This window comes from Pimephales promelas, chromosome 13 (assembly GCF_988280905.1).
Source record: "Pimephales promelas chromosome 13, fPimPro1.hap1.1, whole genome shotgun sequence".
In the NCBI taxonomy this organism is placed as follows: Eukaryota; Metazoa; Chordata; class Actinopteri; order Cypriniformes; family Leuciscidae; genus Pimephales; species Pimephales promelas.
This window is the reverse complement of record NC_142781.1, coordinates 19,145,097-19,217,185: the sequence shown is the minus strand read 5'-3', so window position 1 is coordinate 19,217,185 and position 72,089 is coordinate 19,145,097. Positions and strand designations below refer to the sequence as shown.

The window sequence follows — 72,089 nt, the reverse complement described above, 5'->3', positions numbered from 1 at the left end:
TTATTTATGTTTTCGTTGAGCTATGTGTGTTTGTGGACACACTCACACATAGCCCAGTTTTGGCTGCTCTTTTGTGTTAATAGATTTACGGACCTTCAGGAATTAGTCTGACAGGTAACGTGTGTATACAAGGAATATGTTTTATCAATTAGAGAAATTTGCTGAAAAGTAACCCCAGATGTTAGCTAAATCAAAACCTCGTCTTGAAAAAGTTTGTCTTGACAAATGTGGCTTTTCTATTAATATTTACAATTTAAATTTATTTTAATTCTACTTCCTTACGTTTAACTTTGAATTGAAATAATGCATTCTGATTGCTAAACCCAAAATTCGAATGGACTTGAATTTTAAATGGCATTTTTTGATTCAGATCTGACTGTCACAAAACTTTAGTGTGTACAGTTTTGTTTAATCTTGTCAGAGTCAATTGCTTGAAATGACCCTCACTGATAGTGAAGTACACCTTAGCATACTTTTTGTCTCTTTTTCTAAAGAGACACTAAATTGTGAACTGAATGTAATGTTTTAAGACACCAAAAACCATTGTTTCTATCAAATGTCCTCACTAATGCAACGAAACCAAAATGTGTTTGTCTGTATGTGTGTATCCTGCCCTCTGTGTGGTTTAAAGGGAGGTCATACTGTAGTATTGGGGTTTAGCTTTGCTTTCTCCTCATGTCTCTCTTCTGTAATGATAAAACTTCTCAGAGCTTGTCAGTTCTAAACATTGACTTTAGCAGACTCTCCAGCCCCATCTGCATCTGAGCCAGGACAGTGGACTGCCAACACATTCATAAAAACGCTGTGTTTGGAATGCTGGACACGGAACAGGCTGCTTCCAAATGAATCGCAGAGCTTACGCATCTCTCTGAGGGATACCAATATAGCCGATAACTCAGCCTTTTCCAATCCTGCTGGGCGGTTCCAACACTTCTAGATTCTTTAGAGTCTTTGGGGAATAGAGATGGTTCCATCATAAAGTGTGTCGTATGCAGTTCTGACCAGCAGGATGTGGAGCGATGGGTGTTCCAGCTCAGCTGTCATGGGATGCCGTATGATTGATGGGCCAGTCCGCCTGTCTCTGTGTTTATGCTGTATTGACCTCTGGCCTTTGAAGGTTAGGGTTAGGTTAGTTTATGGATTACCAAGATGCTGACCATTAGACTCAACAATGTCAGAGACAACTGCCAGACCAACCAGAAAAGAAAGAGATAAAGGGAGAGTGCAAAAATGAGGATGAACTAAATGAGGTGTGTGTTCTGGGAGAAAATGGATTATGTTCTGGTAACGTAAAAAAAGAGAGGGAGACAGGATCGGAAAAGGGTCCCAAGGTGGGACTCAAACTCAGGTCCCTCGAAGCGCAATTGCACACAGAGTGCTCCCCACAATGCTACCAACACAAAAGTAAATAGAAATTTGAGGGGGGAAGGGGAGGGGGGATTTTATGGATTTTCGACATACAGAAATTGAACATCAATTTAAAAAAAAAAATTCTTAAATATTAATTTGAAACATATTTAACATCAATATAATAATAATATATTGTAGCCATATGCAAGAATAAAATGAGTATTTACAAACAGACTGTTCTGCCAAGTGATAATACCAAACTACAAATCTGTAGTTGATTTGACAAGAATATATTGATTCAGTGAGATGTTTTGAATGACCAAATTAAAATTGATTAAAGTTGTGTTCCTGAGGACATTTATTGATTATTTTTGAGAGAACGTAATCCTTTGTGTAAAATTTAGAGGTGTTCTGGCAACATTTTTGCCTGTTTGGTCATAATGTTGCAGGTTAAGCTCAGGGCAGGAAGTACTGATCATAAATCAGTGGGATATCACAGACTGGAGTCAGTTACTCTAGTTCGGGCCAGCCAACAACTCAGACCCCCCAGCATGGGCCTCAGACGCAACACACGTTTCATCTCAACAGGACTGAGAAAGAGAGAACAATAGGGAAAGAGCACAAAATAAACTCACAAATTCATTAAATCAGAACAGAGATGTGAGTCTAAAGAGAAGGATGTACAAAGAATTGTGAGATAAAAAAAAGTAATCATGGCTGCTAGTTAAAAATCGAATTTATTGATTTAATTAAACCTTTTAAGTTGCAAACAATTTGTGGAGTTCTGTTGAAATAATAAAGTTGATTTTTTTTAAGTAGTGATTTCTACATTGTGAGAGTTGAATAAAATTCCTGATCTTTAATTAGAAACTGTGAAAAAGTTGTTTTCCTTTGCATGTGTAAATATAGAATTCACATAATCATGCTAATGGGCAGCAAGCAAGCACGTGTGGACATTCTCCTCGTGTCTTGAATGTGCCAATGTGTTTATTTGTGTGAGTGAGAGAGAGCATGTTAATGAGCGGTCTTCTCTTATCTTCTCTCTTGGGTGTGTTGTTTGTAGCTGTTGTACGTCACCCATCCCTGACACTTCAGACCAGACCATCTCTCACTGTCTCTTCGTCTCCACAGCGACCAGATGGCTGTGAGGGCAGGAGATGGAGGAAGTGCAATGAGCTGTCTTTTTTCTAATGAATAGTGCTGCTATCCTGTGAGTGACCTGTCAGATGTGACAGGCGAGACGTGAGGGATTGTTCAAAGGTAAAGTTTTAAATGGCATGCAGAAATGTATCTAAGGGAGATAGACACCAGAGAGCCATGGCTATCTTGGGATAGTGGGACAGTATAAACTTATCTCTGTAATGAGAAAAGAGAAATAAAGAGGGGGTGGAATCCCAAAGGGTTTCTCTGGTCAAGAAGATAAGGGACATCAGTGTTGTTGTGCATGTGAATTTTACATCAATGGCCGAACATGAGGTTTATTGCTCAGATGTTTCTCTTTCATCATGGGATTTCTAATCAGAGTTTTCAGTGATGTTTGAATTAATATAAACTTTGTCTCAGATGTTTCTACAAAATTCTTGAAAATAGACACAAATGAGATCTTTTTTTTTATTTTACTGAGCTGTGAATTGGAGGTGGATGGCATAGAACATTTAATTAAAAAATTGAAAGAGAAGTATTTACTGGGAATGCTTACGGCTAGCATGGGTATAGAAAATGCTCACAAAAACAAATAATTAGTAAAACTGAGAAAAGATTTAAAGACAAGGTAAGAAATATGTATGGAAGGTTGTGTATATATATATATATATATATATATATATATATATATATTGTACATCTTTAGGTAAAAAAAACAACAACAAACAAACACATTTGAGTGTGCAAATTAATCTACTAAACAAACATACTTAATGGTGTACTTAAACCATGTAGATTAAAGAACATCTTTGCAAATTAAGTCTAACAAAAATAACATGTCAATGTGCGTGTGAATGTGTGTCTGTGTATTGTTAATCAGAGTCACAGTGCTGACAGATGAATGATGCTGGTACCCCTGGAGTGCAGGCTTGATGCGGCCCAGAAATGCATTTCACCCAAACCTGCTTTGGCTTTGAGTTGTGAAATTGCTCCATGCAAACCACTTAAAACACTGGCAGAGACACATCTGTCAAGTCTTTCTTTTCCATGGCCTAGTTATTCTTTAAAAACATTAAAATCAAGAAAATTCTTAGTTATATAGTAAGGGGATGATCGTAACACTTTTTAAATAAAGTGTTACAACCCACCCCGACCCCTGTCAGACAATGTTTAGCTAGCTCGCTGTGGCTTGAAATTAGCATGGGGGAAATACATCACATTGCCTAATATAAGTCATAAATCTATCTAATATAAGTCATAGATTTTATCTGCAATACTTCTAAACAAAATATAGGCCTAATACAGTTAAAAAATTAAAATAAAATAAAAACAAAAAGGCCTTGACAATCATCATGCTAGATCGGGGAGGAAGTATGAAAATACTGAAGTGATCACATGACTCATATCGTATCCCTAACTGGTGTTACAACTCTCCCCATGTTACAACCTATTTGGAGAGAGTTCATTTGAGATGCTACGCGAAAACAAAGGTAGGCCTATGTTAAAGCTATACAATGCGCATTCATTATAGGAAACTGAAAGAGGATTGTTTTGAGGCGACAAAAGCTGCATTGTGACCGCGGCAGGTCGTCTTTGTAGGTTACATCCACGGCTCATCTTTCCGACACGGAACCTCACAATAGGCCTAAACACAACTTCCTAAACCTAAACACTTTTCAACAAGATTAAAACACAACTTCGTGTGATGTGTTAACTATACAGATGTTGAGTGGGCTAAATAGTTTTTCATTACTGTCAGTAACCATAGCTTTACAATGTCATGAGATTTTAATTATGTACATGTACAAATGTAACTCTGAAAATAACAGTAGGTTAGAAGAGGTTTGAGAAATCAAAATAGTGAGACAACGTAGTCTCCTGTTCAGTACAGCTGGACTCAGTATTTTTGTAGTTCATTAGCCAGTAGAAGAAATACGCTTCTCTACTTACTTTCTATTATTTCTATCCCCAGTGTTCATTACTCATATTCACCGGTGGGGGGCAGTATGTGCCACACAATGAACTACTGCAGTGGGAAGTAGATACTGCACACTAAACTGAGTCCCTTCATTGTCGTCATCATCATCTGTCTTTAAATTTAACTGAATACAAATTTAACGTATGCAAGGGATAGAGGACTAAATTTAAAGGACCCATTCATCACATTTAACTGTTTTGTGGGGGGGGGGGGGGGGGGGACTCTTGAGGCGATAATTAATAGACTTGTAGACTTTATGAGAAGACTATAGGCTATAATGGTTTTCCTAGTCTCTCTCTTTCTTTTCTGTTTAATTACCCTCCAACACCCCCCACGTCAGGGTCAAGAGTCTCTCCCTTTCTCTTTCTCTCTTCACCTTCTAATCCGTTCATCAATTGTAGTACTTTTTTTTGGCAGTCCTCTCCGAGTTTAAAGTTGCAAACTGTCTGAAAGTATGTCCGGGGCACCCCAGTCTACATTGTGACTGGGAAGACCGCATGCGTTTGCACTGCAGTCTCATTCTCTTTTCTATAATGAGCCTTCCTTTCTCTTTAATTACCTTTGCCTGAAATTATGCACATTATTGTCTCTGAGTGTGAGAACGGATAGATAAAGGATGTGAACTATTTACAGTATAGTGTCATTGTAATTAGATAACAAGCCTCTAATTTTAATGTAACAGAAGCCCTGAATACAGAAAACCCACAATGCTAGTCAACACACGTTATCAGGCAGTCTTGAAACGTATCAAAGGGCCTGGTGTCTGCGAAAAGTCTCTTTTGCTGTAGTGGGTTGCCATTGAATTCAAATTTAGATTTTGAGTATGATTTATTTCACAGCGCATGGGGAAAAAAACGGGGGAATTGGGCCCTGGGATAAAACAGTTCAGACAATGAGACTCACATGTTGCTGGCATGTTTTTTGGTGTAGGGTAAATGGAGATTTAACGTTTGTCTGGGTGAGCGAGCAGAGGCCATAAGACTCACCTCTCTGCCACACACCACAGACACACACACACATGCTTCGGCAGATTATGACCGCTAATCTCACTTTATGGCACGCTGCCTCAGGCCGAAACACTCACACATTCACTTTCTCTCTGATCTCTCGTTCTTCTTCTGTTGCTGCTACACACACATACAGCTGGAGGTTGGCCAGGCATCAGATCACTGTCAGTTCAACTGAAGAGGGTGAATGAATTCAAGATGAGAATTCTGTGGGTGTAATAAGAGTGGCCGTCTGGCCGTACTCATATTGATAAAAATGGCAATTTACACTTTTGTGGTACAGTGGCTTTAAAAGTATTCAGACACTTAAAAGTCACACTTAACTGAACTCCATTGGCTATTTGTTGGGAAGAAATCACACCTTTATTGTAAAATATTTAACTAAAAATAGTTTTAGAAAGCTTTGATCAAAAAAGAAATAGATTAAAGTTGATTGGGACACTTTTTCCATGTCAATGGCAACAAGTATAGTACATCTGATCAAACTGGACGCATTGGGATCATATTAGTGATACCACAAAGTGCTGATTGTCACTGTTTATTCTCACAGTGATAAGAGAAGCATAAATCGTCCTAAATTGTGGACTGAGACTTTTTTCTTTTTACTTTGGTTCTTGTTTTTTCACCTCTGAGGTGGTTTTAAAGAGGGTTGCCTCTTGTGTCAGCCAAGTGAATCCAATTTTTTTTGACTAACTAAAAACACTAAAAAAGCTACAACATAAAGGCTTGAGCTTCAAGAGAATCTCAGGCCACAACAAAACAGAAGTGAGTACACACACATATATTTAAAACTTAAATGCTGACATACACATTGAGACTGCACACCCATCTTTACAATAGAGCGACAAACTTCTAATGCACACATGCTAGAACTAATGATTTGGGACACATCACACAAGCCCACACACTAATTTCAAACACACTGATCAGAAACAGTCCTTTCTCACGCAGACATATAGACGCGTGAACACACATAAACACATATTGTGTGCTCCTTATGCATACCCTTAATGTGGATCAGCATCAAAGAATTTAACCACAAGACTGTTAGATTGAACAGTGAGAACAGATATCAAAGACATTAATCAAGAAAACTTGAATGAATCATGACACAATTATGAACATTTTTACAGATGGTACCATGTCAGTCGATATTGTGTAGAAGATCTTTTTAGAAGATTTATTTAACGGATTTTGTCATTATTCAGATGAGGACAGTCATTATCATATACCTTTTGAGAGAGGACAGTAAGTGAAGTTGGAGAGTCTTCTCAGTCTTCAGGGATCAGGAATGGACCTTGAGTTTGGACTCGAACTTGGGTCGCCCAAAGTTCAATTCCGCTACATATCAGAATATTCGCTTAAATTTCATTTTTATGAACGGTAATGATCTCTAAATGAATGCACACTAGACATGCAGACTATATTGACACCATATTGTTTATTGCCTTATGTTTAATTATGCACATTTATTTCTCATTTAGATTCTGTCATTAATTAGTCACCCTCAGGTCGTTCCAAACCCTTAAGACCTTCGTTCATCGTCGGAACACAGTTTAAGCTATTTTTGATGGAATCCTTGAGCTTTCTGTCCCTTCATAGACAGCAATTTAATAACCATTTTCAAGGCCCCAAAAAGGTAGTAAAGACATAGTTAAAGGAGTGGTTCACTTTAAAAAAAAAACTTTTGCTGATAATTTACTCACCCCCATTTCATCCAAGATGTCCATGACTTTCTTTCTTCAGTCGAAAAGAAATTAAGGTTTTTGATGAAAACATTCCAGCATTTTTCTCCATATAATGCACTTCACTGGTAACCAAATGGTTCAAGGTCCAAAAGACAGTTTCAGTGCAAACTGCAAAACAATTTTTAAAACAACTTTAAACAATTCCAGACAATGAATAAGGGTCTTATGAAGTTGAACAATCGTTCATTTAATAAATAAATAACAAAGTTTAAGTTTTTTAAGCTCAAATGGTCACCTTGCTCTATTCTGTGATGCACGTTCATGACTCCTGTTCAAACTCGTTTATCAAAATGAACAAATCTTTTTCGGAGTCAAATCGTTCGTTGAATGAACCAAACGACTCGGAAAAAGATTTGTTTATTTTGATGAACGAGTTCGAACAGGCGTCACAAACGTGCGTCACAGAACACCTCAAAAACCTTGACAATGACATGGATATCTTGGATGACATGGGGCTGAGTAAATTATTAGCGAAAGTTTTTTTTTTTAAAGTGAACTACTCCTTTAAAGCAACTGGATTATGTGAGAACTCATTCCTTCTGCAGAGTTCGGGGTGTCACTTGTCAACAAATGCACGCGTGTATCCTGGTGTAACCATGACAGATTTTACTACAGTAGTAGAAGACAATACTGTTTCCCAACTGTAGGGGGACCCCGAGAGCAAAATTTCAAAAATAACAGAATGCTGCTTTAACTCTATCCACCTGGAAAAAGTTATCCTGACATTAACTCTGTGTGTTACTTGTAATCTCTGGTCACGTTTCCTTTTACGATCTATTTAGGACTTTTCTGCCGAGGATTTGCATTGCAGCCTTTTAAACTTCTCACCGCTCTGCTCCTCCGTTTCTGCTACTTTCAGTTACATCACGCTGGCTCTGAACGAAAATGCGTTGTGGAAACGCGTTGGCCTAGTACTTTTTGTCCCTCTCTGCTATTATAGTTTTTTTAAGATGGCGGAACTACATGGAAGCCTCCGTGGACCTATACCCGTCCCATGTATATAAAGTTAATAAATTCTTCGTTTACGAGGATAAGTCAGATAATTGGCAGAGGTATTTATTTGTACAACATTGAGGACATATTTATGAATAAAAATATTGATTTTAAATAATAAAATACACAAAGTATGCATTGTCCCTTTAATATTGTCAATTTTTCGATTACCGACCACAACGTTAGGATTGATGCACCTCTAAGTGGTGGACCAGTCAATAGCTAATTTTATACAGATTTTTTTTTTTGACATAAACCATATCTAAAGTAACTTTTTCACACTTCACTTTCTTGTGCCTGTAAAAATATGTCTGCACCAGCACTTTTCAGCATCTTTAGTTGCGCATCTCTCTTCTAAAGCAGAGCTCACTGTAAAGGCAGCCTGGGGGAGCGTTTACACAGCACTAATGTGCATGAAATAGAGGATTAGGTTTCGAGGTGGGAGGGGAACGGACATCTTAGGGCCCAGTGGCTGCTGTGCCATGTTCATGTTCCTCATGGGAAGGCTTATCCTAATCGCCCCACTGTCGCACGGGCCCCCCAGGGCCCATACACAACACCCAGGGGCCCCAAGTCTTTAATAAAACAGGGTTATGAATGTATTTGTCTTAATGCTCTACTACTGGTGGTGTGTGTGGGTGGCAGAGAGGAGGGAGAGGGTAGACAAGAGGAAAGAGAGGGGGAACGGTGCCGCCTTTGAATGGCAAAACTGTGTCCAGTTTAACGGAGCCACTTTAAGCCGATTTTTTTCGGGTCACATCGGCACCAATGAGGGATTAACTTTTTTCACATCAACGCCCGACTGAGATCTCAGCCCTGCTGCATCCTACATCTCGCTCTGAGGAGAAAGGGTCCACAGTTGCCCAATTTGTACCAGCCAGGGAAAAGAAAGAATGGGCCATCCTATAAGAGACAAAAAGAAAAATTAGCTCAGTTTTCCTGCTTTTTTGTTGTTCTTGCTGTTCAGTCCCTGGTTTTTCCCACAAGGGATCAAATAGATGATGAATGCTGTAGTGTCTCTGATTCTCTTCTTCTGTCCATCAAAAGAAGGAGCTTGTTCGCACAGGCATCACCGTTTGAGTGCTGTCTAACAAACAGCTGGTATTAGTGAGTACGAGTGTGTTTGGATGTAATTTCAAACATGTATTCAACAGTAAACAGGTGTGAGTTTGACGGCCTTTTACGTGTGTCAATAACATTAATGGCTTGTCCATCATTTTCCCACAGTGCTTCAGCTTCAGCCCTGAGGGGGTTCGCTCAGAATTTACAGCATTTTTATGTATAAAACACAATTAATTAAAAGCCATTGTGATTGTGCAGAATCTCTAAAGCAATTACAATTGTCGCAGGCTGAGGTCTATATGTTGGCTAGTTTTCTCCAGGCTCATTCTCACTGTTATTTTCTATTATCATATGAGTAAACAAACTTTCTGAAAGCTGCATAATCAATGCTGGCCTTGTCAGCTCCTCTGAGCCTCTCTCTAATCTATTTTTCTAACACAATCTCATTATACTGAATCATAAACCTAAAAGACTGAATCAGAAATGTGTCGGAGTAGAGTACATGAACAGACTCGAATGCAGTCATGCTGTCAAAAAAGAGGAGGAGAAATAGTCAGACTAAAATATGTTTACTCTAACTCAGCAATGTAAACAACAAACCTTAATATTATTTACATGTTGTAAACATGATAAACAGTATTTTCACATAAAAAGTGAGAAATGGGTGGAAAATCCAGAGTTCACTTTAAAATTGTCACAGTTTTTGAATACCTTTTGCACTGAATTAATAGTATGTGGATCAGTGATCAAATGTTTTTTTGTTCTATTAATTTATTTAAAACAACCAAAAATTAAAAAAAAAAATCATAAAGGGCCCTGCAGACCCTCATTACTGTGTGCCGAGATCAAGTCACCTCTTGTTAGATAATTTTACCTTTTTAAAACAAATTAAGGTTAGTTTAATTTGTAAAATGTCATGTGGTGCAACTCCCCTGGAAATTAATATTTATGAATTAATAATTCATGATTGTTGAATACAAAACAAGGGCAACCAGGTTACTTTTTTTTAAGGCAACCAGGTTACTTATTTTTTTTAAGTTAAACCAACAATATTTTTTACAGTAGTACACCTCAATGAACTTTGCACATGTATAACCTAAAATGTTTTGTTTTGGTATTTCTTTCTTTATTGGGGACAGCCGTATACAGTCTTAATCAACTGTAAGTGGAACAGAATTAGTCACATTTATTTTTTTTTAAATATTATGTTTCTGTGCAAAATGACTTGAGAGAGACTTTAGTAGAGTTTGACATGCATAAATCAGGATTCTAGATTTATCTGTGCCCTCTAGACAAAGTCATTGCAATGATTGTCAGCTGTAAAAATTGTTTAGCAGTACTTGTTCTCTTGTTTTGGGGTTAATGATGCAAGGTCAAATGTGGCCCCACTTCTCTGCTGGTAACATTTATACTGCAGCAGTGACTGATCAAACCTGAACTTCCCTCCCGCATTCCAAATGTGGAGATTTTTTTTTATATCAATAAATGTTTTTTGTTTCCTTCAATATTTTAGTGCATTCAGATACCCTGATTGAGTAGTAGCTGAACAACTGAAAGAGACCAGTAAAAAGTGAAAAATGGAATAGACTATAGAAAGTCAGAATAGAAATTCTGCAGGTGGTGTGTGTGTGTGTGTGTGGGGGGGGGGGGTCTCATCATATAAAATCAGACATGTCATGACCTCTGACTTTTGGGTGGCTGCAGCTGGAGTGGGCGTCGGCAACTCTAGTTCCTGCCAGTTCCTTATTTAGCTGCTCTCTGATAGGCTGATTAAGAAGGAGACTCTACAAAGTGGCTGCAAGATTAAAATCTTCTGCACATCTGGGAAGAGAAGAAAATTGCAGTGTTTGAGGGAGACCGGAAGGAAGGCAGAAACATGTATACCAAAATAAAAATAAAAAAAACAAACAAACAGAAGATATAATTCATATGTCAGACTAAGGGAAACTAGAAAACCACTGAGATCACCATTCACACCATAACTGCAACCAAAAATTACAGACTGACTGACAATGGAGGGGGACTGACTGACAAAAACAAGGACAGCAGAGAGATATGTGTTGAAAAGATGCCAGGAATATGTAATTGTCATTCAAGCTTAGGGATAGTTCACCCAAAAATGAAAAATGATCCTTTACTCACCTTCAAGTTGTTCCAAACCTGAATAAATGTCTTTGTTCTGTTAAACACAAAAGAAGATATTTTGAAGAATATGGGTAACCGAACAGTCGACTGTTCCACCATTGACTTCCATAGTAGCCCATTATTATCGTAAAATAAGCCTAGACAGTGCGTTGAATCCCTTTGAGGGGTTTATAATGATATGACTGTTATGCTGCACATAACATTATAGCTTGCCAAATAAATAAATGGATATTGATCTAAAATAATAATTTTATTAAAGGAGCCATAATATTGTGGCCAAAACTGGTACTGCAACCGCTTTCAAATTACTGTAGAACGGGTGTATCTGACTCGAGGTTGCCAGATAGGCTGCAGGATCCAACTTTTTTTTTTTTATCTGACACACTTTAGCTGCAGCTGTGGTAAATATACACTCTAAAAATGCTGGGTTGTTTTAACCCAAAAAATATGGACAAAATGTCCATATTTGGGTAAAATATGGACAAACCCAGCCATTTGGTTACATTTTTTAAATTACGTTTTTAACCCAATGTTTGAGTTTGTACATATTTGACCCAAAATTGGGTTAAAACAACCCAGCATTTTTTTAGTGTAGCAGAGCTGGCAACCCGGATGCTAAAACACTACTGACTCTGTGATTGGTAGATAGGTGTAGGGTGGAGCATCAGACCAAAACATAACATCAGCGTCAGTTGAGGGCTGCAACTTCACTTTTTAAATGACAATTTCCTGGCTGGACTACAGTTGTCAGTGAGATAAGTATTTGAAATGAACATGATTTCTTAATGTCTAGTGAGTGACATATCAGGGCCATTTTATGATTAATTGAAATACATTTCTTACATATGGCTCCTTTTAAGTAAGAAGGAAAAGGCTGCAGAATCACACAATCACAGCAAAGCAGGTAATCGATTGTCTAGGACAACAGTCAGTTGTTTAATAGCCAGTTATATACAAATATTTGACCACATATTTGTCTGCTTGAATCTCGTTGGTGTGTTTGTATGTCATTTATATGCTAACAAGAGTTATTTATCATTTTTTTATTAATCATTTAAATATCAGCTTTAAACTCATAAGGGAAAAATTGCCTGTCTCTGGTGATCACTCAAAAAACCTGTGAACTAATGAACTTTTATTTGCAACTTCAATGTGATAATTTCTTTCTTTTTATTTTCAGGGCTGCAAGTGGAGCCGACAGATCTCCTGAAGAGCGATGAGGGTATGTCCACATACAGCGTTACTGGCACGAGCGAGGAGAATAGCAGCTCTCGCAAGTCTACCTGTGAGTGTTTTCTGAAGAGAGGATAGAAAAATACAAGAGGAGTGGGTGGTCACAGTTCTACTCGGTTTGTGTGGGTGAGCGTGTGTGTGCGACTCAGAGAGCCAGCTCCCATGCTTGGTAAAAATCACCTAATTTTTCACTTGAGTGGCTCTCTTTGGGCAGTTCCCCCCTTCATCGACCCCTTCAGAGTAAAATTCCTCTAGTGAGTGTGAAGACTGCACTCGCAGTGCCCCCCACCCCCCCAGCACACACCGAGGGGCATTGAAAATGCATTAACACCAAATCAATGGAAAACAGTGGAAAAAAAGCAAAAAGAGAGAGGGCAAAAAAAAATCTCCTTAGCAACATAATCTAGATGGCCTCACGAAAGGAGAGGGGAGTGTGAAAAGAAAGGGGAAAAGAGGGAAAGAGAAAGGGGAGGGGGGTAGCTGAGCGTTTAGTGCAGAATAAGAGACTGAACACTGAGAGGTCTTGCACACAGACAGCGACAAAATGGAGAATTAACACAAGAGAAACTGTTCCTATTTAACACCAGGGGAAAAGCGACTATATTAACACCCTCCCATTAGGGGGTAAGGGGGGAGGAGTAGAGGCGGGGAGGACAGGATAGACCCCTGAAACACTCTCCCAAGGGAAAAGAGAAAGTCAGCAATAATTGATCTCTTTTTTTTGTCTAATTAATATAAAGTAATTTTAATATAATATAATATTTTGTATCTTACTGTTAATTTGTCTGTATATAACTTATTATATACTGTACATAACTTATTATATATGTTTTGTACATATCACATCATAAAATGTTATTTTCCCTAGTAAAAGAAAAAAAGAAACTATACCAAAATGTATTTAAAATATGTTTATTTCATACTAAATATACTGCAAAGTGTATTACAAATCCATTAACATATTTACTGACATATCACTTAAGACTTACTTGTATAGATATAATTCAACTTTATTTGGAGTACTACATTATTGCACAATGCTTATTTAAAATGGGTTTTAACTAAGACAACTATTAGTAAGGACAGTTTAATCTCTGTATAATATCAGTCTTTAAATGCAAGATATTTAAAGTGAACCTAAAGTATAGTTGCAATAATTCCACTTTAGCGTACAAGTCCACTTCAGTGCATTAAGTACAAAATGAGTTGATCCACCTGAAATATTATATTGTATTATAATATATCATATCATATTATATTCATAATAAATGTTCACATATTTTGCCTTTTTTTTGTGTTTCGTCACATCATTAGTCACATCAGTTATAAGTCAGTTCAGTTCAGTTTTTCAAAGCAGCTGCAAAGTGATAAAAGAAAAAATATGCATTTCAGCTGTTGTTCAGCAGAAGTTGCCCAAGACAGAATGCAGATCCAATATTTCTGTGGAAAGAAAAGGAAGGATATACTCTTTTATTCCCAATTCAATTAGTTTGGTGGTGGACACTAGTTACCAGTCTCTATGTAAATGACCTTTAACCTCCACTACATGATCTGGTCAATGGTGGGAGGGTTAGACTTAATTAGAAGGTCATTAAAACCTGCCCCCTGCAAGCCATTAGCTTTATAACTGCCCACACACATGCCCATAGCTGACCCTCGGCTGTATTGAAACTTCATCAAGAAACACGTTGGATTCTTTGTTTCACTGCATCTGCACAGATCCCAGATCTAATGTAAATAAGTGAAGATTAATTTGATGATATTATTTCACTTCAATCGCTTGAATCATGTTGTTAAATGATGAAGTAACATGTCATTGATTGATGAAGTGGAATCATGTGAACTGAAATGTCGAACTAGAATCATATTTTTAAAAGGGAAAAACACATATTTTCCAGCTGAGTGTTTCTGGAGCGTTCGGCCCATTATTTTCTAGGCTGCATTAAATTACTGTAGCAAAATGTGTTCCCATGCTCTCTGCCAAGCTGAAGTTAAATAAAATGAAAAATAAATTTGCACATTAAGCATACAGGTAGCGTTATAGACTGCTTTGAGAATAATAAGCTTTATAAATAGACAAAAAGTTGGGCAACAAAATCTAGGTTAATGGAAAAAGTGGTGGCGTTCAGGTGAAGATTCCCTGGCGTGACTCTTGTCCAATGGAATCTGGGTGCTATCTAAAGACGGAAAGATTAAGATAAAACAAGGGAGACTGAATGAGAAAGAGAGAATAAGTGAGAGCCGACAACTTCATCTACAGAGGCATTAACAAAGACGGTACAAAGGCGAACGGAGAGAAAAAGGGAGAGAGAAAAGGGCCAGAGGTTAGCCAAGACAGAGAGAGATGGAAAAACAGCGAGAGAGAGACAAGGCGTAAAAGAGGGAGAAAAGAGAACGACTGATGTAGATAAACAGGGAAGAAAAGGAGAGAAAGAGAGATTAATAAAGAGGCAGAAGTGGAGAAAAATAGAAACTGAGGGAGAAAGAAGGGACTCCAGTGACTCTCTTTGTCCCAATCCCCGATTTCACACCGACACAAAGGGCTCGGTGGACGTTTCATCCTTTCATTAACGTTTCTCTGGCGTTTATTCAGCGTTAGTCTGTGACGTTATGAAGTCAGTCCCATTCAGGCCACATTATAAATCACCTCCGCCGCTGCAGAGCGTGGCCAATCGGCCAATTACGCAGTGTGGCCGCCCCTGAACACGCAGGACAATGGCATCACAAGGCCAATAAACAAGCCTCTAATAGGGCGGCGGGGAAAACGCGCCCAAAACAGGCCCCAACCGCCCGCCGCACGCACGTATTCCATCATCCCAATGCCCTCACATTTCCTCCCGCTAACGCCAGCGCACACACACACAGCTGTGGAGGGAGCGAGGAAGGGGCAGAAGGGTAGTACTGGCACACCGAGAGAAAAATGACCCGGCGATAGTGCGCCATGCAAACCCCCCCCATAGCCCTTTTCAGGCTGGGAGCCAGAACAAAAGCATACTGTTGCCATACTGTGACGTTCATTCTAGCCAGTTAGCACAGCTGCAAGAGCTCACCTTGTGCTAGCGACTATTGTTGGCCTGTTTTAGAGCCTCTTCCATCCATCTTCTGGACTGGATGAGACAAATACAGACAGAGAGAGAGAGGGAGAGAGAGAGAGTTTGACTGAGAGAAAGTGCTCGGCTGATGCAGCTGCAAAGTGAATGAATGCGAGCGTAAAGGTGAAAAGGGGAAGACTGGAGAGACGGAGAGAGAGGTGTCAATGTAATAGACCACAGGGTGGTCCCACCCACTCACTTACAGAGCAGCTGCCTAGCAGTTAAAAAGTAACCTCAGAGATCAACCAACCAATGATATTAGCCCCCTTTTTTAGCTAGGTTTTTTTATAGCTATTTTAGCACCATGAAAAGCTGAAGTTGGATTTAAATGAATAATCTGGGTGCAAAACACCTTAAGCTCAATTGACAGCATTTTTTTTTTACTAATTGTTGATTACCACAACAAAAAGTCACTCGTTCCCAATATATATATATATATATATATATATATTTTTTTTTTATTATTATTTTTTTTTTTTAAGCGCTGAAAATGGTAGTGAGTGGGGCCATTTTTTGGAGGATGTAAAAGCAAAAATGTGACGCATTATGTTAACATCATGTTTATTATAAGAATGTGCTACAGTTATGTCGTCTGCCGCTTTAAATGCTCAAGCTCTTTTAGTAATCCCAACCCCAATGTTGATTGTTATAGTTGTGGTGTGGACTTCACTATTCTCATATTAGAATGATTTAACTATAAATTATTGTACTTGTGCAGGATTATTGGAGAATAATCCTATTATTTTAGTCTTTTTACTTAGAAATGTCATGTTTAATTCAGCGTTTCTTGACATTTCATTGGAATTATTTGTGAAATTTACTAGTAATTTCTGTATAAAAATGATATCTTAGCTTTGTTTCCACATAAATCCCATACTTCTTTTTTTAATTTTTAAAATTTTTTTATTCATGTACAGTTGGTATAGTGTTTATAGTGTTTTGTTTTCATAGTGTTAAAGTTCAATATAACTTTAAAGACAGGACACAGAAAAGGTTAGTACGATTTATTTATTTATTTACATTTTTTTTTATTCACGTACAGTTGGTTTAGTGTTTATAGTGTTTTGTTTTCATAGTGTTAAAGTTCAATATAACTTTATAGACAGGACACAGAAAATGTTAGCACAAATTTTTTTTTTTACACAGAAGTCATGTTAACAGACATTATTTACATCTTGAGGCCATACACTGCAATAAATAAATAAATAAGTTCTTACTTAGAATTTGTGTCTTGTTTCCAGTCCAAATCTACAAATTCTGAAACCAAGATTGATTTGCTAAACAAGTAAAAAGACATAGGCTAAGATAGGCTATTTTGGCTTGTTTTCTGAAAAAAATAAACTAAAAATAAATAAAATGAAATAAATGAAAACAAGCAAATTGATGTGCCAATGGTGTGAGAACTAATCTTGCTTCCATTTGAATTAAAATAATTGTTCTTACCCCACTGGCAAATCATTTTGCCTGCTTTAAGCAAAAACTCACTTTATTTAATTTTCTCCCCTCAGAAAACAATACATAATATATCTTATGCCATTTTACTTCTTTAGTAAATGCATCTTGTTTTAATAATTTTTTGATATTTAGACTGGAAACAAGACAATTTTCAGTGTACTACTAAAACAGTAAGTATTTTAATGTTTACTGTTTTCTCATTTCCATTGTAAATACCTTACTGTAGCCCAGATTTTAGCTTTTTGTTGTTGTAATCAACAGTATGCCGCTAAAGCTTGTCTCGAACCTGGAATATTTCATTAAATAAGAATGAAAGCGCAGAGGTGCCCGACGTTGGCCCAGCTGCAAGTGTCGAAATGAGAGACAAAGGTCACCGGCACAACAAACTATCCTCATGAACCCTCCCCATGTACCAACAACTCTCGCAGAAAAAACCCACCGTCACAAATCGGCAGTGTCCTGTCCTCTTTCGCTCATACAAACTTCATCAACGGCCTGCGTACCTCCATGAATGCTCCCTCTCTAGATCCTCTCGCTGAAGTGTCTGCAGCTGCTAAGAGAATGTTAGTGTCATCTATTGGTTGAGTGAGACTAATAGCACTTGGTACTATGACACTAAATACCCTTCGCACAATTCTAACTTATTCATTAAAAAGACCCCAGGCACGTTACTAACCTACTAAATATCTCCGCCACAATGCCACTTGCGCACAAAATTTCCACGATACAAAAACACTTGTGCACAAAATCTTTCCAATACATTTCTAAAATACCCACTCAAACAAATCACTCTGTAGGCAATACCAACCTAACAATACAACTTCATGCTCTTAGATCTCAAGGCTCCAGTCCTCTATTGTCTGTTCCAACATTTAACTAGTTTTCATGCAAAACAGAGGCATTTGTTAAGCTAAAGTAGCCTATAGCTGACAGTTGAGCAAGCGCTTTGATGAACTTAAAGGTTTAACTGACTCAATAACAATATAGTAAAAAAGTAATTAATTTTTTTTTCATATCATGACCGATAACTATAAAAAAAATCGCAATATAAATAAAACTAATACAACTTTTATCAAAACGTATTTGCTTTATTTATTCTTTTAATTATTTGATGTCATTTTTAGCCAACGTATATTTCTTTGAATGATGTCCAAACATTTGTTATCGTTAATTTATATTAAAGGGGACATGAAAATCAGACTTTTTCCGTGTTTAAGTGCTTTAATCTACCAACCCAGAAACTGTGCACTCTAAAAAATGCTGGGTTGTTTTAGCCCAATTTTGGGTAAAATATGGACAAACCCAACTATTGGGTTAAAATTATCATTTAAAAATGTTACCCAATGGCTGGGTTTGTCCATATTTTACCCAAAATTGGGTTAAAACAACCCAGCATTTTTTAGAGTGTGAAAAGTGACAACCCAGTAACTTATTAATAAACGCTCCCCTTCTGATGCAGGAAGGGGATCTTATCATAATATTACCGCCCTTACACTGCACATTTACACATCATGGCACCGCCATTTGGATTTTGTACGCGACAACAGTGTGTAACCAGTGTGCAAAAATTCGAGCAAAGCATGCAAACTGTTCTGCGTTGGTGGCAGAGACGAGCACAGGACACTATTTGACCAGAAAATGTCCCCGCTCAGCTGTCTTAGAAAGACCTCAGGTAACTGTGTCAACTTGTGTAAAAGTTAAAAATGACAGTACATGCAAGTCGATTAAATGAATCCATGCAACTCCACAACAACTACACAACAACTACACAAATTTATCTTCTAGCCATTTAGAAATGTCCATGTGCGTTTAAAGTTGCACCCTCTTCATGAGTCTCTCTTTAAGGCTGCACTCCGCTACTGGTCATTTCTTAATTTTGGGATGATTGAAATTAGCCTGGTTTGTTATTGCCGGAGTATTCGAAGCTTGTGTAAAGGATAATTTTTGCCAACACCCAAAAAGCTGTAATAAATGATCTGGGGGGTATTTTGAACAATTATTGTTGTTTTTAAATATTAACTGTAAGTGAGCGTTAGATGAGGGCAAAGGTAATCTAATAGTGGAAATGAGCATAAAGTTAAAATATCCAATATTGACCTATAAATAATAATAATAATAATAAAAAAAAACAATAAATGATATGGCATCTGTATATTGTGCACCCCTAAACAAAACTTAAATGATCATTGTCAGAATATGGAATTCTGGACAGAATCAAGTAGAAATGACCAACATTTCACAACTCTCTGAGTCTGTCTCTGTCTTTTTGTTTCTTTCTTTTTAACTAGCCCATGTCCCATTTACAGCGGGGCAACTTGATTACCATTCAGGTGGACGTCTGGCTGCAGCTTGTACTTGTTGGAAGAGCTCTTCGGAGTTGCTAAGAGAAGTGTGTGTGTGTGTGGTTGGAGGGGGTGGTGGTGCTGAGGGATCGATTTGATTCTAATCGGACCATGAAAAGAACATGATCTAACTGCTTTCAGCTGGGAGTACATTTAGGCCCTCTCCACTATTTGCTCTCCCTCTCTACTCCCCTTTTCCTTTCTTTGACGCGCTCTCTCGCTCTGTCTCTCCCTCTTTGACACACAATGTTTCTGGCCGATTCAAAAAGCCTTGAATGTCTCATTAATGACTTTGTGAATACTGGGGTAGAGATTTGAGGATGGACGTGGGGTGGGGAGGGAGAAAAAAAACAGGGGTGGAAAGAAAAGGGTGGAGAAAGCGTCAAAAATTCCAGGATTGTTTAAAAGGCTTTGCCGTGGATTATCATGACAGCGTTTTAGAGGCTCAATGGGGTCGACCCCTTTGAATGCCTGTGTATTCGCCCCGATAGACACTCTTTGGCTTTAACCAGGACTCTCGCTGACTCTGAAAGTTTGTCTTCTTTCTGCATTTTGCTCCTGTGCCCCGATCTCTGTGTGTCTGTCTTTCAGATTTTATTTCCCCATTTCCATCTTCCATTGTCACTCGCTCCCTTTCTCGCCGCCCGTGATCTAATTCATCCATATTTCACTCCCGTTCTTCCATCCACTTGTCGTTGGGTGAAAAATATCTCCTCACTAGGTGATTTTCTCTCTCTCAGGATAAATCTGTTAAAGTTCCCTCTGCTTTTCAGCAGCTCCTGTCATCAGGATAGTTAACACAACACTGAGGGCCATAAGTCAGAAGCCAAAGGTCAAAGGTCAAGGTGGTCATGAGGCTCTCTTTTTCTGGATTTCTATTTTATTTGACTTTTTTTTCTCCATGAATACTTCACACATGATTATAGTCAAGACAAATGGTAAGAAGTAAATTATTTTTCATTCCCCTTGTCAAATACTATTTAAGTCTCTCCACATAATACACATACTTCTAATAAATTATGGAAATAAATAGCCAGTCTGGAGGATATATAAATAGGGACATTTTATTATTACCTGATTTTGCTGTTTCTGTCTCCTGAAATATTCAAAGCTTGGTGGTGTAAGTTTCTTGTACTTCTTCCACCATTAGAATGTGTTTTTTAATTGATAAAAAAAACAATAATTGGAATAATAATAATAAGTTATCCTATTTCATTATTAGTTATTATTTATACCCTTATTAGTATTATTAATTACATTAGTGTGATGTTTCTGGCTTTTTGATTGTCTCATGAAATGTAAGTTTAGAAAATACATTTATTTATTGGATTGTTTATTTATATTAGTAATTCTAATATTAATAGGAATTTGTATCTTATATAAAATATATCCTCATATCATATGTGTGTATATACATCTTATGTTAAAATGTATTTTTTTATTGTATTTAGTAACGAATTCTATAATAATCCTCATGGTACAAAAAATGTATTTGCGCTATAGGGCTGGGCAACGATTAATCGCATCCAAAATAAAAGGTTGTGTTTACACAATATATGTGTGTGTACTGTGTATAATTATTTTGTATATAAAAAAATCATACACATACAAGTATATTCAAGAAAATTTAGTTATTAATGTATCAAATATTAATATTTAGATTTAATATTAATGATATGTAAATATATATACAGTATATGCATGCAAATATTTCTACACGCATGTGTGTGTATTTATATATACAATATAATTATACACACACATATATTATGTAAACGCAAACTTTTATTTTGGATGCGATTAATCGCGATTGATCCTTGCCCGGACCTAATTTGCGCGTAATCTAATAAACAAGCCACCCTCACAGAGGATAAAACTGTGAGTTATGTCAGTAGACAAACATCAGAGACAGATTAATATGTTATAGAGACCTTAGAGCAGCATGACAGACATAGAGAGGAAGACTATAAGGAGACTTCGGCAGGTGCTGCGAACCCTTCACACATTCATCCACATCATTCTGCTTGACTTGAACTAGAGTCGCTGCAACGAGCAGGTGAGGGGATACACATTCTAGTGGGAATGAGGGGGACTCCAGCTCTGTTGCTTGCATACAAATTTCATCCCCCCTACCCCCAAAACACTCACACATGCACACAGACAGACACAAATGGACCAAGGCAACACAAAGACGTAGCCACACTTGAAAGTCTCTTCAGCTCTAGTTAAACAGGACAGAGTGCGAGAGAGAGGGGCACAGCACAGCCCTTTCAGATCGGCCCACTCCTCTCTGTACATGCACAACATTAAGGTCCTCTGGGCTATTTATGACAAAAGGAAGCACACAACTGCCGCAATTAATGAGACACTGGGAAAACACCTTATCCTAAGGTGGCTGAAACATACAGCACTAAAAGGCTTCCTTATCCTTAAGCTCGTATTTGAGACCCAAAAGAGTTGTGATAATTCAATTAGTCCTTTTTTTCATCCAGCTAAGTGGAGTGCACCCTAGATTGTAGAGTGCTTTTCCCTACACAAATTAATTGGGCCACCACAACAATCACAACTTTTATACCAGTAGTAGTATTCAGATTGTTTAGTGCTAGATGTTCTTGCATTTTTAACGTGGCTTGAATGGATACTTGTAGCACAGTGTGGTTGTGTGTATTGAGGTGTAGTGTGAGTGAATGTTGCAGTGAAAAAAGACAGAGTATGCGATGAAAGTGTTTTCTAAATATTAGTCTTGTGGCAATATGTGCATTGCTTACAGTTTATACATCGATCGAAAGATTAATGGTTTTTGCCTTATAGGGAAGGTACAAGGAAACCATTAAACACTGGAATGAGGAACATCCAATCAAAATAGGGTAAATTGAATCTTTAAAGTCAAGATGTTATGGACGTAGCAACAGATTTTTTTGATCACTAACTGGAGGCAGATGAAACAAGAGATGTAGAGAAACGGGGTGTGGTTTAAGAAGACTAAATGATTGGACAAGTCATCAAAGAGAGAACCAACTACACCAACATTAAATTGAAATTAAAAATGTATCTTTTCACTATAGCTTATAACTTGTGATGACCCTTGATTTTTTTTTTTTTTTGTCCCTGTTTTTTTGCACATTGGTCAACTGTGATTGTTTTTAATTGTGATTTATAAATAAATTGAGATTGAGAAGTCTGGCATTTTACTGGAAGATCGAGTAATGACATTTTGACTTCAAATTAAAATGCTAAAAAAAAAGGAAAACGTATGCATGCATTAATCATTAACCAAACAAATAAATAACATATGGTTAGAAAATAATAATAAAGGCTGCTGTCTGGCTCTGAGATGGAAAATAGGAACATGGATTGTGTAACATTAGCAACACATTATTAGCTGTTTGATAAAGCCAAAGGCTGATCATGTTAATTACTGTTGTGTCTGGCGTTGTAGAGAGCGATACCTATAACGCATTACCATTCTGATAAATCAATTTGTTGACGAGCCTATATAATTTGCTCTTCCTCTTCTGAATCGGTTTCTAGTTCAAACATACGGCTGAATTAAACCAGTATTCCACTTGACATTGTGCAGTGTTTACTACAGTAAAGTTAAGCGGGTGGATCAGGTAGTCCAGGCTGGTGTGATTGAGTGGGGGCGTGGACCAATTTGCATATATACATGGTTCTGCGTATAGGCTATGGCATCAATATTACACGCTTCGGTTATGGGTAGATTTAGGTCTGGGGTAGTGTTAGGGTTAGACCACTAGGAGGCGCCTTCTGGCCCATATATATCTGCGTTTCATATTGACTCTAAAGGCTGCGTCTCATATTGACTCTAATTTTCATGGTCGATTTACTGTTTATGGCCTTGCATTAAAATGTTAGTAAGCTGTTTTTTTCAAACTAATAATGTTAACATTCATATTGTTTGTCTTGTGTGTATACTACCGAAAAAGTGAGCGTTTTAATGTTTATGGATTTGCCCCATTTACTTCCATTGTAAATGCCTGACCTTTTTTTATATTATCAACATTATGCCACAAATGCTTTTGACTGACCTTAACTTGTATTGTACCCACAATATTTCTAGTTTAAGTGAAGGAAACATTTTTTTCTTCCAGAATCAGGTTTAGTCAGGTGTTTCAACCAAATGCCATACAACAATTATGCCTCTGTTGTTTAATAGGCCCCATTAGAGTTATAAAAGGTACTTTTGGTATCTAACAATCTCCAAAATGTGCATATATTCCTATTTGTGAACCTTACCATGTGTTTTGGAAAATCAGGAACAAGAATGCATCAAATACATAAACCAACAGCTCTGGGATAAAATCTCTAATCTATGTGGGATTAAAACGCATGCCTTAGAATAATTGTTTCTGTATTGAGCACACCATGCTAAAAACACAAGCACTTTAGTGACTTACCATAGATTTGGCATATTATCCTGCACAGCTCAATTCATTCCAGAACTACTTATCCTGGCTTCAAAGGGACGCCTATAGAACACACAGGTTATACTAGCGTAGGCTGATGTTTATGTAAACACGGATAACCTCAAATGACTCAATAAGCATACGACCCACTGGCGCATGATAGGCCCGACTAACCTTGGGAACTGAATTACAAACATAGCAGAACTTTGCTTGTAAAGCACCTCACTGCTGCAAAAACAGTGCAGAGGGCGTTATTAGAAAATATGTTTGAGACATAATCTTGTAGGTGTAGTGAGAGTAAAGGGATTTTAGGTTATTTTTTTTTTTTTTTTTTTTTTTTGTGGTTGCTGTTAAAGAGGTTCCACAGCACATGAAAAAAGTTACAAAAACTGTCACTGGGGCGGCACCCTTTCAAAAGGTACATATTTGTACTAAAGAGTGCACCTCAAAGTAACATATACCAAAAGTGTACATATTAAATGGAATACTATATACCTTTTGAATGGGTATTACATATTATACAACATAATAAACTTTTTAATGGGTATATTACATATTATAAACTTTTGAATGGGTACCGTCCCAGTGACAGTTTTTGTACCTTTTTTAAAAAAAAAAAAAAAAAACTTGATGCCAGTTTCCTAAGGTTATTTACCATACGATTGGCAGACTTTTGTCTTAGTCAATCATTTTTTTCAGTTTAGACAACTGCAGAGATTACATAACGTTTGTGTGCATGATGATGGTCTGAGAAAATGTAAATATTGTTGCAAAAAAGTTGTTTTATCGTTTAATATTTATTTGTTTGGTCAGTGTCGTTGTGGATTTTGGTTCTTTTTCTGTTGTAGTCTGTAAAGACCTTCACTGAAATCGTTTGGCGAAGTGATATGGAGCTGTAATGTGGTCAAGACCTGCCTGGAACTACTTTAGCCATGTGTTTCTCTAAAAATTATTGGACACTTTAGAATGTTTGTCAACCAGTTATATTCAAGCAATCAACAGCCCCAGTGTACATTATGAAAAAGATATTTGCCCAAGATTACATTCAACGGTGTTATTAAATATTAAAAACACTGAAGTATTTGTTTTGCATGTGTGTTCCAGGAATGGCAGTGGCTGGAATAGCATTTTTTTGAATCTCGTTTTAAAAAGATTGAGGGGTTTTGGTGGTGCTGGAAATACAATTTTTGGTACAGTTATCATAAAACATTATAACAGTGGTGCCAAAAATAACACAAACAAGCAAGAAAGTAACAACAATCAGAGATTGACAAAATGAAATGATGACCCTAACTTTGACCAAATAGGCTCTGAATGGACTGATCTCAATTTATGGCAATATCATGACATAGATGCTCTCTTCTCTCAAACTAATCTCTGAAAATCATCCTCGTCACTAACACAGTATGAGAACAGCAGATTATATCTGAAAATGGCAGCATAAACTCATTTATAACGTGTGCCCTGTTCATCCAGAAAGGGAGTGATGGGGAAAAGAGTGTGTGAGAGAGGGAAGGGTTGACAACAGTCATTAAAGTCAACTAGTGTTCCCTATAGTAACAGGGCAATCTTGGAAGAGTGGTGTGTATTTGTGTAACAATGTGTGGGAATGAGCCATGATACACATTACTGTAATTGACAGAAAAAACACCACTTTTACACTCAAGCCAATCAATAAATTGTGCATCTGCTCACAAGAGAGTGAACAGAGGAACCCCTCATCAGAATAAGGGAACACAAATGAACATCAGTGTCTGCTGTGTAACTTCTTAGTTTGTTTCTGACAATAGGGGGACTCTTTTTTTGTGGTATGAGCTTACACTGTTCTATTTTTTTTGTTGTTGCATACTTGCATTTTTTATGTATGCATTTATGTAATGATTATTATTGTTGTGTTATACAGATATATTGATTAATGATTTACTCATGATCTAATTTAAAGCATCAGTGTAACAGACCATGTGTATCCCTCAACTTAACTTAAAACTAAAATTCCACATGACCAGAAAAGACCATTTCATAACAATACTAATGAATTGGTCATTTCATTTATTACAATTTCAAACAGTAAACACATTATGTTGAAAAACGTAATGTCAATGATATTCTGATATCATTCATTTTTATAATGACAATTTTCAGGTTCGTGACAAATGGAAAACAAATTTGAGACATTTTTAACAATTGATTCGAAATTGCATCACATAAATAAATGATTTTTGTCTAAGATTTATTAGCCACTGTCAAATATAGCCAAATATTAGATTTATTAAGCCACTGCATAAAAAAGGATTTCAACTACTGCTGAAGCTGAAAATAACATTCTCAATGTTATCTTAGAGGAGAATTCAAGTTAGTTTACATTTACATTGGAATTAAATTGGATAAACATGGAAAACAATGTGATTTATTATAGCCTAAGGTGGTCCTATTTATCTCAGACCAGTAAACGTCTATTATAAAATATACGTCCCGTGTTTTAAAAGAGTGTCTTGGATCTAACTCTACAGATCTCAATGCCCCTTCGAGTATAAGGCCTTTATGCATATTTACAAGATTTTATTTCAGCATGTCAGGCGAAACGCAATCGGCATAAGGGCTATTTGATCCTGCGTCTCGCCTGTTGTGGTTTAGTCATGAATGTTTGTCTAGTCGTTCGGAAAGAAGTGTTGGCTATTAGGAAGAGTTGTGCGCTCTAATAAGGTGATGAGAGAGGATTTTTTTAATGAGGTTAGTGGAGGTCCTGTGGGTATATAACGTTGAGTTCAGCATCACCGAATCTGTCGGCATTTATCTTGTTTTTCTGGCCTCTCCTAATTGCGCGTTGTTTACGAGGCCTCTCTGTTAGTCTCACCCATTCTCTGTGTGTTTTTATTGAAAGATAAACTCTCTTAATAAATACACCCCGTCGTTTAGTCGTGAAGAAAAACGTTGAGAATAAGCAACAGTTGCAGATCCCCGTAGAAATTCCTATGTGTGTGGCTCCGGCTCCTTTTCATAAAAATCGTATCCGTCATTAAGACATAAATTAGATTTTGACACACACAGGCAATTGAATTTAAGCCCCCCACTCAGTCCCCCAAACGATGAAATGAAGAGCAGGCCCTGCAGCTGCTATTCAGATGAAGGAGATAATTGGCAATGAAAAGTCACTGCGCCGCATTATGTTGTCTGCGGGATCATTGTTCATTTTCCCCTTGCTATTGAAGACTATAGTGAAAACCCGAGTGTTTCTTTTCAGTTTTCAGTATTCACCGTGTGTTGCTTGGTTACTGGGAATGGGGGGAATCACCCACTGTATCAGTCGGGATGGGCCGCAGGCTGGCCCCTTGCGCCACAATGCAACTTTTGTGAGGAGGCGTTGACACAAATTAATGACACTTATGCAATACGGCAGTTATGGACCGCTTATAGTGCAATATTGCACAGGACTGAAGGTGAGAGCTTTCGGCTCAATACGCTGACAACGGAGTTCATTTTCAATCACATAAAGACAGCCACATATATTTGATGTAAAAATAACACTTGTTTTTTTTTGTAACCAGTTTCTCCCAATAACTGCACATTATCTCTCCCAAGAAATTGCACTGCGTTGCAATTGAAATCCATTTAAAATTGAAGGTATATAACAGGTCTGGTTTGAGGCGTCAATGAAAATGTTTCATCTGGACCCTAAAAGGCTATGACAAAAACAACAACATTTTAACCAATATTGATATTACAAACCGGTTGAGTAATGGAATATTAAAAAATTGTGGAACACACGTTTAGCAGAGTCCGTCCTTTCCCCCGAGTTTATTTAAATGACTTTGCCATTCTCAATGTCTCACTTTTCCTTAAGAACTTCTTAATTATTCATAACTTTTATAGCTAGTTCTTGAGTATTTAACAAAATAAACTCCATATGCAAAATAATGTAGGCCTACAGGTAGATGTTTATGGTAGGCCTATAGTTTTTTGAGAGAAATTTACATCCAATGGGATTTATTATTAATATTATCATTTTAGGTGGCCTTTGCTTTAGCATCGAGAACATAAGGGTCAAAATCTTAGAAAATGTCATTTGGGCTAATAGGCCTAATCTAAAGGCAAATATTTCGTTCTTCAAATGGTTTGACAGTATAAAGATCACAGATGGAGCACCTTTTAGTTTTATGAACAACATTTGTTTTTATTATTTTGCTTTCATTTTAGATGTTCTTGACAATTTCGTCATATGACTTAGGTAGTGCCAAACACGATGTGGTATTTATAGCGCATGGAAAAAATTGACCTGAGGACAATTACGGGTAATGTTGATTATTTATTTTACTCAACAGGCTAGCTAATGAACACTGCGATATAAAGCCAGAACCCATGCTTCAAATAGGCCCAACTAGCCAACACTCTTGGCTACAACTGAAAAAAAAAGTTACAAATACTAATTTGCCTACAATCTTTAAAAGTTTTTTCTTCTTCAATTTTTACGTCATTCAGCCTCTATCGTTTCTCTTTGAAAACCTTGCTACGCATTTGTTAGGGTCTCTGTCTATAACCCAAGCAGACAAAGATGTATTCCTATCACCCCGAGCAGAATGAAAGGAATCAAAGGATTTTTTTTTCCTTAAATGGGCTAATTTTCCCCTTGAATTATGAAAGTAATGGCTAGGTAACACTCTGTGCACAGTACCCGACAGCTTAAGTCTTAAATCCTTCCACGTGGCCCGGCTAGTCGTGGCAATTATAGCTCATTACAGACTCATAAAGGCTCTCATTTGTGGGATTACTTAATAGACAATGAAATTGTATCGTGGAGAATTATGGAAAGAAAAATAATAATAATATTGAAGACTGGACGGTATGATGGGCGCGCGCCGCGAATCATTCCGCATGGCTTGTCATTCGTCATTCATTCTCTCTGTCTCTCTCCCTCTCTCTACGGCGTGTTTCCACCATTACACCAATTACAGCCAGAATGACAGATGTGTTTGTTTTTTCGCCTCTCCAATTCAGCCCATTTAAAGTCATATTTTACCTCGTTTAAGAAGAGTTGCCGCTGATTTCAGCAATTAGATGCCTATGAAAGCAAAGCACCCAGTCTCCTCTTGGTGATATTAGCGTTAAATGCTGATATGAAATCGTCATTACAGCGCTTGAACTTTGCCCTCAATCATCATTAGTAGACTTTCAGTTTTATCATAACATCCATAAAAGCCGGCCCGAATGAGAGCTGAGTTTTGCATGTTATTGAAAAGCTCAGGTGTCAGGCCTGTAATTAAGTGTGCGCAAAGATAATTGCTGATAATTGGGAAGCTCTTATAGATTGACAGCGTTGCTTTCACTGTACTCTTCAAACAAGATTTGACGAGGTTAAGTCTCTCCTGCAAGAAGTTGAAGGTAGACTAATATCAGACCTAGGCGAGATTTAACTTCGTCAGAGCCCGCTCGCTTGCGCCACTGGCTTCCTTGCGCAGCGTCTGGGGGGAAAAGGCGTTCGCGCGCAGATGAAAGTGGAAGTTTAACCCGCCGCTGACCCGCCGAGAGATCAAACCTGCTAATTATTGTCACAAGATGAGGGATTAGCGCATTTCTGGAATAGCTGGCTGTTTATCCACTCCAAAAACCTCTACAATAAACGCTTTCTAATTGAATCCTAATCGCTATCAAATTGCAAATGGCCAGACTCCACTGAGAATCATAAATCTTTAATTGCCGGCCCGAGATCTCTCCAACCAGTCTTAAACTGAATTTTCGAATAAAATGTAAACCAAATGCGGTTATAATCTTATTGGTTCGTTTATTAAATCCCAGAAGTTCCTTATTATCATATATAGTTATTTAGCTACTACTATAGGCCTACTATTAACTTTCCCTTGTTAATCTCTGTTTATAACTTCTCAAATAAATACAATTAAATAAAGGATCTGTTTTGCACATTTGTGTAGGCTTTTGTTTGTTAAAACATACAAATCTGTCGATACAAAATTTATTCTATGTTGTCTAAAGTTTAAGGTTTGGCCAAGTTAGTGTTAAAACGGTAGCCATTTCAAGAGATTTTAAGCCCATATCACAGTAGAAATAGGAAAGATTGGCATTTAGATAGTTTGGCCTTGTATTATTTATTTGTATAATTTTACAATTGAGGTGTAATTCCCCTCATTTGGAGGAGGTTACTTATCTTAATTCGACGTATACAATGTATGGCTCAGCTTGTGAGGAATGTAGGCCTTTACCTCTCTTCGACGTCATCTGTAAATAAAAATATTAATCTATTAGACCGGGAATAATAGAATAATTGTTGCTATCTCAGTATGCGTACTCGCCAGAGATGTTGTGCCACCTTGTGAGCTAACAAGACTGTATGGGCAAAGATTTGATTGGAGGCTCGCCTGGGCATCACGTGTCTCGGGACACCAGAGGTACTAAAGCCCCTAGGCCGTGCAGCGCACGTGGGTGACGTTAGGGCCGGCCCTCTCCGGGGTCCCTTTTGTTGAACTACCAAACATAAGCCAGCTCCCGAGGGCTTCAGAACAGTGTTAAGACCACTGTGTACTGCGCAAGTCCTTGGAGCAACGCCATCAGTGTGGTATATCACTGACACCATCAGCATCTCACGCAAACAGGAGCAATCATGTCGAGGTCTTTCTACGTAGACTCTTTGATTATCAAGGATCCCGCGCGCCCGGCTCTAAGAGAGCACACGGGGCAGGACTTTCTCATCCCCATTGGCATGCACTCTCCCGGCATGATGGGCGTCACTGCGCCTGTTTGCCCGTCCCGGAAGACCGGCACCTTCTGTGTCTGTCCGCTGTGCGTAACTTCGCATATCCATTCTCCCCGCGGCGGAATCCCACTGCTGAAAGGACAGGGATTCTCTGCCGGTGATGCGGCTTTCTGTCAGAGGGTAGCACACCAACAGAGTTCCGCGTTAGCGCACCCGGGACACGGACACGCGCCTGTCTGCACGCCCACAAGCTACAGCGTCACTGACCCTCGGAGGTATCACTGTCTGTCTCTAGGTGAGTGGGTGCGCGCGCATGCTACTACACCTGTTACCTACGCTCGACTATTTTACATGATATATTAATGGCAAAAGTCTTTACGCATGTTACTTTTTTATTTTTATTTACTTTATCTTTTAATGAACTTGATGTGAAGTTTAGCAACAATTACATATACAATAAACAAACTTGTGTGTTAACGGCATTGATTGATCGGCATTGACATGATTTTAATATTTGGGTGGTTTTTTTTTCCCCTTATAGGCGCGTCTGACAACAGCCACATACAGAACGGCAAACGGATGCGCACCGCCTTCACCAGCACTCAGCTGCTTGAGTTGGAGCGCGAATTCTCATCTAACATGTACCTCTCCCGCTTACGCAGGATCGAAATAGCCACATATCTAAATCTGTCAGAGAAACAGGTGAAAATATGGTTCCAGAACCGCCGCGTTAAACACAAGAAAGAAGGCAAAGGCACGCCACGGAGCGCGCATGCAGGATGCAAATGCTCGGGTAGCCACTCACACTATCCGCGCTCTGAAGACGAAGAATCCCTGTCACCTGTGTCAGCCACAGAGGAGAAGGAAACATCACCTATCTAGAAGCGTTACGAACATTACAGACTTAAGTTTGGTTCCATATGACACATTAAAAAGTTTACGGATCCGTTGAAACGACTGAAATAGGACACTGTCGTTCAATAGCCCAAAGTGTATGGAGATTTACCACTGCCAATTCCTTCCTCTTCCCTCTCAAAATATTGTTTTACCCTGACAGCTAAGCTATTTGCCTTATCTGTACGACAAACTGTTAAATAATAGGCGTTATGCAAGTGATGCAAGTCAGTAACCTTTTTTTGAAACGAACCCATTCTGCCATCCCTGTTCCTTTTAAGGATACATGTTAGACAAATGGAGATTATAAAAGACTCCCTGCGTGATATTGTAAATATGCAGACTGTTAATCCTATCTGTCCTAGACTACTGAGAAGCTGTGATTTTTTTCACCTGAATTTTATGTGCCTATGAAAAAATGTGTATATTTGTATTTATTTAAATAAATCACTACTGTAACACGAATCAGTTCTGAGATGTATTCATTTTTCCATTGGAAGACAGTTTTTTAAATATTACAGGAATTCAAAACAACTTTCTACATTTCATAAACCTCATTCTAATGAAATGAAATCATTACCTGCATATTTATAATTATAGGCCTATGCATACATTTAAAATATATGGTAGATAAAATTCATATTGAATTGACAATACGATCCGGATGAAAAAAGTTGCGGAAAAGCCAGAAAATTTGGTTTGATGCAAACCGTGCACTCACAAAAAAAAACACTCGTTCAACCCTCATCAAGTTATATTCGCCATGAATATAGAACATTGAGAGACAAACATTGAAAATACGTGAAGTTCTGGATTTGTATTTCTGCCATGGTGTAAACAAGTATCAGATAGTTGTTTTTTTTAGCTAGACGCTAATAGCATTTGTAAACTCTGCAAAGACTTCAACGGAACAACGAAAGAGAACAACGGAAACTCTATTTAAAAACCTCCTGAAGTAAATGCAGGCTATGTATGTGAAATTCATTTGTGTCTCAGTTTATGATCTGATTTTAAAATTGTATCACTTAATTATGAATTGTATTATTATTCTTATATTATTATTCTTTCATTTGGCTCACTTGGTCTTTAAGAACCATTTAAACATTATATGGGATATATTTTCACTTAATTTCCACTGTTCTTCTCATATATGCCCTCCTATAGAGTGCAGAGGCCACAAAAGGCCTAGCAGAGACTTTCTATCTCACGAGCCAGGTGATAGTCAATTATACGCCGACACCATTCTGTGTGCTTTTCAAGAGACGGTTGTCCCCCTGTTAAATTAATCCGAAAGGAGTTTAATTGCAGTTTTTGTCCCACGTTGGTTGCTTATGTAGCAATTCCTTCAATACGAACGAGGGGGAAAAAAGCTACGCAGAGCTGGCCAAAGGCTTTGACAGGTTAGATTGTCCTGCCAGGAACTCGCATTTAGCCGGCGGACCCCCGACGGCGGCGAGCTCAAGGCCTTTCACGAGACGTCTACAGGGTTCCTCCGCGCGCGAGAAAACGATTTAGTCACTGTTTCATTAGGCACTATTTGAACCTTTCAACTTGGGCCAAATTGAGGGGGCATTCTGAAAATTGAGGGATTACGTAGGAGGGGTGATAGGAAATTAGCGAACGCTTAATTTAACTCGTGTTCCGTCAGAGTTTGGGATACATTCCTAATTGAGAGGGGAAGCAGGTGAAATTTCGGTCCCACGCAGGTCCTTTCAGAGAGGGGATAAATGGCCTCCATTCACGTCTCGCTTCACGATCATATATTATCGAGGGAAGGCACCTAATGAATATATATTGAATTTCTTATTAATCGAATTAGACTTTACCCCTTGCAGGTGTGTGAGAGAGAAAGACCTCCCGACAAAAGAGTTTTCAGCCGTTTCAGGACTGACTCTCGTTTTTCAGACGTGACACGGTTGACCCCAGATTCGTCACTTCACTAATTTTAGCTACGTTTGGAGTTTGGATTTTTGAGAACATTTACTTCATATTTAACAGATATTAAGATTAAAAAATAACCTAGTAGCTTAATTAATTTAGTTATTGGCAGTTACTTTGTTTCGCATGCTGTATAAACTTGCTTTAAGCTATTTGGGATGTGAGGCAAGGGGATGCAGCCTTTCATTTGGTGTCATGGTATTTAATAGGCCTATCACTTGTATGGGTGGTGCAGTTGAATACCATATTTGAGAATCCGATGCTTAAAATCAAATATAAAATGGAAACAAAGTACATCTCAGCTTTTAAAAGATTACGTTCTTTCGCAAAATGGGCAATTATACGCATGACAAAGAGCAATTAATAGAATCCCCTTTTAAGCGCTTGCAGCTGCTTTCGCCTTGAGAGAAGTGGGGCACTCGGACAATGAATGCCTCCAAAACCGGTTTTGTCTTCAGTCGTGAAAATTGCTTCTTTAATAGTCTTAATAAACGTGGTTGATGTGACACTCTCGTCGAGTTTTTCCAGCATCGTTTGAACTTCAGGACATAGTTTGGGCTTCCGAGAAGATGTTGGAACTGCGAATTCTAGACACGTGTCCCATCAGAGCTGTCCATGGTTACTTAATTTAGTGGGAACTCGGTCATCACACAATATGTGCGCTTTGTCGCGCTCTCTAGAATGGGTCCTTTCTGAGACGTGTCAACTCCTCTTTTATGCGTCCCATTGTTGCGCCTCTGAGCGTGCCCACTATTATCAAGTGTGCTCAGTGGCTTGATTAGAATGTATAGCCGTTGTAAAAAGAGATCAACTTTGAATGAGATAATATAGTCCATTATATGAATGTAGAATATTATTCATTACTTTGACCAACTTATTCAGGTGGAAATAAGGGATCAGTGTCATATAGATAGATAGATAGATAGATAGATAGATAGATAGATAGATAGATAGATAGATAGATAGATAGATAGATAGATAGATAGATAGATAGATAGATAGATAGATAGATAGATAGATAGATAGATAGATAGATAGATAGATAGATAGATAGATAGATAGCCTAGATAGATAGATAGATAACCACTTGCTCTTTGCTTTACAGCCGTGTGGGGAACAGGTGGCATTTCCATTTCAAGATCTCAAGTACACAGTTTATTCCAGGCTTTATTGGAATAAAAAAATGTCCTAAACTTCCTCTCTGATGTTCTTTATTTGTTGATTATATTGAAGTTGGAAAGCAGGCTTGAGGTCTATGAAAAATAATCTCAATGAATAAAACATATCAATGCTTATCATTGTAATCAATTGTACACTCTAAAAAATGCTGGGTTGTTTTAACCCAACTTTGGGTCAAATATGGACTAACCCAGCCGTTGGGTTAAATTTTTACATTACATTTTTAACCCAACATTTCGGGTTTGTCCATATTTGACCCAAAATTGGGTTAAAACAACCCAGCATTTTTTAGAGTGTATGTTGTTCTTTAAGTAATTCACAAGTTCACACCAATCAGATAAAAGAGTATGCATATTTGGTGTGCTGTCCGATGGGTACCCCATGTACCCATCCCAGGCTGGGATAGTTAGGATTGAGAAGATGGGGTGGTGGAGGAATGCTGGAAAACCTTTGTGTGACAGGGGTAAGTCTGATGTATACCTCCTGTCGCTCTTATTGAGTTGATTAACTGAACGTGCACCTCCCAAAACTTTTTCTGCGAGGACAACAAGAGGGAGCCAGACCAAATAAACATAGGCCTCAGCTTCTGGAACTGGAGAAAGGGCTTCTTTTTAACAAGTTGGCCCTATAGCCTACATTTTACAGCCTTGAAGGCATTCTGCCTGAAACATTAAACCTGACTGAACACGATTTCAAAATGTGGATTCAGTACAGGTGCATGAAGTGGAAAAAGACAATACAGAGAAAAAGTAAGGTCAAAAAATATTACATTAATTTAAATCTGATTTTTATATTAAAAAGCATTCAAACATCAAAATTATTTCTATTTGCCAAAAGAGGCCCAATGGAAGGGAACAGTGGGACATTTTGCATAAAGATGTGACGTTGACGTTTCGTGGCGAGGCTCTGGCCGTGCAATAAAAGGCTGTTGAATTTTATGGCTGTTAGCAGTTTTGTTGATTTGATAAAATGTTATATATGGTTATGTTGGTACATGCAGCTAACAAACTCCAAAATAAACCACAAATTCAACTTTCTCGAGAAAGGTTGCAGTTACAAGTGTTTTTCGGTATTAGCGCCCATTATGGTCGGAAATTGAGGAATTTTGGTGCTTGTCCTCGGAATACAATGCAAACCAAGTTTAATGCAAATTGGTCATTGCAGATTCAACATCTACTCTGCAACTCTTTCCTGTCTTCCTTTTGAAATCAGCAGGATTGAAGATTTGGAATAGAGAGACTTTTAGGGAATAAAATCACAAGAAAGTCTGGACAAAACTAGAGTTAGCCTAGGGACCCGTTTTAACAGATTAGCCTATATGAAGAATATATGGCAATTTGATCACCCAATAAAAGCTATAGAAATTATTGTTTCATTTTTGCTTTGAAATTTCGGATTTCTTGACATCCCACACCCATAGGAAAATCATGTTCTTAAGCTTCATTTCTTCCTGGGCTAAACGCCCGTGCTGGCTCGGATTTCTGCGTCTAAAAGGCCAGCCTTTATTCATTATAAAGTAGGCCTACTTCCTCCGCGCAGAGCAGTACAGCCTCTGCCTCGGCCACACGCTCACACGCCCACAAATATATAGCCGATATAGAAAGAAAAAAAAAAGCTGCGAGCTTCAGCACGCTGGACAGCGCGTGTGTGAAAACAGCGCGACAGACTGAGCCCGATGACAACTGACCATTTATGGAGTGTGACTCCATGTCACCAACTACTGCTCACCGGATCTGAAATCTGTTTGAACTAATGGACAGAAAACCATAAGTGACAGAATAGTCCGAGTTCAGAATTCTCATTATCTATCTTGGTCAGAGAGGGGAAGAGTTGGACCAGCTCGTGTGTATGTTTTCTGCCGGTAATTTCAAGTTTTTCACACCAAAATGTCTTCTATTCAGCCAATTCATGAGATGTTGTCATGTGTTTTGCTTCAAAATAAAGCTGAGTTTCAGCCCTTTCATAATCCATGTTTTTTTTTAAATCAAATTAATCTCTCTAAAAGTTACTGCAACGAACTTCTTAAAACAAAGTTATGTTCTTTATAAGAACACTGAACCGAATTGTGTCTATATTATTTGCATTTGTGCTAAGTCAACTGACAACGCTAGAGTTGAAAGTACAAGTTATTAGTCGTCTCCTGCCCATCTCTTTACTGTGAACACCATGAAGCATTCTCTCTCTCTCTCTCTCTCTCTCTCTCTCTCTCTCTCTCTCTCTCTCTCTCTCTCTCTCTCTCTCTCTCTCTCTCTCTCTCTCTCTCTCTCTCTCTCTTACTGAATTGAGCTAACGACAGGATAGAGATGGATAGGCTATCCCAGCAATGGACATATACGCCACCATGTGGTTATATCTCTGCAGATATAGGGCTATGATTAAAAAAACCTATCCTTTCAGAATCTTTAAAAAATATCTTTAACCTCAGAAATTAAAGATTAGAAACTCAGCTCTGCCGAAACCCCTCTCTGTATGCGCATATTTATTCATCTTGGCGTCAGACATACTGTGAGGAGGTGGCCTGAATTGCTGGTGTCCCGTGGCTGAGACAGATTCTCCCTCCCGCTCACGCATTCGTCCCATTCTGGACATTCTTCTATCTAAACCTAAATCTAGGATTTCCGACCAGCAGTCTCATTATCGCTGAATAGAATTATCGCTCCGTTGTTAAGAATAAGAACAAACAAGTCCCGTGGTAGTGTCAAGGTTTAGATTTTGGAACTCATTTATTAAATAAAAATTACAATTTGCATTAAACATTATTATTAAATAAAATAAAATACAGCCCAATCGCGAAACTGGTAAAATAGCGGCAACTTTTCAGGCCACCTTTTGAGACTTCAGCTGTGTTCAGTATAATTTGGAAACTTTTCATATTACATAGGTATAGCCATCCTCTATGGTGTTGCTTGTCTGTTTAAGCTCGTTGATTAATACCTTTAATGCAGATATCTTAAGTAAACAATAACAAATAACCTGCATAGTTGCGCGTATTTGTTGACAACAATTTGCACACTTCAGTGCATTTAAACGATTCCACACTAAAGTGCCGATCAAGGTATCCCGCGAGCTTTTTCTAAAGGCTTCGGTTTTAGTCCGATTAGAGTCGTTTGTTTCCAGAACAAGGGACTCTGTTCTTTTGTGCGGCCGGGCGACAAGAACATGTGGAAATAATTGTGCTGAGCAACTGGAGATGTGTGTTTCTCTGCGAGGGTTAGCTGCAAGGCTTCGGGCTCTTCTGGACCGGCTGCAGGAAGAACGGAGAGGGCTAGAGGGGGGCCAAGCCTACCCCGGGGCTTCACTCACCACATACCGGGTCCGGGTCAGTCATCTGCACAGAGCTGCAAACCCACCGTGTGCAGGACCATGTTGAGTGCCAAATCATAATGAGCCATTATCTGCAGCCTGCTATGTCTTGAAGAAAAAGAAAAGAAAAAAAAGGAAAGAAAAGAGGTGGTGGCATTTTTTGTTTCTAAAGGCCGGGAATGTTCCACATATTTATTTTCAGATATCGAATAGAAAAAAAAAAGAAAAAAAAACCTGTATGGGGTATACAGTTCAAATTTCATGAGTAGTATGTCTTGTATGCGGTTTATTAAAAAAGTAGGCTAATAATGGGGAGAGAGAGTGAAAGACTGCTTTTGTTTCTTATGTTAGAGCGCCCCCTTGCATGCCAATGCACGTGTCAATGACGAACCAACAATTTAGTGATTTTTTTTCTCTGCTGAATGTCCCATTTTACAACACAGCACTCGTCACAAAATTAAACTATAGTATCCGAGAATATAAATCAATATAAAATGAATGACTGAACAAACACTGGAAGGTTAAAAGTCGCAGAAATGACAGAACAATCGCAAATGAAAGTCAGCTTGAATCAATATGCATAAAAGAAAGTGCAAATAGCTGCACCAGCAACCACCACTGAAAAGCGCAAGCGTCGGAAAGCTGAATATGAAGAATGAAGCGTGATGACAAGGTTAATCGAGTTACTGAATGTAATTGGGCATTCGCAATTCTTTGATTTCTTTCCTACCTAAGCCTCTATAAAAACACTTTTAATGGGTCACTTGACTTCATTGTCCGCCCAAAAAAGATCCCTTTATTCCAAAAGGGCCCCCTCTTAGACTTACAAAAAACATATGGTCCTTTTCTTCCCTGCTCAACCTCTTTTCATATGCACCTCCTTCAGAACTGCAGAGCACGGAGTAATCTGACTCCTCTTCGGAGCCGCAGTGTGAAAACACGGACTCTTATTTTGACAGGGACGCCTGGGGGCAGCGGGAGAGAGGAGGGACCGTTTCCTGAGAGTTATTTACTTTGAGCCAGATGATTAGTTCTCTGGGAAGGATGGACTGTAACATTGAATCAATTACAGGTTGCTTTTGCAGAGGCGCATTTGTGTGAGTGGCCGTGGTGCAGGACGGAGGTGCACAGCATAAGGGAGAGGATTACTACTGCTTTACAACTGAGGACCCTTGGGCTGATTAGAGTATTTTACAAGAGCTTTGCCATTCATTTTGGCTGTTCTTTTTTATCAAAGGGAACAACCAAAAGGGATTAAAAAGGTATTGTATGTTTTAATTAGTTTAATTAGTTTCTTTTGCATTTTCTTTCATGCAAAGTTTCCACCAGACCTTTGAGCACAATTGCACTTATTCAGGATTAGACTAATTAAAGCTGTTCTTTTATTTCTTTTTTTTAACAATTGCATTTTTAATTTACCTCGTTTCCTCAATTTCTGAGACGACTAGTAAAAAATAAACAAAACAATATATATATATATATATATATATATAAATGAGTCCTATATTAACTCACTGAATTATTTTACTTTTAAATGATAAGTAGATGTTAATATTTTTTTCATAAACGCTCACAATGGAGAAGTCAATCATTCGTTTTCAGCTCAGAAAAAAAAAATAAACGGATTTTTCACTTTGATTCTGGACACCATCGAGGAGGATATATACTTGTTTCCCCACAAGGAACCGCGTTATCACTCGTAAAGTCAAAGCCTGGTTCTGCTGGATCTCAGTTGGAGCCACAGGCGCGCAGCTGGGGGTGTCTCAGCCCTTGGAGAGGCGCAGCTCTGGCATCTAATGGCAAACACATTTCAGACTGGATTTTGAGCCTTGTTTATCCATCAAAATTGAAATGGGATGACCATTCTGGAATACCCTTCTTTGGATTAGTCAGTGGGATGGATATTTATTTATTGCGGAGCGATGAAGTCAAAGTACGACCGTTGAGGAGTTTAGAAAAACTTCTTTGCCGCCTTCTGAGCTGAGTTCCGCGTCGATGATGAATCTACATGAATGGGGAACTTCTCTCACATCTGGATTAACTTAATGCAAGTTAGGTAGTATTTACCAAGGATACCGCTTTGACTAAAATAAGGCTGTAACTGGATGAATTAAAAGAAGCGATTACAACTGCTCTATGAGACTTCACCTCACCAGGCTATCTTTAGAGCGCTTTCTTGTATTCCCATGGAAATCGTTTTTACGCGTGAAGAAACCGGGTGTTGGATGGCACCCCTCGCTCAGCTGTTGCCCAAGAGTGTCAAGCGCAGCGGATCGGGTGTGTTTGGCAGCCAGTTGCGCATCTGTGTGTGGGCGCCTGGTGATGGGGGGTTAGCGGAGAAAAGTGCTTTCAGACACCGCTGGATAGATGAGCGGTACCAAAAGAGCACCCGTCTGCCATTCCAGAATTGATTCCCACGGCAATCCAATTGATTCCCAAATTGCGGCACAGAAAGGGGTCGACTAATTACAGTCTTACTCAACACCCCCGGATTCACCAAGGATAATTTGTTTGAGTGGGGCTGATATGAGCAAATGGCAGAGCTTCAGTCTTCTCTGGGCTGTAAAAAAAGAAAGAAAAAAAAAGAAGAAGAAGGAAAAAAAGAAAAGAGTTCCCCCCTTCACTTTGAAGTAGGCTAGACCTTGCGGTATATTTTTTCACAAAAGTTTTAACGAACAGGATATGCTTTCATCAATAATTTACCTTGATTTAGTATTATTATTTTACAGAGAACCAATTAAATGGGTGCATTTTGTTAGGATAAATTAAATTTGTCAATAAAAGAGCTGAGCACTTCAGATTGAGTGACACTGGCTGTGTTCTGAAGCGCTGATGGAACCCAGGGGTCTGAGGATTAGACAGACAGAGATAAAACACGCGCGCGTGGAATGTCTGATTAGAAACGCGGCAAGGCAAGCTTTTAAGACCAGTGACGGGACATTTGGAATCACAGGAACATAACAGAATGCAGCAATGTGTGCTTCAGCACTGTAATCTTGTTTACGCACTTTAGTCTTAACTAGAGTTCGTACAACATTTGAATATAAATGTTATTTCACATGGCCAAATTTAATTGCATATTAATTTAGATAGATCAAATCTATCGAAAAAGATATATTTTAAATAAATAAAACCGTCAACCACTTATAACTCCCGCGGCTACAAAGATAAACCATTCTTAATACTGAGATTTGTCCATATGAGCTATGTCTTATATATTTTAAGGTATGCGTATGGTTTAGGATGTTAAAAGTCAAAATCTGTTCGTAATTTTTGGAACCTCGTATCTGTTGCTTCTACTCGGGGGAAATATGAAGTTCTGTGTCTCCACCTGCTGGTCAAAAAGCTGAAGCTGAACCGATCTATCCAAGCGCTCCCCCCGACAGAGTCTGGCCTCAGTACTGACTGAACAGCGTCCAGACTCTTAAAGACATTTTATATGTTGGCACTGAACCTTTCTAAAACTTTCTGCTTCCGATGATTCAGGCTACCTGAGCTAATAGAGGTTCATTTTTTTTACATTGGATAAACAACAAGTGATCATACCCAGAACTGAAAAAAATAATAAAAAGTTATATGTATAATTTTAATATTTTCTTAAAATATTTAAAATCGTAACATTTCCCTTTCAGCTGAGCACAATCAAAGTGACCATGGGATTCCTGGAGACACATCTCGTTTTGGGGATTGTCTTACTAGGGGCATTTTCAGGTATGTGGAATAATAAAAAAACATATATATATATAAAAGAACCCTTTTTTATATTATTAAAATAAAAAAATAAATAAAATAAAAAATAGTATTAATCAAAATGTATAATGTACAATACGTTTTTTTTTATTAATGCTATTTTTTCATATATATATGCATGCTATTTAAGCTACAGTATAATTTATTCAATACATTAAATATTTCCAGATGTTTCAAAACCTTGGCCGGTCATTAATTCAGATAAAAAAGAATTTATTCTGACACCTCATTCGGAGTTCAACATCACATGCTCTGGAGAAAGCAGAGTGAGATGGGCCGAGCCATTACCGGACAACAGCGAAATGCATTCCGGGTTTAATCACAGTACTTTGGTGATCACTGATGTTGAGGCATTAAACACACGTCTCTATGCCTGCGAATATGTGGATCATCCCGAAAAATACGCTGATATCTACGTTTTTGTTCCAGGTACGTTATTGTTCATATCTAAGCTACTCAATAGCCTAAAAATTGTTAGCACATTTGTTTTTGACTCACCTCTTGTTCCCCAGATCCTGAGGTTCCATTCGTGTCTGAACCTGTTGTTGACACAAATGAGATGGGCATAATTATCCCATGTCTCGCTACAAACCCACATTCTCAAGTGATTCTCAGAGACCTGCAGAGTGGGGATGAGGTTTCTCTGTTTTACGACCACAAGATCGGCTTTATCGGCATAATATCACCAGGTCAATACGTTTGCGAGACGAGCGTGAATGGCAAAGAAGTGAGGAGCAGCGTTTATACTGTGACGGGTAATTCATTCACTCCAAATAATTAAACATTCAGAGTGTTTAGATTAGGCTACAACTTATTTCGATAGGCCACTTAAGACATTCTAAAAAAAATATATGAGTAATAAGTTATGACAACATTTTTTTTACGTTGCATTAACTCATTAGCTAGGTTGTTTAATAGGTAATATACTGTTGGCTAAGATTCAACTAATTTTTTTTTAAAGTCAGTTCGATGTAATTTAAGTTGAAATGACTTAAATATATAAGTTGATTATAGACTACTTAAAAATGTAAGGCACCAATCTTTTTTCACATGCAGCGTAACTTCGCAACTTCATGTATTTCTCTCTAATTTGCAACTATGTCAGCTAACTCTTAATTAGGGTCACTGTGATATTGCCAAGTAAGACATGCTCCTGGATCAACATTTTTTGTTGATCCTGGAACAACATTCCTGCCTGGAAATTTAGTCCTAACCCTATCCCTACCTCTAAACCTAGCCCTACCCATTACATTCCCCTAAAATCAGAGTGAAATTATGTGTGAATATAACAATGACGTAGAAGCACCGATTGAAAGCCTAAACTTGACATAAACTGTAAACTTGTCCCTCAAATCTGATTGGTTGACTGGAATGTTTTCCAGGATCAACAAAGAAGTTGATCCAGGAACATGTTGTACTTGGTAAAATCAGTTCACCCTCTGATTAGTAGACTGTTAGATCAGGGTAAGTACAATGAGTTGACATGTACTTGCAAAGTTACTTACAGTCAGTAGAATGTCTGTTGGGGGGCATCAAAATAAAGCTTTAGCAGATATTAAGCGGACAAGTTTATACTAACACTCTAATGATGACTGATCATTGACAGTTGCAAAGTAGAATATCTAAAGTGCTATTGTATAATGGACCATAAAGTGAAACATTAGGTCATAGCTTTGATATTACATGAGTACCAAGGGAGATTACAAATTCTTGTTGATGAAGAGATGATGACGTTTTGAGGTGGGGTGGGCTGCAGGTGTGAGATTACTTACACTTGCTTCATTTTGGATCATCACACACCTCACATTATTAATGAGAAGAACATTTAGTGGCTGTCGAAGGCCATGCATAAGGAATTTGTACAGGAATAAGTCGAAATGATTGATAAAATGGTTGGGTGTTTCTGCATTGGTCTTGAACTAAGTTTAAGTCCTTGCATCAAGTAACTGGTCCTGTTTTTACTCACACGTTGTTATTATTAATAGAAGACAAAAATGAGTTTTATAATAGCATTTGTTTATTGAATGATTCCGATTGTATTGAAGATGACGAAGATGATAAACAGCATGAGAACGAGGAAGAACAGCAGGGCTTCAGCATGCAGCTAAGAGCCAGTATGGATTCTGTGAAAGAGGGGGATGCTGTCAATCTCACCTGTGAGACTCCTCCTGGAAAGGCTTTCCACCAGCAGTGGCTGCATCCCCAAAACCAGGCAAGAACCTCAACCAAAAATCGTTCTCTCTCTCTCTCTCTCTCTCTCTCTCTCTCTCTCTCTCTCTCTCTCTCTCTCTCTCTCTCTCTCTCTCTCTCTCTCTCTCTTTTGCACTTCCCTAATATATGCAAAACTGGCTCCTCTAAAACTCTAGAACTGAAGACTTCTGATGTGATGCAGAGGTGTTTTCTGGTGTAGTATTCCTTCACTCTTTATGTTAAAGTAGTACAAAATGCAAAAATTGAATCTTAAAAAAGTGAAGGTAAAACCTCAAAGGAAAGGAATGACACTAATTTACTGTGTACTTTGACCTGTGACCTGCACGCCCTGTGTGTGTTCAGGGCAGATGTGTGTTTTTCACTGGTCTTGTGTGGGAATCTATCTATCTATCTATCTATCTATCTATCTATCTATCTATCTATCTATCTATCTATCTATCTATCTATCTATCTATCTATCTATCTATCTATCTATCTATCTATCTATCTATCTATCTATCTATCTATCTATCTATCTATCTATCTATCTATCTATCTATCTATCTATCTATCTATCTATCTATCTATCTATCTATCTATCTATCTATCTATCTATCTATCTATCTATCTATCTATCTATCTATCTATCTATCTATCTATCTATCTATCTATCTATCTATCTATCTATCTATCTATCTATCTATCTATCTATCATGTTCCATGTGGGAATGTTTGTAATATTTTTGTGTGTTTAATGTGAGTTCTTAATCAAAATGTGTTTATTTTTGTTTTTAGTAATTGTGTGTGTGTGTGTGTGTGTGTGTGTGTGTGTGTGAGAGAGAGAGAGAGAGAGAGAGAGAGAGAGAGAGAGAGAGAGAGAGAGAATGATGATGAAAGAAAGTTCGAAACAAATGTTTTAGCTTCATTTGATGTCATTTTTGTTTTACTTGGTGGTGAAAGTGAGTTCCAATCAAAATTAGTTAGTTAGTTGAGCGCTTGTGGGAGATATATGTGTTTATATTTCAGTGTGATGTAGCTCACCATCTATGTTTGTTATAGATGAGTCTGTCAGAAGCATTATCTTTACAGTAAAATAAGAGACATTGGTTTTTGAAAGCAGTGTGGAATTGTGTAGAGAAGTTCCAAGTCCTTGTCTGGTCTGGAGCTATGCTGGACTGCTGCTTCTGCTGGGTTGTTTATGATGAGTTTGCTGCTTGTCTGATTGCAGCCCTTTAAAAGACTTGCGGAGAGCTGATTTATCTCCAGCAGGCTGCACTGAAATATGGGCACAGACTAGTCCTGGAAGAGAATATGTGTTACAGAGGCTAAAGTGCATCTTTGCAAAGAAAAGACTGATATAAATGGAGTAGGTTAAATAGATTACAGAAGGAACATTTTTTTTTTAAATCTGCAACTATTTCAGTATCTATTATAATTCCACATGTGCACAGTAAACACAATGTGTGTAATATTGCTCTTTATTTTCTCTCCTCTGTCTCTCACTATTCAGGCCAGAGAGGCTGTTCCGATAAAGTTAGCTTTCCCAGACAAGGTTCAGTACATCCTCAACATACCAAAATCCTCTGTGGCAGACACTGGACGCTACGAGTGTTCTGTAACCAACCAGATCAATGGACAAACCAAATCCAGCAGCCTGTGGATCACAGTCCACGGTATGTACTTCCCTTTCTCAATTAGATTCTGCACACCCCTGCTTTCACCATTAAAACCAGTAAACGGAGATGGGATGAACAGATGTGGGGTAGACAGTCATCAATCTTCTTTCTTTCTTTCTTTCTTTCTTTCTTTCTTTCTTTCTTTCTTTCTTTCTTTCTTTCTTTCTTTCTTTCTTTCTTTCTTTCTTTCTTTCTTTCTTTCTTTCTTTCTTTCTTTCTTTCTTTCTTTCTTTCTTTCTTTCTTTCTTTCTTTCTTTCTTTCCTTCCGTAGAGAGCTCTTTTGTGGAAGTAATATCTAATGGTATTGGGCCAGCGGAAGTTGCGTCTCTTCTGGAGGAAAAAGAGTTCACCATTTACATTGATGCTGACCCTGAGCCAAAGGTCAGGTGGTTTAAAGATGGCCTTCAGCTGGATGACCGCTACATCTCCACCAAGACCACTCATCTGGGTGGCCTCAGGTAGAATTTCACAAAATTGCTCACAAAATGGGTTTTATGGGAACACTTTTTATTAACCTAAATAAATAAATGCTTAAAAAAGTATTTTTTTTATATATTTAAAAATTAACATAAAATACTGATAAATAAATAAATAAATATTGTAGGGATGTATTTTTTATACATTAAAAAATACTATAAAACTTTTATATTTAAAAACATTTACCTACATAAATAAATTGTAATTTACTGTAATTTCAGCTTAAGGTAATTTTTAACTATTCATGCAACTTGAAATGTTATAAATATATGTACAAATTAACATTGAGTTAGATTGATAAATGCTGTAAATGTATGGTTAGTTCATAATACCTAATAAATTACCTTTGTTAACAAAGCTTTGCCACCAGTTACATAATACCACGTCTTTTTCTTATGAAGATATGAGAATATTCTGGTCTTCCGGCATCCCATAGAAGAGGACAGTGGCATCTATGAGGTTGTTGCGTCGACTGGCTCCAGGACTTCAAGATTTTCATTCAAACTGCTGGTTGAGGGTATGATTATATAAAACAGCCGAACTATGAATGAAGTGCCTGCATTGATTCAGAAACCCAAATCTAAAGCATTGGTATGCATCAGATGTATATGAGAAAATCAAATACTTGTTCATTTCATGATCAAAGTGTTTTTTTTGTTGTACAGCCGTATACCCTGAGCTGCCACAGTCAGTGCTGGCTCCAGTGATGTGGCCCCAGAGGGAGAGCATGGAGGTGTCTCTCCACTCAACTTTCAGACTCACATGTCGAGGTCAGGCCGAGCTCACTTGGGACAGCCCTGTTAATCTTCATGATCAGACCAACTCTGAAAAGAAAGGACTCTTCATCTCTACTGTGACTGTTGGCAATGCGACAGCTGCTCACACAGGAAAATACAGCTGCATCTATGACTTCAGCAACAACACTGAGGAGACCACCATCTACATCTATGTGCCAGGTAGCTAGGCTTTCCCCCCTCTTATTTTACAAGCTGGATTGTTGCAGTGAAGTTGTTTGAAAAGATGGTGAACTGACATTGAATTTCTTCCCTTCAAACATTTTTATCCATCAACGCACACAGACCCACAAACGCCGTTTGTACCATCCATGACACCTTTCGAAAACCACGTTTTGAGTCATGATGAAATGGAGATTCCCTGCCGTGTGACAGACCCCGACGCCAGCGTCTCTCTGATTCACATTGAGACCAATCAGGTTCTGCCCAGTGCCTATGACAGCAAGAGAGGTTTCGTTGGCCTCTTCAGCGCTGGCACGTATGTCTGCAGAGCCCTCATTAATGGACAGAATTATGACAGCACACAGTACATCGTTCATGGCTGGACAGGTCAGTTTAATTTATAGTTTTAAAAAATCGAGATATTCTTAATCCAAATAACTTCAAAACAAGATTTTACTTGTGAAGAAAAATTGGAAAAGAGGAAAATTTTTGTATTCAAGGTTTTTGTCCATACTTGCAACAATAATCTATAGCAGCAGCAGCGCAGCAGATCTAGTCCTAGTAGGCTTCTACTCTGCAGAGACCAAATACATTAAAATTGCCATATTCAATGACTAAAACTTAAACTATTCCATATATATATGCATTAAACCAACTGAATTTCACTTGTTTCTCAGGAGGGTCTGATTTGAGGGTTGAGCTACGAGCGGAGAAGAAGGCTCTGCTGGCGGGTGAGACAATCACTGTTGACTGTGTGGCCAGAGGCAGCATGATGTTGGAGGATCACTGGAAATACCCTGGGAAACTGGTAAGAAAAACATCTCCAAAATAATAATAATACAATTAAAAAATAAATAAAAAAAATATATATATATACTCCACCTTCCCACAAATCTTGTTTAACCTAGATAAAATAAAATAAAATAATACAATTTCAAAATAAGTATATTTGTACTTTTATTTGTACCGTATATATCTGATATTTGTACATTTATATTCTGCCTCTGTCGTTCTCTCTCAGGCGGATAGAGGAGTAAAGACCGTGAAGGAGAGTGAGCGAGATCTTGAGATCCATTATACTCTGAGAGTGACTAATGCCTCACCGAAAGACAGCGGCGTCTACGCCTGCTCCATCACTAACATTAACAGCAACGAGAGCCAAACCAAAGAGCTCACTATTACCGTCTATGGTACAGAGATCACATATACACTTACACAGACACACGCTTTAAAGGGATACTCCACCTTTTTTGGAAATAGGCATTTTACCACTACCCCAGAGTTAAACAGTTGGGTTTTACCGTTTTCGAGTGTATTCAGCCGATTTTCTGATATTTAGAAGAATATCAGTAACCAGACAGTTTCTGGTCTCATTGACTTCTATAGTAGGAAAAAAATATACTATGGAAGTCAATGAGACCAGAAACTGTCTGGTTACTGATATTCTTCTAAAAATCAAAAAAATCGGCTGAATACACTCAATAACGGTAAAACCCAACTGTTTAACTCTGGGGGAGTGGTAAAATGAGCCTATTTCCAAAAAAAGTGAAGTATCCCTTTAAGGCTGATTCACACATACGTGACAGTGATTAATTTGCATTCCTAATCTGCCCTTATGTACAGATCATGAGTTTGTGCACATAAACCCATTGATTGGTCCAGTGGAGAATACTAGGCTGGATGAGGTGCGAGAGTTCAGGGTGGACATAGAGTCTTTACCCGCCCCTAAAGTCACATGGTTAAAGGACGGTTCCGTTCTGGGAGACGTTGCTGCAGAGATCAGCACCATCCTCCTGGAAATCAGCGATACCAGGTGACCACAACTTCCATCTCACCAACCTCATCTGAGCACTGTAGCATGCTTACATCTTCTGTATTACAAGTGACTAAAATTGCTGTATTTATACATTTTATTTGTGCTTAAATATTGTAAAAGTATTGATTTAAAGCTGTTGTGTGGTTTGTTCAGTTACCAGGCTGTGTTGACCCTGATCAGGGCTAAAGCAGAGGACAGTGGGAACTATACCATCAGGGCAGAAATAGGCAGCCTAACTACCAGCTACAATTTCTACCTTCAGGTTAAAGGTGGGACCTTTTTTTTCTGTACAAACAGGTTGATTCTGTCACTCCTACATTTACATGTGTTTGCTTTTGCCTCTGCTTGTTGATTTATCTCGATGCACCTCTATATCTTTCTTCAGCACTCTTTACATATATTTGCTTTTGTTTTTCTTGTTGTCAACTGGAGGATCTTTGTCAAGCAATCTGTAGCTACATCTTCTGTGTGTGTTCAAAACAGAGGACTGCAAATAATTACACCATGTTAAAGTAAAAGGGTAATGTTTAAAAATGTTACTCAAGTTTACCCATTTAATTGTACTTAATTATGTTAAAAATTAGCTTTTGAAACTGACAGATGAAACCAAGAGATCTTTGTATTAAATAAACATTTAACCACAATTCAACGCTCAAAAATACAGCTCAAGGATACACAAGATATTAAGTGGAAACTAATGAAACTTGTCTCCTGAAATATCACAAAAATCAGTAATTTTTTGCATAAGTATTTAAATAAAGTTAATAAAAGTGTATCAAGTCACACTGTAGCTTCCATGAAGTTATATTATACTTAGTTTCAATTGAAAAAAATACTATATTTGTATAATTTCCCTTGTCGGTAACACTTTACTTGAATAAGACATGACACCTTCATAATCATGACATTACATATGTCATGAATATGAAGGAGGTTTCATGAAAAACAACTGTCATTAAGTGCCATTCGCTCAATTGTGACATTTTTAATGCAAATATAACATTGTTTGAGATGTCTTTGTAATGACAACTTGACATAAATCAATACATCAAAGCTGTCAGTGTCTTGGTAATGACAACTTGACATTTCCAAGACAAAATAAATTGTCATAAATATGTCATAAACATGACATAGCAGATTAATTATCAAACTTAAGAAACCACTTAGCTTTATGGGTTGACATCACATTAAACTGTCATGTGGTTGGTTTTGATATTGGCTGTCATGAGGCCATTATAACCATGTCATGAATATTTTTCTTGACCTCAACTACAGTTTTACAATTTGAATTTGTCATTAAAATGTTATAATAGCCTCATGACTGCCAGTGTCAAAACCAAACTACCTGACAGTTTAATGTAATGTTAACCCATAAAGCTAAGTGGTTTCTTAAGTTTGATAATTAATCTGCTATGTCATGTTTATGACAGGTTGTGGTGTCTAAGTATTGTCAGGTTGTCATGACAAAGACACTGCAGGTTATGATGTATTGGTTTATCTCAAACAATGTCATATTTGCATATCATTATGGTGTCATGTCAGTCTTATGCACACCCCTTCAATAAAGTGTTACCGTAACATTATAAATGTCTTTACTGTCATTTCTGATTATTTTGATATCTTTGCAGAATAAAAGTATGAATTTATTTTTGTTGCCAAAAAAATTGTGGTGGGGCCAGTAAGAATGTTGGCAAGGAAAGTAAAAATCTGTCTCCTCTTACAGTTCCCCCTGTGATTGTGGACCTGATTGACATCCAACATGGCTCTGCTGCAGGTCAGGAAGTGGTGTGTACTGTTGGCGGCTCCCCTGTCCCGGACGTGGACTGGTATATCTGCAAAAACATTAAACAGTAAGCAGTCTTCCTTCTTGTTTCACTCTGATACCCTACATTTATTGGAATACAGGTATTTCTGTCTTCCTTAATTTGATCATCATTTCTCACTCTTTCCTTCTATAAAAGCAGTCCAAACTGGTGACACAGTCACATCCCTAGAGTTTAAAGTTAAGTCACCATAATGACATGCTGACTTCACTTTTCCTTCTTTCACCAGCTGTGCCAACGATTCCTCCCAGTGGATACCGCTTCCGATCAACTCTACGGACATCGCTGTGGAACTCCAAATGGATGTGGACAACCACATCGAGAGTCACATCATTTTCCACCATCTTGAGAGCACGATTGCTGTGCGCTGTATGGCCAGAAATGACATGGGGGCTGTTTCACGGGAGGTTAAACTTGTGTCAAATGGTAAGAAGCCTGTTCTTGTCTCTTCAGAGATTGTTTTTCTTATTTTAACAGCCACAAAGTTGATTTTTTTAAACCAATCCATTCACCTGAAGTGCTATAAATCTCTCAGTGTCACTGTTTGTCATGCATTCATAGGGTAAACAAAGGTTTAAGCTGATTTGAAACTTATTTGAATCACAGGTGTATTGTTTATTTAGGGATGAATTCCTGGGAGGAGATTTGCACTGAAGTTTTGTTTGTCGAAATTTCATTCATTGTAAGGAAGGAAACATCTCTGTTTGTGTGTGTGGTCATCTGTTCATCATGGTGCTTTAAACTCAGCAAATGCTACTTGCAGTAGTCCTAACATCTGTTGGCCTCATTTCGTGCCTGTCTTGTCAGGCTCCCCATGTCATTTTCCTGAGATAGATTTCTCAGGTGGACCGTCCACTGCTTTTAGAAACAAATCCATATGTGTTTACACTAGTTTCTGTTGGCAGGGGTTTCGCTTCACTAAGTTACAGCTTAAATGAATGGCTCACACTGGGCACCTTGATTAACATAGCATACAAAAGTGTTTTCATAGATCAGTTTTGTACCATATCCTTTCATATTTCCACCCTCCACTTCCTCATTGCTGCTGGTGTGTTCAGGTCCGCACTCAGAGCTCACTGTGGCTGCTGCTGTTCTGGTGCTGCTGGTCATTGTCGTCATCTCACTCATTGTGCTGCTCATTATCTGGAAACAGGTACTCGCTCATTCATCTACTCATTCACTCACTCATTTATTTACTCAATCATTTGCCCATTTACTCATTTGCTTACACTGACTCATTGGGACTAGCTGTTTAAACCTGGCCATTTTTATCAGATCAGATAGCTATCTGATTTATCAAAACGATTCCCTTTTACACCTGACCACATAAATGTGTTTTTGCAAAACGCATATAAATCCGATCTTCAATTCCGGCGGAGTGCACGTCATTGAAAGCAACACATATGAGCTGCATTTTATTGATCATCAGCTAATTTCAAAATCAAAGACAGCTATATGAGAGCGTTAACAGAACTGGTAAGATCATTTTGTTTCTTTGCTTTTAATGAAGATTACTGTTTGTTAAGCGTCTGCGACTTACGATTTGCGTTAGTTTGCGGTGGGTTGGCTTGATGAATAGACGCTCATCTGCTCATCGAGGTTGCAGTATACATCTGACTAACATGACATATAGCCTATAAAACACGCTCGCACTCGTTAATTTTGACCCCATTGACTCAACCACTCACTTACTCACCCTTTTAAATGCTTATTCATTCATTCATATTTAAACTACCAATCACAACCAATAGTTTGCGTCTGAAAAAAATCTTTTTAAGAAATTAACTTTTATTCCGCAAGGATGCATTACATTGATAAAAAGTGACAGTAAAGACATTCATAATGTTAAAGAAGATTATGTTTCAAATAAAGACTGTTCTTTTGAACTTTCTATCTATCAAGAATCCTGAGCAAAAATGTATTACAGTTTACGTAAAAATATTAAGCAGCACACCTGCCATCAAAGGAATAAATTACTTTCTAATGTAGATTCAATAAGAAAGGTTTGTAATAATGTTTCACAATATTACTTTTTTACTGTATTTTTGATCAAATCAATGCACCACTGGTGAGCATAAGAGCAAAAACAATAAAAAAAAACAATAAAAAACAATTTTAAATGGTGATGGACCTATTTGCTCTTTCACTCAGTCCCACATTCGTCCACTAGCATACCTTTTCAAATATTTACCCACTGATGCACACATTCACAAATCCCCACTCTCTTACATTCATTCTTGTAGTCAATCACACACATTTGAGGTATGAATAGGCATAATGCATCAACACAGTCATGTTAGCTTCTGTGAGGGCTGAAATGAGATTGTAAATTGAACATATGTCACATTGTTTGTGTGTGAGTGATACTTCTCACCTCTCAACTGCACTCCAGTATCTGTAAGTTGTGTTCCTGACCACATCACTCTCTCCTTCTGCACCTGTGTTACAGAAACCACGTTATGAGATCAGATGGCGTGTGATTGAATCGGTCAGTCCGGACGGTCACGAATACATCTATGTCGATCCCATGCAGCTTCCATATGATTCCCGCTGGGAGTTCTCTCGAGATAGCCTTGTTCTGGGTGAGACACAGTTGTAGTGAATCAGTCCACCATGATCTTGTCTTGTGGATTCACTATTGTTCAGCCATCTTTAAGTGACATTTTGTTGTGGTCGTGTGCTTGATGGGATTGTGGTTTTGTAATCTGACATCACAATCTACTGCACAGATTGTATTTAGGTGATTTGTGTGGTGACTGATTGAGGTTTTTGACTCAAACATCCAAAATGGTTTTGCACAGGAAACCACTGTGGTAATACTGAAAGTTACAAAAAGCGCTTTGGGTTTGCATGCTCTCTTACACTAGATAATGTTTCTGTGGCATCCACTGGTTATGCAAATGAGTGAAAAGTTTGTGTGTGTGTGTTGCAGGTCGTGTCCTGGGCTCAGGAGCGTTTGGGAAAGTGGTGGAGGGCACTGCTTACGGACTCAGTCGTTCTCAACCTGTGATGAAAGTGGCTGTAAAAATGCTTAAACGTAAGATAAGTTTGACTAGTAGTTCAGATTTGCATATATAAAATGTGCAGGATGATAAACACAGCGATATTTCATTTATGAATTATGATGATTAATAATTTTAAAAGCTCACTTTTGTTGGCAATATGGTAAAATAATTGGTAAAATGACTGCTTCCTCAGCAACAGCACGCTCCAGTGAGAAACAGGCTTTGATGTCAGAGCTGAAAATTATGACCCACCTGGGCCCTCACCTAAACATCGTCAATCTTCTGGGAGCGTGCACCAAATCAGGTGAAAATGCACAAACACACAGATAACAAAGATAAACAGACAGTCTCTAGGGTGGAGTCTTCTTGGTTTGTGGGTTTTTAAAGTGTGTGGTGTTTTAACAAGTGGAGTTAAGTGCAATGTACTGTAGAACTTTAACCTCCTGCTTTTAGACATTTTACAAGGCTCTGATAATATTAGACCAGTTTTATTAACACTGCTCCCAATCTTTCTCTTTCTCTTTGTCCATTTCTCTTTTCAGGACCAATCTACATCATCACAGAGTATTGTTTCTATGGAGACCTGGTGAATTACCTGCATAAGAACAGAGATGGTTTTCTCAGCCGCCACACAGAAAAGGGCAAGAAAGATCTAGACATCTTTGGCATCAACCCTGCCGATGAGAGCAGTAGGAGGTTAGCCAACACTCATTACAACACATACACAAGATTTGCTGCATAATAAACATTTATTGATTAGGTTAAAATGTGAAGTTAGGAATTGTTTTTATTTAGCTCTTTAATCTGATTGAAGATTAGGGGTGTCAGGATTGCAGTCTAATTGGGTAAGTGAAGATATTTGTGAGAAGAGAGAGATAAAAGACAAGTAGCCTAAAGAGGTAGAGAGTAGAGGTGTCTTGATATACCTGTATTGACGATAATTGTGATATTTGAAAAATTAAATATCTTTATCTTGTTAATTAGGGCTGTTACAATATACAGGTTTTGGCGATAACCGTATTATTTCAAATGAATAGCACACATATGATAATATGGCACATCAATTATCCAGAGCCAGTCTCTGGTTAACATCCCAACATACAGTAGGGGGCGGTATTGCACCTTAACGCTGGTTGCCACTTAAAACGCAAGCACAGCGAGCGTAAAAGCATGTAATTGGATGTAGCATGTAGCATAGCATGTCACTCGCCAGTATGGAAGATTTTTGGATTCAGCAAAAATGACTTGTTAATCAGAAATTTTACGTTAACCTGTTAATCGCTGACACCTTTCTGTGTTTTTTATATCCCTCTGGAATTTTAGTCCTAAATTGTACTCATTCGGATAAAAACTTTATTTCTTCTTCTATTTTACCCAAAATAGTACAATGTGAGCATTATGGAGTCTAAACTCTCACATGTAATTTATGTTTCATTCATACTTAACGCCGGAGGACTAAAAGTCTCATGAGTAATAAGTTCCAGGAAATCCCTAATATAGATAAAGATGTCCAGTGATCGCTGTAGTTGAATAAGATATACAGCAGAAACCTATTGAAGAAGTGCATACATTTTTGGTTAAGGTCTTGTATTGACAACGCAAGTCAAGCACTCTATAAAGTCTACTCCAGCACATCACAAAGACTTTCAAGGAATTTAAAGTCTGGACTCAGAGGTGCCAATTCATGTGTGAAAATTATTTTTCATGACCTCTAAAATGAATTAATGAAAAGTGAAAATAATTCAAATGAAAAATATCTTTAATAGTTTTACTTTTAGTTAAAGGAGCATTGCGAAACTTCTGAAATTTCTTACCGTTACTGACACCAGTGGCCGTTAGAGAAACTGCAGCCGGTCTAATGCTCGTTCTCGCTGCATACGCTCGCACACTCGTTGGCTGCACTAGATAAGGCTTTTTAATTTTATTTTTTTACTTAAGAGGAGTTTCCGTGGGTATCTGGATTGTGCTTGAGGCTGGTTGCTTCTTTCCGTCCGCATTTGAAACACTACTGCTAGCGATTGCTGATGCTTACTAATGGCTGCTGTACGGATGTAAGCCCAAGTAAACGAGAACGCACATGACGTTACATTTTGTGAATTTTCACACCAATTCGGACCCGACTCCTCCACACACATTTGAGCTTACAGGTTGATAGAGGCAACCGTGGTGGACAGTCAAGGTGTCATTCTGGTTGGCTCTAAATGTACAAATTTACATTCTGGTTGACTCTAATTGTACATTCTGGTTGGCTCTAAGTGTACATTATGGTTGGCTCTGAATGTACAAATGAAGTCTAAAAGATTCTGAATTCTAAAGATTTTTTAAGTAAAAATCTACACATAGCCCCTTTAACAATAACAACACTGATATGAGCAGAATATATGCAGGCTGCCTTAATTTGTCAAAAATTAGGTATCTTAGGAGGCAGCTTAATGCTCACAAGGTTTTGGAACAAAACAAAAGTGAAGTTTGTCACCTTTAAAAGAAAACTGGTGGTTTCTGGCCGTATGTTGTAAACCCACAGTGAGAAGATTGATGATCTCTGCACATTCACTTATTTTACACATCAGATTGTTTTGCTATAAGATGATCTAATCATTCATTAGCACGGCCAACTATACAGATGGTGTGAGTGTTTTCATTTGGCTAGAGTGACCTTACACAGCAATATCATATGTTCTCCCCAGACTTATTATTTCTGTATTCATGTGTGTGTGCAGCTACGTCATCCTGTCTTTTGAGGGGAAAGGTGATTATATGGACATGAAGCAAGCAGACACCATGCAATATGTCCCCATGCTGGAAATGAGTGAAGCTTCAAAATACTCTCCCATCCAGAGATCAGACTATGACCATCCTCCCACTTACAGACAGTCAATTGGTAAGAGAAATCTTTTAAAGGAATAGTTCACCCAAAAATTAATATTCGGTCATAATTTACTAACCCTCACTCTCACGTTGTTGACTTCCTTCTTCGTCTTTCGTCTATGACTTTCATTCCTCTGTGGAACACAAAAGCAGATATTTTAAAACCTCTGTTTTTTTTTCCCATCATCCAAGAACAATGAATGAGAACTGAAGCTTTCAAGCTTACAAGACAGGCCATGTAATTCCAGAATAAAAGCTAATAATGGCTGAATACAAACAAAAGAATATGATAAAAGAATAATGAAGATTAAGTCTCATAACTACAGAAGTGTGGAAGCTTTGTCGAGGGAAAACAATAGAACATGAATGGCGCAGTTCTCCTTGCCAGGCAATAGAAAATAGACTATAAGTAGATGTTTACAGGGCAATAAAATATTTTATTAACATATTATCAACCTTCTCTAAAAACTCACATGACATGGTCTTAGAAAATGCTTCATAAAATTCACAGTTTTAGAGATATAATCTTCAGATTTGTGGCTTCACTTTAATGGCGGTTATACATTTGTTATACCACAGCCACATCATATTTTTATCCATTTAAATATATATATATATATATATATATATATATATATACACTTAATATTTGTTATTATGTTTTAGTTTTGATTGTATATACCTCCATATTAATTAGGGCTGGGTAAAAATATCGATTCATCAATGCATTGCAATTTTTTGCTTCTCAATTCAATATCGATTCATCAAATCCTATGAATCGATTCAGCCATCCAGGCCAGTGGCGGCGCTGTGGGCTACACTCTAGTGAGAGCGTTCAGCGTTGTACAAGTCGCGCTTTAGCCCTTAGCAAAACAGCGCGATGACGGACAGCAGCTTCACTCCGTTCAAGCCTGATTCAAGACTGCACCGCCAACATTAAAAGCCGACGTTTGGGCTCATTTTGGATTCCACTGTAAGCCGGGAACTATGGAAGCTTGTTTCCGCCACAGAATGGAAAATAAAAAAGGTAATTGCGACTTTTTATCTCACAATTCTGACTTTTTTTTTCTCACAATTGGGAGTTTACCTCTCGCAATTCTGACTTTATTTCTCAGAATTGCAAGATATAAAGTCAGAATTGCGAGATATAAAGTCACAATTGCGTGATATAAAGTCGCAATTGGGTGTTATAAAGTCAGAAATGCATGATATAAAGTCAGAATTGCGTGATATAAAGTCAGAAATGCATGATATAAAGTCTATGAGATATAAACTTCTGAGAGGGAAAAAGGTTAGTATTTTTTCCCCCTTAGAATTGGCCTGTGTGATCAGCTATTAAGTGTTATTGTTTACAAAATTATAATTAGAATATAATATTGCACTTTTTTGAGTATGCACATTTTGTGCTTCTGTTTACATTTCTTTTTTAACTTGAATGTATAGGAAGAAAGAAATATACTTTCTACTACTTAGTTACTTGCACTTTAGAGGTGTTGTTAAAGCACTGTACAGTGCTCGTCACAGTTCTGTTTGAATTTAACACATACAATATTGTACATTTGTATTCTGCTGAATAAACCATGACTGGAAACAAACATGCTGGGGTCAATTTGTTCTTTAACATTGGTAAAACTGCGCACATTACTTAAAAATATACTCAGGCACTTAATTACTTGTGTATTTACTTATTATTGAATCGATATCGAAGCTAATAAGTCAATATTGAATCGAATCGAATCGAATCGAAGCCTCAAGAATTGAAATCGAATCGAATTGTGAAATACCTAACAATACCCAGCCCTAATATTAATAACAGTCTGAGTAATTCTGAGTCTTGAACGCTTTCTAAATATATGTTAGCTATGTGTCTATTCAGAATGACTATAGAAGTATCATAAAGACTGACTTGTGTGATATTGCACTAGCTATTTGTACATACTGTACATATGTATGACTATTGCAAGTCTTCTGAAGTACAACTGATTCACTGAAAAGACTCCATAAATATTTATTGCCGAATCGTTAACTCGTACCAAGCAGAGCTGAAGCACATATCAATATTAACAGTGAAAACATCTTCAATTTTAGACTATAGACAAATTTACAAAGCTGTTGTATGACTTGTATGACATTGAAATTACATTGAAAAGAGCATGAAAACATTTTCTCCCTGTGTGTTTTATGGGAAAAAGAATGTCATGCAGGTTTGGAACAACATGACGGTGAATAAATAATGACAGAGTATTTATTTTTGGTTGAACTATGCCTTTAAGTATAAATCACATCTCCTCCTCTTTCCTTTTCCTGTTCTGTTTTCTCATTCTTAATCCTTCTGATTTTTTTTTTTCTTTTGGCACTTTATTTTTCTGTCTATCCCTCGTTTACTGCACGTACTCCGGTTTGGTTTGGCATGCTGTGGTCTGGTTTGGCTTGGCTGGTCGTTGTAGGAAACACACACACACATATACAGTACACCGATGTTTAGCTAGTGATAGGAGAGAGGTCCACCCATGTCACTACAGTCCTAGCACCCTGCAATTACAGATGGTAATTGTAGCACAGACGTCTTAATGCATCCATCTGCCTGCCATTCCTCAGACTTTACACACACACAAAATCAATTTGAGCATTCAGTTCCAATTTAAAATGTTTGTGTGAATAACAGACGGTGAAGTTGAGAACCTTCTCTCAGATGACACCAATGAAGGCCTGACGACAGTGGACCTCCTCAGCTTCACCTATCAGGTGGCTCGAGGGATGGAGTTCTTGGCCTCTAAGAACGTAAGTTAAATCCTGTTTTTGCAGGAGAACTGCCTCTGCCAGTTTAGTCTGTAAACATTTGCTGCAAAACACTTTTGATCTTGCTCATGCAGTTTAGACATAACATTGAGACGTAACATTATAGTGATTCTGGATGTTTTTGCGGAGGAGTTGACTTGATGGTAGGTTTCTATTTTTGAGAAAATGGTTGCTTGTATGCACTGTGGCTGTATAGTTAAAATACATTGAGGGTTTGCAGAACTTCCCTGGTAAACTGAAACCTCTCAGTAAAAATGATGCTGCTGCTATCATTTCATGTTATGTTGTAGCAACTATTAATTAGACCTCTTGTTTAAAATTCGGCAACAGAGGGTTTACTAAATCTCATCCCACAAAGGTGGACTTTCTAGACCACCCTTGAAGAAAGACAGAGAGTGAGAGCGTTGAGGAAAGGAGTTAGGTTAGGAAAGGGGTTGCTTAAGAACATTCTAGAGGAATCTTAGGTAACTATATATTTCTATGTTAAACATAGAAAATATTAGGACTGTAAAATAAGATAAATAAAACCGATTTATAAAACGGGTAAATCCTGATAAATCATTTTCATTTTCATAGAAAGAATATAATGTGTGCCATTTAAAATAATTGTATAAATATTTGTATGGGCCTCATGTATGTATACTGTATGTGCTGTATGTATGTATGTGCTCCTTGGTGAGACTCTTTATCCTTTAGGGTTTAAAAATGTCTTAACATAATGCTAAATTATATAGAATATAATATCAGTATAGTGAGCCTTTTGATGGGGCTGTAAGGGTACATGACCTATGTGTGAAATACTATATATATATATATATATATATATATATATATATATAGAACGGCATTTATGTTAAATAGCATTAACAGTTAAAATGTTTGGGGTCATTAAGATTTTTTTTAAAGAAATTAATATTTTTATTTACTAAGGATACATCAAATTGATCAAAAGTGCAATTTAATGCATCCTTGGTGTGTGTGTGTGTGTGTGTGTGTGTGTGTGTGTGTGTGTGTCGGTCACTCACTGCCCCTCAGGTTGTGTCATGTTTGTACATATTGGTCTGCAAGAAAAGTTTTGTCTCCTTCTCCCAGGAGAAAGTTTAATTTAGAAATTTCATTCAGGTCTTTGAAATTTGGGATTATATAGTTAAATTTGTTAAAGTAAAGGTTCCTTGTGTCTTTGAACGCTTCACATTTTAGGAAAAAGTGCATCTCTGTCTCAACCTCACCTGTCAAATAGTGATCAAACATTCTGTTTTTCTTTTGGTTCTTTGTTTCAAACACACTCTCTTGTTTACTTCTATTTGTCACTGTTTCACACAGTGTGTACACAGAGACTTGGCTGCACGTAATGTCCTGCTGTCTCAAGGGAAGATAGTGAAGATCTGTGACTTCGGGCTGGCCAGAGACATCATGCACGATAACAACTATGTCTCCAAAGGAAGTGTGAGTAAATGTCTTAGTGCTTATATGGTGTTATTGATTAATCATCTTGGATTATGGATATTTTCACATTGCCCTATTTTGGCAAAAAAAAGCTGGAAAAATCGTCTTCTAATACTTTGTATTTTTGTCTCTCACACACAGACTTTTCTTCCAGTGAAGTGGATGGCCCCTGAGAGTATTTTTGATAACCTGTACACTACACTCAGTGACGTCTGGTCTTATGGCATCTTATTATGGGAGATCTTCTCTCTTGGTATGATTAATATGACCATAGATATTTTTTTTTTAGAATTTATTTACAAATTTTACAAGTGACAAATGCTCTGTATATAATGTGTTTTTGTCGTTTCTGCAGGAGGGACACCTTATCCAGGTATGGTTGTGGATTCCAGCTTCTACAACAAGATCAAGAGTGGATACCGAATGGCGAAACCCGAGCATGCTTCCAGTGAAGTGTACGTTCCATCTCGAAGTTTGCGTGACTGCTTTGCTGTGGTTGCCGCAGATATCTGACCAATGTGCTGTTGTTTGTCTATGTGCAGCTATGAGCTTATGATGAAGTGTTGGAACAGTGAACCAGAGAAGAGACCGTCTTTCCACAGCCTGAGTGATACGGTGACCTCTCTGCTGCCCTCAGGATATAAGAGGGTAAGCCTGCAACATGGACATTAGATTGAGATTTATCACTCTCAAATGGTCTCAGTTTTATTTGGGATGAAATCATTTTTAGGAGAGAATATTTTTAGTCATTTACCTAAACCATTTAATTATTTTTTAAACTAAAATATTTGTGCTATTATTATAATATAATTGAAAAAAAAAAGATTTGAATATGTTTTTATTTTAAATATATATATATATATATATATATATATATATATATATATATTCTTTACTATAATAACGATTTTGAAAAAAAAGAACAAATATGAACAAAAAGGGATAAAATAAAAATAAATATAAATATCTGGTGTTGTAATTTATCTCTTCCAAGACATCTGAACCATGTATTTTGACAAAAAAAGAACCACTAAATAAGACAAGAAGGGAGTATATGATTGATATATACAAAAAATAGCAACCATAGCCTTCTACATGAAATGTTTAGGGTAGAGTTAATCTAACATCGACGACACCACACTAATTAATAATGTTATAAGGGATTAAATCTACCCTGAAACTAAATTAAATATCAATTTACAATAGTCATATCCAAATAAATAATGAAATAAATGCTATCTACTGTATTTATGCTCCGTTAAACTATCTCAAACTAAACTAAAATTGAAATCTAAAAAAATATATAATAATATGTCCCACCATGCCCTAATAAATTGCCCAGATAAAACTATGGTGGAAATGGCTTCCCACTTCCTGTAGTTTAAATGCAGTGGTGTGTCAATCTGGGCTTTGAGGCCTTGGCTATGCTATGTCATCATTGGCAAAACTGCCAGACCGCTAACAGAGATTAGCACACCAGCGCTCCAGCTGGTTAACGCCCCAGCTTGGCGAAACCCAGCAGTGCTAATGACCAGGAGCATACAGTTAGCGTCCGCCAGCTAGCCATAATTGCTCTATTAAACAGACACCACACGTGGTACTTCAAAACTCTGCTTCCCAGAGTCACATGGCCCAGGGAATAACTAGCTCCTGTTATAGCACCTTGGGCAGGGGTGTGGTGGGAAATGCGGTTCGTAAATTGGCCTGTAAGCCCTCAAGTAACCACAGAACGCTTGCAGAAATGGGGCAGAACTTCGGGGTTGAGCAGTTTTTATGGTGGCGTTGAAGTGCTATTTACAACAACCAGAAATGATTCAATTTCTCCCTCATTTCCTCATTTTCAGTACGACGCATTATAAGAAAGAACGGCAAGCTTAATTTGAGATTAACTACAATATTCATGTCACATAAATCCAATTCAATAAACTTGTTTTTCTACTTGTTATTGCTGTAATACTCTTTTAGATCTGTACGTTTATGTTTTATTTGTATAATTGTTTATATTACATAATTTTAATATGATTTTTTACAAATTCAAATGTTATTTATAACTTTTCTTGGTGTGCAGTGTTATGAACGTGTGAATCATGACTTCCTGAAGAGCGATCACCCCGCTGTGACTCGGGTGCAGTGTATTGACAATGATGATGAGTACATGGGCGTGCTCTACAAGAACCAGGGCAAACTAAAGGACCGCGAGAGCGGCTTTGATGAACAAAGACTCAGCTCTGACAGCGGTTACATCATTCCTCTGCCGGACCTCGACCCACTGTCAAATGAAGACTACAGCAAGAGGAACCGCCACAGGTTGCCCACAAATGACATTATATTCTCACTTTGGGGTATTAGGTTAGAATAATGATTCTTTGGATTTTGGACATACACAACAGTTCAAAAGATTTTTTTTTTATCCCACAGAAATTAATAATTTTATTCACCAAGGATGCATTAAGGGATGCAGTTTTGATCAATTTAATGCATCCTTGGTGAATAAAAGTATTAATTTCTTTAAAAAAACAAATCTTACTGACCCCAAACATTTTAACTGTTGTGTATGTCCAAAATAATTAAATGTTACAAAAGATCTCTGTTTAACATAAATGCTGTTTTTTTTTCATAACTTTCTATTTCTCAAAAAAAAAAAAAAAAAATACCTGGAAGAAAATGTATCATCATTTCAAAAATAATATTAAGCAGCACAACTGTTTTCAATATTGATAAAAATAAGAAATATTTTATAAGCACCAAATCAGCATATTAGAATGATGACACAATTAGTTATATAATTTTTTTTTTTTGCTATTAACAATCTCATAGCATCAATTGTTATTTTTTTTATGCGTGATATATTGGCCACCATATCGTATCGGCCGAAATATGTTCATTTTTAATGTTATCGTTATCAGTCCGATGAGAATATTTGGTCGATATCTTAAAGCCAATAAAAAATATATTATTTCCTTCAGCTGGGACACTTCAGATGCACACTGTTCACCATAATGGTTTTGAATTGCTTAAATATGATTTTAATTTCTTTTTTCTTTTCTTTTTTTTGGTAAGGAAAGTTGGCCATAGGATTCATTAAAAAAATTATTTTAAAATTTACACTGGTCCAGACTAGTTTGATTTATGTTGAAGTGCTTGGGACATGGCTTTTAATGGTGAGAATTTTGTTTAATCAAGCTCTCAAAAATTATATAAACATTTGGATTTACATTTATCGGCCAATATATCGGTTATCAGATTTCAAATTTAAAGAATTATCGGTTAACGTCATCGGTCAACATTTTCATATCGGTGCATCCCTACTTTTTTCTTTTCTTTTTTCTTTTTGCATTTCAACAAAATGTCATACCTATGACATACTTTCAAAAACTTTCTTGGTTACTCGGTACAATATGAATGACTGAACTGTCCTTTCTTCTTCTCTGTAGCTCTCAGACGTCGGATGAAAGCGCAATAGAGACAGGCTCTAGCAGCTCCATGACCAAGCGTGAAGGAGAGACCCTGGAGGACATCACCTTGCTGGACGAGATGTGCTTAGACTCAGAGTCAGGAGACCTGGTGGAGGACAGTTTCCTGTAAGAGAAAGATGCAAAGAGAGAGAGAAAGACATCTACAGACTAATTTTACTCTGATTCATTACAAGTTCATGGATCTCTCACTGCATCCTTCAATCATATTTTCCTCACTACACTCTAATGGAGTCTTCAGAAGAAGAAAAAAAACTTTGATGCGTGAATGTCATTGATGTTTTTGGATTAGACATCGCCCTCTACAGGTCTGGAGGAATGAGCTGTGCACCACAGGACTTTATGAGCACTCTTGATGAGGCTCAGTAAGTGGTTAAGTGACACTAATCGAGCTAAGACCAATGAGTTGGGGAAGTGGAGAAAATATTTGTTTCTGTATATCATTTCTGTATGTTTGTAATGTGTTTGTTCGTGTGTGTCAGTGAATTATATGATCTGTATTTTGACGGGCATTCTGATCAGCAATATAAGCATGTCAGTTAAAAGCATTTCAGTGACCTGAGTGGTTTCACAACTGCTACCTTTCAGATGAATCCATCTGAACTACTAAAAAACCACTATCAACACTTAAACCAGCGTAACCGAGTCAACCCGAGGCCTGTTTTATTTTGTTTTCCTTTAACTCCCACATTTTTACAGAACCTCTTGTTATTTGAGGAGCAGTAAACCAACTAAACAGCACAAACCCCGTAAGATATATTGGTTTAATGTAACTGATATCGTCAATGTCTCAATAAGTGTGGCAGTTTGAATTTTATTTTTGTACTATTTGGATAGAAGGGATATATTGTTTGTGAATACTGAGTTTGGAAATTATGTAGTCCTAAATGAAGAAAATGGCAACTGTGTTTTGACCTGTGAGTCGCATTATATTTTTGTAACTTCAAACTTTATAAGTTGCCAATATGTCACTATTTATAACATCTTTATGTGTGGCCAAAGGTTTTACCAAACTGAAGCAAAGAATTTTCTGATTTTGTAACTATTATGTTAGTCTGAGGCATTACTGATATTCAAAGCTAATCTTTTAAAAAAGATGATCCAAATGAAATGGCTTTTACCTAGTCTTTGAAGCTTGTGCTTGTATTGCAGTATAGTCATGTGAATCAGTGACTGTGAATCAGTGAAATCACTTTCTTATGTTTGAAAGTCGGTACCTTTATCAGTTTTCTCTGATTCTGCTCCAAGTTGTTCCTGTCAAGTGGAAATGCCCCCCCCCCCCCCCACAACCAAGAGCGATTAAAAAAATCACAGTGTAGATAAAATCACATAGCCAAATCCTGTAGTCTTGAAGCATTTTAGAGACACATTGTTTAGATTTTCTTTACTTTGATGTTATACATCACTGTTTGTTGTAAGTGTGTATCATTGTATAACAAGACTTCAGCGTATCACTGCCTGCCCCCATCTTCTCGCTCTACTGTGGCACGTCAGGAGGAGAGATATATATGTATAAAAAAATGTTGCACTTTTTTAAAACTCTTCTTTTGAATATGTTATAGCATTTCATTATTCTGCTTTTTGTGTGTGTGTGAGTGTTTATAGACGTTGAAAATGTGTCTATGCTGAAAAAGGAAGATAAATGATTCCTAAAGAGACAGTAGAGTGAATGTTCTTGTGCAGGAGAGGAATGAAGTATATTCTATGGTACAATATGCGTAATGTTAGGTAGTTATTCCCTTTAACAGATTTTATTCTTTTGCTATTATACATTATGACCATGTACATTCCAAAGATTTATATTTCAATAAATGAGATTTAATTGACTCTTGAGCATTTCTAGCTTTAAAATGCATTGTATTTTTGAGATTTTGCTCTGATTATAAATAACTGATGCAAGTTTCCAACCAGATAGATGTCCGCAACTAGATTATTTGATTATCTCACATAAATAAAAAATCGAATATCTGGAATATTGCTATAGCACAATAAAGCCTGGCATACATTCAGACAAGACTCACCTGTTTAAAGAATGCAGTTACTATATGTAATTTAAATTTTTGTTAAATTTGTTAAATACTGACTAGTTTTGGGTTGCATGTTAGTTATTGTTTTATTTTTTACCAAGCAATAGACATTTATATATATATATATTAAATCTTATTAATCAATAAAATTATTCTAATATTTACTGGAGTAAAAAGTCTGCTTGTGCGTGACAGTCTCCCCTACAAATTATGCTAATACTATGTAGATTTTGTATTAAAGAATGATATTGTAGTGATGCCATATGGCCATTAGAGTGCGCAATGACATTATCGGTGAGTATGTGTGTGGTTGTGAGAACGTAGTGTTTGTCTGTCCTTTGCCTGTTTTTTTTTTCTATATTGTTACTGGAATACTTGTGGAACCGCCTTAGTCTTCGTTAAACATCGAGTGAGTTTCTGGTTTTACAACAACAGGATATGCAAATATATGGATTAGGGAGAGAGTGAGAGAGGGTTTTTGATGGATGTGAAATGGGTGCTGTAAAATATTGTTTATTGAAAGGCACAATGATTTCATAGTCATCCCCTATTTGGGGAAACCCCCCTTTAAATGGATAAACTTGAAATTAATTTTTGATATGTTTTAAACATATTTAGATATATCGAAATCGTCTTCCGTTGCGATTTCCCGTATATAATATGTTTAGTGAAAGGTAAAACTTCCGAAATCTCCGTAGACGCGAGAGAGATCACTTCCGGCGTAAAGTTGGAGACGGTTCAATGGGCTATATGCACGCATAAGTTCCGCATTTGACGTAAGGATGCTCGTCCATTTCCGGTTGTGTAGATTAAAGCGGAGGAAAACCGGAGAAAACGGGATTATGGCAGAGTCTTCAATATTTGCTGTCCTCCCGTCTTTGAAACGAAACGTACATACGTTTAGATGTAATTTTATATATAGTTATGTTTATTTAATATAATTTTAAAAAGAAGCATAAACACAACGAGGGGTGTCTGTTTTATCTGTTTTTGTGACTAACGTTTCATTAGTATAACCATGGAGTATAAAATTCAATATAAATTCTCGGTATTGCATTGGACTCTATGATCGGCGGAAGTTATCGAGCATCCTTAATCCTTCACCGGAAATAACGCCGTGCATAGAGCCCATTGAACATCTGATTCAGATCCGTTCGACGGCTGTTAACAAGAGGTAAAAACTATATAAATACTGTTCGTTTTCTCACACAAACCGCTCGTTCTGTGTCTTAGGCCATCATTGTGTACTTACATTTACATAATTAAGTCATGTTTAATTTTGACTTCTCTGTGCATGCTCTTTTAGGAGATCCCCATTATGACTGACAGTCAACAACAGTTTGACCAAAAAATGTCAAAATTGAAAATGCGGTGGAAACAAAGACACCTACATCTTGGATGCCCTTGAGGTAAGCTAAAACATATCAAAAATTAATTTCAAAGTGATCTATCCCTTTAAAGGATTTCTCTGAAGAGGTCCATGAAATTTTGTTACAACCAAGATACAGACATTAGAGTTTACAATGTGTTTATTATGTAAACATATTTTATTGCTTCATTATAATGTGCAAGCATATTTTATTTCAAGTGCTTAGCCTGTGAGATGAATTATGGAAGTGTTTCAAGGTCTAGTGGAAAGTGTCCAGCATGGCTGCACTCATGTAAAGGTCATAGGGAAGGACCCTTCACAGCAAGCTCTTGCACACATTTTAGACAGGAACATAAATGATGACTGACAACGCTGGTTTTCAAGGGCCCTGTGTGGGTGTTAAAAAAAGACTATTTTGATATCAGCCTTAATCACTTTTTTTACATTTTGACTTGGTTCAGCACTGAAGAGGACACTGCAACTACGATCCTATGCCTAACATTTTACCTCACTTTGAATTTAGGGCTTAAATATACAGTATATTTACCTTTAGTACTAAGGTTAGTTTAATAATTATGTTTGCTAGTTCCTACTAGTTGTTTACGAATTCCTACCAATTCTGTGGAAGATTTTAGTAGCTATACACCATATTATATAGGCTACTAATATATATAGTAATACTATACTAGTAGTATAGTATTAGTTGCTATATACCAACCAAATAACCTTACTCACCAAATATTTTAATGTGAACAGACATCCAGATCTCAGAGAAGAGAAACAAATGCAAAATGTGATATCCAGAAGAAAAAAGCACTGAATTTATTTTGCATGGCACACTTATTAATTCTAATTGTTCCATTTTTAATAATTTAGCTGCATTTATTTATTTAGGCTATTTATTTAAAGCACTCATATTTTACAGTTTTTTTACAATCACTTTACAAAACCTTGATGCGATTTTTCACAACTCTAGACACAAAACTCACAACCAAAGAACAAAATATACATTTTTCAAAACTCCAACCCCTTTCTCAATTGCTTGTGTATAAAACACATAAAACTTAGATCATTTGTTCATTCAACAAAAATCACCTGTTCAATATGACACAACTTAACATAAAAGTACTACTATTTCAAAAGGCAAACCACACATTACATTTCAAATTAGTGTCTATTCATTTCCTTACAATGATATAACTATCAAGATTATTGTAATATGTAATGAGAACATTTTGTTTAATCACAGAAACAAAACAGTATGATCTTTCAACTTAGTACTTAGTAACTTATGCTGAAAGCATATTAATTTCAGCTCTTCTAAGGCCGATTTGTATTTTGCATTCTTTGCTTTGGATCCTAAAGCAAAGAATGCAAGATACAAATCAGCCTTAGAAATGCTGAAATTAATATGCTACAGTACTGTAAAAGACAGATTGCAGTTTTCACATTAGGCAATACACTTACATTACCCAACATTTACATAATCTATAATTTCCAAAATATCCATCATATGTGTGTGATGAAGAGTCAGAGGCGTTCGGATCCATGTGCAATTACTTTAATGATGAACTCTCAAACAGACAGAACAGAGAAAGCACAGAGCTGAGAAATATACAGGGGCAGTCCAAACTCGGAGTGGTTACCAGGCAAGGTGTCGTAGGCAGGCAGCAAACCTTCATAGAGTAGTCTGGGAAACAGGCTAGGATTGAGGAACCAGGAATACACTGAGATTTGGAAGAATGCTCAGAGTTGCACGCCGTGGCAGAAACCATACTTCGCAGGGAACAAAGGGGAGTGAGGTCCAGATAAAGGAGGGTGAATGGGAACAGGTGGTGGTGAAGATGGAGATGAGACAGGGATGGAAGGAGGCGATTAATGATGGGAGTGATGGGAAGTGAAGTCCTAGAATTCAGGAGAGAGAGAGATCTGGTGAGGCCAGGAGAAGGCGTCGTAGAGCGCATTGTGACAGAGGGACAACCACTGAGAGAATGGTAATAATATGGTAAAATGGTAATTAAAAAAGGTAGGCTTGCTTCGGTAGTCGGTGTTACCGGTGTTCAGTCGCAACACCGGTTTTATGACATGACCACTGCCTATTAACACACACACAACACACAGAAAAGACGTGCGTCGGTATCGAGTTCTCTTTCGGGCTTGAACAAACCATAACACAAATTATGACAAAATGTCCATAAGAGCAGTCTTAAACGAACGTAGAGATTTGTGAGAAAATGGGACGCGTGTCAGATCGCGTCTCTGTCAGCAACGGCTGTCCGAATTCGCTCATTCGTTCTTACTTACTCCTTCTCATTCACTCCTTCAAGTGAACAGTATTAGTGGACTAATGTAAGGAATATGCCTAGTAAATGAGGGTTTAGGGGGCGATTTCGGATTCAACCCATGTTCTCAAGCAGTGAAAAATAGAGGACACTGACAACGCGTTGACAGACAGGATCGAGCAGGTAATATTTAATATGAAACAGTCTTAACTTTCAAATTTGGTCAGTTAAAGAAAATCAAACAACAAATAGGCCTACCGTTTTGTGGCTCTTTGATGTGTCGTGACAGATTGCCTGATAAAGCCAAGTTCCACCGACGTTAATCTTCTAACTTTCCTGACTGCTTTGTCGGACAAAAATGGTGGATTTTGATTGTTCAGATCACATGTCTGTCAATCAAAAGTTAGTTTTGTTTTCAAACTAGCGCATATTCAGGGCACAATAACAAAACAGTTCTTTCCCGCACTACCGCACCGTTATGTATGCCCGTGAAAACGTGCGCATTTTACGTTTGCCTTTAAATTAGCGATTTAAAAGCCCCCGCCGGTGACACCGGTATTACGGGTGTTGTCACACGTCAATTAACCGTTGAGAAAATATCCTCACCGTCACAACCTTAAAAAAGGTAATAAAAGAGATAGGCAGATCAGTGACAAAATCCACTGCAATATGGGACCATAGCTCTTGAGGAACGGGAAGTGCCTGAAGAAGTCTAGCCAGCTTTAATTGGGAGGCCTTCGTGATGTTGCATGTAGGACACTGACGAATGAATTTGTTTATGTCTGCGTGAAGAAGAGTAGACCACCAGTAGACTCCCAGCGCTGGTTTCCCCGGGATTGCAGCCACATTACGGCTAGTCTAGCCGTAATGTGGCTGCAATCCCAGGGAGACCAGCGCTGGGAATGCAATGTACCCACTGAAGAACTCGAGTGCGAAGATCCTGTGCTACGAAGACTCGGTCAGGAGGGCATTTCAGGGGAATTGAATGATCCGCTTGTGCTGCCGAGATCTCAGTCATGATGTCCCACTGAACAGAGGCTAACATGAGGGTTGATGGCAAATTGTACTCGGGCTTGGTATGATCAGTTTTACCATCAAACTGGCGGGAGATGGCGTCAGCGTTGACGTTACTGGATCCTGGGCGATGCGTGATTTTAAAGTTAACCTCAAGAAGAAGAGAGACCACCTGGCCCGTCAGGTATTCAGACTATATTCTGGACTACCGTGTCGCTGGGATAGAATGGCAGTGATTCCTGAATTCAAAGCATGAACTCCACGATGAACTCACGCTCAAGATCTGGATGATGAAGGATAGGAGCCGTAGTGAACTTCTCCTTGAGCCGTTCCAACGCGGAAGAGCATTCTGCAGACCACTTCAAATGTTGCCCCCTCCCCTGTAGGAGGGATGTGAGAGGTGCCTCCTTGGTGCTGAAATTACGAATAAATCTACGGTAGAAATTTTGGCAAAGCCCAGGAAACGCTGCAATTCCTATACGGTGGTGGGTCGAGGCCAATTGACTACTGCTCTGACCTTACTGTTGTCCATAATGACTCCCTCAGCACTGATAATATAGTCATAGAGAAGGCTGTCTTCCACTCATCACCCTCTCGAACACGAATCAGGTTGTAGGCGTTCCGCAGATCCAGTTTGGGAAAGAACTTGGCGGTGCAGAGCATGACTCGAGTGCAGCGGGGACCAGTGGCAGAGGATAGTGGTACTTGACAGTGATCTCACTAAGTCTGTATTATCTCTACTACTGCAGTACTTTTATAGAGATGTACAGTATTTACTGCACACGTAGTACCATAATGAAACCTGTATCGCCTATTTTCTTCTACAATATTTAAAGATTGTATGAACAATGACACAGTGAAACTCGGTTGCTTGTGTGTGGGTGATCTATAGTTATGTTTCAATGGTATTTCACAGTAAATTTTGGAACCAATGATTGTGCAAGTGCAAGATTTCTTTAAAGATGTGAATGCACAATGCATTGTTTTTAAAATTAGACAGCCTGTGTTGCAAGTGATAACTTTTTTTTTAGTTTTGTGTCTAGAGTTTTGAAAAATTACATTAAGGTTCTGAAAATAGTTGCAAAGTGATAAAAAAAAAACTGGAAATGGAAAAGTATTTTGAATA

The 72,089-nt window shown here is 37.7% G+C and overlaps 2 protein-coding genes across 2 annotated transcripts; both read left to right on the top strand.

Annotated features, from left to right (window-relative positions):
• The first annotated feature begins 30,218 nt into the window (after positions 1-30,218).
• Positions 30,219-32,031, top strand: gsx2 (GS homeobox 2). Its single transcript, XM_039692600.2, has 2 exons — positions 30,219-30,973; positions 31,220-32,031. Exons 1-2 carry the CDS (start codon positions 30,586-30,588, stop codon positions 31,558-31,560), a joined length of 729 nt encoding a protein of 242 aa, XP_039548534.2. The 5' UTR covers positions 30,219-30,585; the 3' UTR covers positions 31,561-32,031.
• Positions 32,032-39,020: 6,989 nt separating this feature from the next.
• On the top strand, positions 39,021-66,097 carry pdgfra (platelet-derived growth factor receptor, alpha polypeptide). The gene is made up of 29 exons (XM_039692599.2): positions 39,021-39,254; positions 41,625-41,703; positions 41,911-42,171; positions 42,255-42,497; positions 43,788-43,954; positions 45,443-45,605; positions 45,880-46,066; positions 46,487-46,602; positions 46,751-47,041; positions 47,165-47,428; positions 47,719-47,849; positions 48,063-48,231; positions 48,665-48,854; positions 49,011-49,126; positions 50,581-50,707; positions 50,910-51,106; positions 51,739-51,833; positions 53,130-53,262; positions 53,613-53,717; positions 53,879-53,989; positions 54,228-54,381; positions 56,406-56,566; positions 59,219-59,334; positions 60,676-60,798; positions 60,940-61,051; positions 61,154-61,253; positions 61,341-61,446; positions 62,867-63,105; positions 64,233-66,097. Exons 2-29 carry the CDS (start codon positions 41,646-41,648, stop codon positions 64,381-64,383), a joined length of 4,386 nt encoding a protein of 1,461 aa, XP_039548533.2. The 5' UTR covers positions 39,021-39,254; positions 41,625-41,645; the 3' UTR covers positions 64,384-66,097.
• Positions 66,098-72,089: the final 5,992 nt, after the last annotated feature.

What these genes read in the sequence shown, in the direction of transcription:
- pdgfra (XM_039692599.2), top strand. Translation starts at nt 41,646, where the DNA reads ATGGGATTCCTGGAGACACATCTCGTTTTGGGGATTGTCTTACTAGGG. An exon ending in GCTCACTATTACCGTCTATG is followed by an intron (nt 48,232 to 48,664) that starts GTACAGAGATCA and finishes CCTTATGTACAG; the next exon opens with ATCATGAGTTTGTGCACATA. An exon ending in TCGAGATAGCCTTGTTCTGG is followed by an intron (nt 53,263 to 53,612) that starts GTGAGACACAGT and finishes TGTGTGTTGCAG; the next exon opens with GTCGTGTCCTGGGCTCAGGA.
- gsx2 (XM_039692600.2), top strand. Translation starts at nt 30,586, where the DNA reads ATGTCGAGGTCTTTCTACGTAGACTCTTTGATTATCAAGGATCCCGCG. An exon ending in GTATCACTGTCTGTCTCTAG is followed by an intron (nt 30,974 to 31,219) that starts GTGAGTGGGTGC and finishes TTCCCCTTATAG; the next exon opens with GCGCGTCTGACAACAGCCAC.